General features: G+C 42.9%; 1 protein-coding gene across 2 annotated transcripts; it reads left to right on the top strand.

The window, feature by feature from the left end:
• The first annotated feature begins 22,706 nt into the window (after positions 1-22,706).
• LOC105564475 (neural cell adhesion molecule 1) lies at positions 22,707-44,232 on the top strand. 2 transcript variants are annotated; one of them, XM_012016866.1, is made up of 12 exons: positions 22,707-24,624; positions 32,281-32,413; positions 37,160-37,368; positions 37,439-37,549; positions 37,729-37,944; positions 39,678-39,974; positions 40,316-40,446; positions 40,532-40,691; positions 41,034-41,336; positions 41,530-41,985; positions 42,328-42,537; positions 42,615-44,232. In XM_012016866.1, exons 1-12 carry the CDS (start codon positions 24,519-24,521, stop codon positions 42,656-42,658), a joined length of 2,376 nt encoding a protein of 791 aa, XP_011872256.1. In that variant the 5' UTR covers positions 22,707-24,518; the 3' UTR covers positions 42,659-44,232. The 2 variants fall into 2 exon arrangements, with proteins under 2 accessions (XP_011872256.1, XP_011872255.1); XM_012016865.1 differs by having other exon boundaries at positions 41,530-41,991.
• The last annotated feature ends 27,857 nt before the right edge of the window (positions 44,233-72,089 follow it).

Below are 72,089 nucleotides of genomic sequence, written 5' to 3'. Positions count from 1 at the left end.
TGAAATCGGAGCAACCGCAATGAATAAGAATGGTTATTTATATATTATTGTAAAAATAGTTGGCTTTGAATGGCGTTAGAATTCGTTTGTTCACTTCAAAAGTATCTAGCTACAGTTAGTTTTTTTTTTTGCTAAAAATGTTATTAAATCTAGTTACCGTTACAAGTTACCAACTCTGAAAAGTGACGCGTTCTAGTTACAGTTACCCAAAAAGTAACGAATCGTTACTTTGCAGTTACTTTCTTGCAATGAAAATAAAAATATCAAATTTGCATTTGAATTGTAAAGTGTCGATAAAGGCGTTTATGCGCAAGTGCAAGGCCTAATGCAATCTGTGGAGGTTTAAAATATATCTAAAGTAACTTTTAATGTAACTATTAAATTAGTTACTAGTTATCGAAAAAATGTAACTGAGTTGAGTTACAGTTACAGATGGAGAGAAAGTAATGAAGTGAAGTTAAGTTAGAATAACAAAAAAGTAACTGCAACTAACTTCGTTACAAGTAACGAGTTACTTCCCAACCCTGCTTCAATAGTAAACGCAATCTAACAATATAATGTTGGAGTTTGTGGAAATATATTTGAGAAACGAAGAGATAAAAAAAGAACGCGCTCCGAAATATTATCAGAGAAAAGATTCCTCGGATTCGAGAGCAATCGACGTAAAATGTTGAAGTACCATCGATTACATTGGCTCAATTTATTCTTACTTTAAAAGCGAAAAAGATTTCTTTGACGATACGTGATATAATAACATATGCGAAGAATTAATTGAATAAAAGGAAGTTCCAAGCATGATACAGTGCTTTTTAGTACGATTATTCTTGCGTATTCGTACGCGCGATGGATCTACGTTCATTGTGTAACAAGCGAGAATAATTTTCGGTGGAGAATAAATAGAGAGAAATTGGCTCGGGAGTGGCTTAAATCATCGTGTCTTAAACCACCGAAGAGGTACGTGCCTGGAGATATTTGAATTTCCGTCGAGTTCCGGGCGATTCCATGCGGTTTGCGACACGGACTGTCCGATGTCTATATATATATATATATATTGAATCCCGGAGTATTTATAAACCTTACCTTTACCGGCACGAAATACGGCATGGCCTTTGCGTAAATGGAATCGCTGTCGATTTTGCCGTCAGTCGCATTGCGACTGATCTCGTTCGCAAGGTATCTCGAGTTTACGCAATTTTCGGTTTTTCCGCTTGAACGCTCATTCAGGACCAGAATGAGCGCTCAAACAGAACAGCCGAAAATTGTGTAAAATCGAGATACGATCTTGCGAAAGAGATCAGTCGATTGTCAACGCTGGGCGTCCACTTGTGCACGTGTGAATTAATTATTTTCTACGAGTGTCGTTCGCTACGAAAAATCGCGAATGCCCCGATCGAATCTCAAGATCTGCTGAATTAACGCTGAAAACTTTGTATCGCAGTTTACCAAATGTATTTTCGTTTCTCTGATATAATCAGCTGTTCTCCTCTCACGGAGGCGGCCACCAATTCTTAACCTTTTTGGCCTTTGTCCATCCCATCTGTCATCGTCTACAATTTTCTCTTATTTTTAATGCCCGTTTTTCTCTAAAAAATTAATACTCATCTTTTCATCACATTAATTCTAATCCAGAGATATGAGATAAAAATCGGAATGTGATTTGACACTATTTGAATTATTAAATACGCGCGCTAGATATCTACAAGCGTCTTGATAGATGAGAGGCCTGGTGCCTCTCTTCAAGGACCGACGCGGATTATTCATCTCGTGCCACGGCCTTTACGCCATTCATGCGGCCCTGCGGGGCTGAACGGTCAGCCAAGGGGTTCTCGGGATAATCTCGGAAAAGCGGGATAAATAACCAGACAGTCGGCAGACCGATCCGTTTACTCGTTTATATTTGGATGACGATGCCTACTTCACCATCGTCGCCCCGGCCTCGCGCAAATTGTATCAGTGTGTCATTCCGCGTCGCAGTTTTGTGCAATTTCACTGACGTCGCGCGGCTGCTCGCCGCGATCCAAGTCGGCCCGTTGGAAGGTAGAAATCCGAGTGAAGCGAATCCGACGCGGGGCTCTCGGTCCCTCCTCGTGTCACCTCCGGAAACCCGCGAGGCAATCGATAAGAGGAAACCGAGGGGTGAACCGCTGCCAAAATCATGTACACCAATGCCTACTAATGCCCGGTGGGCATTTCTTTATCTTATTTTATCTTGTTTTGTCTCTCACTTCATCTTATTTTATCTTTATGATGTCCCAGCAAGGCCTAATGCCCAAACTCAAGGCTGGGCAGTAACTCGTTACTTGTAACGAAGTTACAGTTACAGTCACTTTTTTTGGTAACTCTGACTTAACTTCGTTACTTTCTCTCCGTCTGTAACTGTAACTTAACTCAGCTACATTTTTTCGATAACTTATAGTAACTAATTTAATAGCTACATTATATATTATATATTTTTTTCAACCTGCACAGATCGCATTAAGTCTTGCATAAGCGCATAAACGCCTTTATCGACACTTAATAATTTAAATGCAGATTTGATATTTCTATTTTCATTGCAGGAAAGTAACTGCAAAGTTACGATTCGTTACTTTTTGGGTAACTGTAACTAGAACGCGTCACTTTTCAGAGTTGGTAACTTGTAACTGTAACTAGTTACATTTTTTAGCGAAAAAACTGTAAGGGCCATCGCACACAAAATTGCATAGCTGCATGTGCATAGCATGAAAACTGTTTAAACCAATGAACATTGAGCATTGCGTCGCCATATTGATTTACATAAAATGCTTATTGGTCTAGACTGCCTTGTGCTATGCGTATGCAGCTATGCAATTTTGTGTGCGATGGCCTTCACTGTAATTGGATACTTTTATAACGTAACTTTTCCAACCCTGCCCAAACTAATGCCCCAAAAATGCCTAGTAATGTCCAGTAATGCCGCAAATCTGTGCACCACAATGGCCCTCAGCGGTTCAGCCCTCGGAGGAAACACACGTTTTCTTCCGAGGCTGAAAGCGTTTCCACGTGTATTTTCAGTCATCCGGAGCTTCCTCGGTCCGCGTGGAATTTTATCACGAAATTTCACTTCCAATGAATTACTCTGAAAATATCCTTTGTTTTCATTTAAAGCGTGCTACATGTAATCGATCGTAGAACTTTAATTGCCGCGCGTGATATTCGTGCGCTCGTGATTTATCATCCGATCGCGCGGGTGCCTTTGGGAACCGCGGTGTACGTTCGTCAAACCTTTTTTCGTTCCCTTTTTCGTACCCTTTTTCCCGCAGGACGTAGATCGCGGTGCGAGAAATTCGGCGACGACCGAGTCTTCGCCGAGCGAGAGTTTCTCCCGCGCGCGTTTCCCATGACAGAACGGACGGCTTCGTGCCACGTGATACTGTTTTGACTGATACTCGCTTGCCAGCGGAATCCCGCGTCGCAAGGAAAAACGAAACTGGAGAGCCTCCACGGGAGGGTGGAGCGGAAAGCGAGGGAGAGGACCATCTCGCGACTTACGCTCCCGTGGGACGAAACGCGCAAATGCTCCTCAATGCTCTCCCTGTCACACGAGACGTCATTGTGAAAGAGAACGTCCCGGGAAACACCCTTTAGCTTTTTCTTACCGAACACGATTCGTAGAGTAGAGCGAAGGTTCTCTAATTATTAACATTCACCGAGACGTCAACTCTCACGACTTTTTACGAGGCAAATCGAAACTGCTGCGTGTACAGGGCGTTTCTAGAAAATATATTCCAACTCGTTTGGATCTCAGGTCTTTTTCACATACAAGAAGTCAAGACATGTCTAAAGGTCTGCGTCCACGATGCTAGAACTTGGTCCAAGTTCTAGTCCCGAGAAATGTGTAGCCAGTCAACTTGCAGCTATTCCATAAAAGCCGCAAGTTGATTGGCTACACGTTTATCGAAACTAGAATTTGGACCAGGTTCCATCATCGTGGACGCAGGTCTTAACAAAGTCGAATTATAACATTGAACAAATGTCCGTCGCTAAGGCATCGGTCACCAAGATTCGCGTTACAACGCACGTCCGTATGGCACAACAATTAACAGTCGGATTGACTTGACTTCTTGTATGTTAATCATTGAAAATGACCACAATCCGGATGGTCGAAACGTTGGATGTAACCTATTAAATAAATAATTCACACCCTCTGCCAGTTGAACCGTCTAATAATCCTCTCTACATTTGTTAATTATATACTGTTAATTATAAACCTCATTCTTTGTTTTTAATTTGTTTTTTTTTATACACAGTTGCCTTCATTTAAGTATATATTTAATTATAATCTATACAGCAAAAAATAAAGAAGAGAGATGTCTCCACGTTGACGATCTCAAATTTAATTCCAAGACAAGTTCGTATTAACATCAATCAACTTTTTCTAATTTCGAAATTAACTACGTCGCGCTTGGTAAATACGATTTGAAAATGTGAGACAAAATTTGCGACTAAAATTGCAATAACAATCCCCGCGTTTGTTCTTTAGCGTAATTCGATGGGGTATTTTCGTTTGTATACGCAGGCTGCAATGCGCTTGAGCACCGTTTGCCCTTCGACCCTTGCCAATTTGTGAGCGACCTTAGGTTTCAATTATGTGAGACCGTTTCGTGTTACGGGTTAAAAAGCGCCCTTTACAATTCGACCGGACGGCGAACGAGAACAAACAATTTCTACATCGCGCTACGCCCGCTTTTAATTCCCGGGATTCCACTTAGACGATTTTACACCCGCCGCTCAATAAAACTGTCGACTAATTGTTGGCGAGCGCCACGCTCATTACTGCCGTCTCGGATATCAAAAGAAAAAAATCCTCCTCGCATTATCGAGAGTATGCAGGTCGTCGAGGTTCAGTCCCGAAACACGTGTCGATCTATATATAGCCCGTTAAAACACGCGCACCCTTCAGATCTTTACACTTTGAGCTCGACAATGCCACCGTATCGCAATGCCGTGCGTACATAGACACATTCCTGTATAATATTAGAAAAGAATCGGTTAAATTGCAAAGAGGAAGCAGCATTTTACTCGACGAGTCGAACCATCGATGACGATGTCTGATAAAACTAATAAAAGAGTCAGTCACTCTCCGGCCATGATAGACATTGGACATATTTTATTTTGTGCCGTTAATTTTATAATCATTTATAAACTTTGTTATAAAAAATTTTTACCGTTCAATAACATATTGCAATGACTCGATTAATTTTAAGAATTTGTGCTTGATAAGGACCCAAACCCGTGATCGAAACGTTGCACGTTGTTTTTTATTTTTAATTTATTAAACAAGTGCCAGTTAAGGTCGACTAAACTGATCCATTGTTATTTATTACTGGCAACCTTAAAGATATTATCATGCTTGTAATAAAAAAGGAATTCACTCTCATCGTATTATAATTTTTATCGAATTTAAGTTCAATTTGATGTAGTAATAACCAGGTAGGTAGCTTCCCGCACAACGTCGGATGTCCTATGTATATGCATTTTTCCTTCATGACATGAAAAGAATATCCTGTATGTGAAATGTATATACATCTCATATACATAATTTGGACACACATTGCAGTACATAATATGTATATTCACGGGTGGCTTCAATATGTATATATAGTGCCTGATATTAAATGTATGTTCGTGTAAATATATACATTTAATAAGCCACAATTTCATACATAAATTATTATACAACACACGCATTAATTGGACATATCATGTCTAAACTTTCATACAATTATGTCCAAATCTATTAAGACACAAAAAATGTACGCGATAAAATTTTATTCTAAATGTAAAGAATATAAATACAACTGAAACAATGTACATGAGTTACACATATTATGTATATTATATGCATGTGTATGTACATGTATATTTTGTGTACATATACTACATGTACCTGTAATGGATAACAAATCAATATACGTCATGTATATACATATGTACATACCTGGGACTTTCTATGTATATTATTCCGGTAATATTTGCACATACATTTGATATCCAATGTATGTACTGTGTATTAAAAATTTATATACAGTGTATATACATTGTATATACACTGTATATCAAAATGTTTTGGGTTCAGATTAGCTGGTTTGCTTCCAAAAGTACGGCGATTCCCTCGCTAATAAGACACCTAACATATGAAAGAATATAAGAAAAAAGTATTATTAGGTGTTAAGTGAACCGATGTAACTCCAGGTATATCGCTTTGATCCCCGTTTTATTGGAAGTTCAACGTCAGATGTTTCGTACCCGCTGTCCAGCGTGCGCTAAGCGACTTACGGCGTTTGCAGCGTGTATGTCGACGGAAATAGCGTTACGGCGTGCACGACCAAACAGCATGCAAAGGGAAGAAGACCGAGAGCAACGCGGAGAGGAGCGTCATGCATGAGGGAGAGAAGAACTCGCAAAGTTCTGAACTCGCAAAGTTCCAGAAGATGACGGACAGAGAGAGAGAAAGAGGAGGGAGGGAGAGGCCTGGTGAAATGGACACGGCGAGAACGAGGAACGAATCACCGAAACGAAACCGAGGGGGAGGAAAGCGCGCGAGAGAAGCAGAGAGAAGTTTCGAGGACGAACGGGACAGGCAGAACGGCAGAGAGCAGAGCAAAGCGGGGACGAAAAAGGAATAGAGGGATACGAGAAGCGTGGAGGATTCCTCCTTTTCTAGCGGGACAGGTGCATGCCTCTATTTTGGCGATGCCGGCCGGCCGGCGAACGTTCAGTCCAATCTCGTGGAGCGAAATCGCGACATTCCGCCGCTCCAGCTTCTCCTGGTCCCTTCCGATCCCTCTTTAGCACGCGCGCTTGCGACCTCTTCGCCGCGTGTCGCCGTGCAACCGCGTTCTCCTCCGATCTTCTACCCTCCTCCTACTTGTATCAAAATTGCATAATGCATTTCAACGCGACATCTCGTCGTTTCTGATGGCTTTCACACCCAGTAAAAAGATTCAGTTATGTTAAACAAACGAGATACGATGAAATCATGTTTCTGCGAATCTACTAAATTTTTATTTACTTTTACTAAACATTTGCTAGATTTCGAGAAATAGATATGAATTCTTAGAACTTCCAGTCTCGACCAAATAAAATTTTGGTTAAGGTAAAGAAATCATTTCTTTGAAATTAAGTAAAAGTCTAGTAAGGTCACAACTCAAACAAAATAGTTTCATTTCGAACAAACTTTTTTTCTGGGCAATAATTCTGAGCAATAATTCTTGCACGATTTTACATATCCACCTTCGAAACTTATCCACTAAAAGCTTCTCTCGCAGAAGTAAATGTAATAAATAAATTCGTTTGATTGCTCTTGATAAGGGCCAAAACCTATAGCCGAAACGTTGTGCGAATAAAGGAAGTTTTCCTGTTACCAGTGGTGTCGCATTATTCATCTTAATTATTTTAATATTTGCTGGCGGTAGAATACCTTAAATTTGGTATAAATAATTAAATTTTACGCAATGAAAGCATCGCTTTATCATATCTCGACATTTCTAACGAGAACGCATAAAAGAGCGTTATTTCTGTGCGAAATTTTGGAGGAGAGATAAAAGTTCCCAAAATATCACAAATCCGAGGAGTCGAGAAAATCTTGTAATGTAACTTCAAAGCGCTCTAAGTGGACTTCCCAAAGGCACTGATGTCATAATAACACGCTGTCAAGTATTACGTAAAGTTCACATAATTGCCATTTAGGTTACTATACTTTTACATCGCGCATGGTGTTGCAATTCGGATTAGATGTACGCTGTGCAAAGTAAAAATGCTAATTCATAAAAGTGGAATCGCCGGTTGTACTTTTCGCGGAAATTTTTCTGGGCTGCACGTCGCTCTATTATCATTTTTATCGAATTATTATATTAATTGTTGTACAACATAGATTTGAACGAAAGCGACTGCATTTCAAGCGAATAGCTAAAATAGTAACACTGCGTGAGGATTTATCGCATATATAATAAGAACGCATTTGTGAACAAGCCACACGATGATTATGACTTCCAGTTCTGCATCGAATGAAGCTCACCGTTTTCAACTTTAAACGCAGTGCCACATGCGATTTAATTTCCCCCTCGTATTTCACGCGAAATAACAGCTCTCAACAGAGCTGATGTGTGAAAGCACGTTGTAACTTACATCCGATTAACGTGTTTCACATAAGTTTGGACGATAGACTGAAACGAAAAAGGTGCCTCGCGCCACTCTGCCGCGGCTTCTTCCATTTCGTTTGCTTCTCGCGTCGATGGCTGCCCATATCTTTCTCGGCCCGCTCATCGGGTTAAAAGCGGTCGGCAGAGAGGAGGGAGGAAAAAAAAAGAAAAGATTCCGCTTCGCGCCTCCGTACGCGGATGGAACGGCGAAGGGAAGGAACGGCCGTGAAAAACTCGAAGAATTCGGGAATGCTGGATTCTCGGCGCCAGAAAACGCGAAACGACGCGTCTCCCATCGGCGTCTCTCGCTCCCTGCGACGCCGGGCTCGTCTGTGTTCCGCTTGCTTTCTTTCTCGGGCTGCTATTTTCCAGTCGCTTTACGCGCCGCGTTATTCTCGCGCGTGCCGAACGTGCCGCGCGATCCGCGGTCGAAATACCGACGCAGGTGTACGTCGAACGTAGGAGAATTCCGTCCTAATTAAAGCGGCGAATTTCGGCGGAAAGCAGTTTTGCAATGTAGGGGCGACAGCGAACACCCTTTATCGAATCAATACAAAATCATTTGTTCTTGGTTCATGGCTATACCTGGGAACTCACGGAAACAAAATATTTACTTGTTGTAACATTTAACTTCTTTTCAGCAACATGTTTTTCGTTTTATACAACCAAATTACAATCAACAAAATGATTCAATAAAACTATTTCGTTTTATTCGACAAAATGGGTCTCTCAGAGTACACAGATCAGCAATAACCTACTTTGATGACATATTTTTACTCCTCCCTTGAATTTCTAATTCTAAAATTTTACTTTAGCTCCTAATTAAAAGGATTTACTTTAATACTAAATTAGCAAAAGTAGAAATTTCCGACACTATCGGTTTTAAAGTAAGAGTACATTTCGTACTTGCAGTTCGACCTCTTTTACAGTCTTAGGTCCTACTGTACATGGTGTACTAAAACCACCGGATATCCTTTTAATCATAAATTCTTTAGAAAATTTTAAGACAAAAATTCTAATACAAAAAAGTCGAGACTATAATAGTTTTTAAATAATAAGCGATTATATTTCACAAATGATAGGCCTGAGATTTCGCGCTCTCAGGTACGGCGACATGACAAGTGATAAAAGTGTTCCTATGAATGTCGCCCTTTTTAGCATAGTATCAACCTTCATGGAAACTGATATTGAACGACCACTTTGACAGCTGCAACACTTTGAAGTTACAAAATGTTCCAAATTTTTACTTGAATTAAATGAAAAGGGGCGACATTCATGGGAACACTTTTGTCACTCGTCATGTCGCCGTGCCTGAGCGCGCGAAATCTCAGATCTGCCATTTGTGAAATATAATCGCTTATTATTTAAAAACTATTATAGCCTCGACATTTTTGCATTAGGATTTTTCTCTTGAAATTTTCTAAAGAATCTGTGATTGAAAGGATATCCGGTGGTTTTAGTACACTCTGTAATAGAATATTGAAGGTTCAACATAGGGCCAAAATTTCGACCCGGGCTCTCACGACATGTTTTTGCCGTTCCGCAAAAACAAAAGTACGATCCTTTAACATTCTCCGAATATGTATCATTTAATCTTGTTCTTCCGCCCCGCTCGCCTTGATCTAGCCGCTTCCCCGTCCTCATTAATTTCGTGTCGCGGATGACCGGCCCGAGGGGAAGAGGACCCCACGCCGCTAAGTGCGAGCGAAAAATGTCGGGCGCCAACAGGGAAACGTGACGGAATCGGGACACGTGCGTGTGCGGCCACACGCACGTAGCGTAGAAGCTACACAGCATGTGTCAGTTGAGCTGAATGGACGCCTTGAAACGCCACGAGATTTATCGATGCATTAGTGCTCTCGAAGTCAGCCGGGCGAGTCGCGTGGCCTGACGCCTCTCGTCCGGTAGTTTCCAGATTTATTCGGAGGTGGATCCTCAAGGCCGATCGCCTCGCCTCGTCCCGGGGAGCGCGCTGGCCCCGGGACGGGCAATCAGGGATATTACGGCAAGAGCGATAGGAAGCGATGAAGGTGTAGGTGTGCGAGGAGAAATATCGGACTGATAAAAATAAATTCAAGTGTAAATTCACGCTCGGGAAATTTCGGGCAGGAACATCGCGCGTATCTCGTATATGCGTAAAAATAGCAGGTTTACGGTCAGTTCTTAAGTTCGATCTCTCTCTCGCCGTGAGAGCTTGGCGTTAAGGGGTTAGCCACTTCGAGATAAAACGTATTAACTTTCCTCACTCGCGCTCGCCCGATCTAAGTTGCGAGATTCATATTCATGCGAGTTCGTACTTGGAAAGGGTGAACGTACGCGTACATGTGTGTTCGTACTTCATGTTCTTTTTATCATACCAAGTAGATTATAAATTCAAATAAAATCGCAGATTGGAAGCAGGTATATCCTTCTTTCTAATCACGTATTCGTTCGTCAGAAAGTAAAACGTTACGTTTGAAATTCCGTGATAAAGCTTTCGCAAGAATCAATCTTGGCTGGGAGAATAAAAAGGAAACTAAATCTTTGCAACTGCAGAGCCAGCATTCTTTGCTGAACAATTTAAGTTTTTGGCAGTTAAAATGATCATAAGTATGCATTTGCTGCCACAGACTCATGAATCCATTCTGTTTCGGCATAAATTAAAATAAAAAGAATTGTTAGATTTCGTTTTACAGTCGACATATTTTTGAGTTGCAATGTCCTTTGAAAACACTTGTAGATTGTTGAATTCCTTGAGAAGGACCACAACCCGTACGGTCGAAACGTCGGATTAAAATTTTATAAATAAACCATCTGCCAGCCTAAAGTCGTCTAACAATTCTTTTTATCGTTAATCAACTACTGGCGATTCACATTCTTTCGTTGATAAATTAAAATGTTCAGCCAACTTTAGGTTTTTTCCATATACACACTAAAGAGTTCTTTTTCTAAATTGCGGCTTGAGCACTTATATTATAATTTTTTCAGATTGTACTTGAAAAGGATCCAATAAAGAGGTCGAAACGTCGTGACTAAAATAAAGATCGTCATTTTTGCCAGTCTGGTCGATTCTTTAAAAAATTTCCCCTTGGTTAATTACCACTGGCGACAAAAAGCTACTTAAATAAGTATGAATAAATGAACTTCAGTGTATAACTGAAGGAAACGGATTTGTGAATCAGTTGTTCACGGCCAAGGGGTCGAAGGTTAGAAAAAGAAATATACACAGAACACATAACACGGACCTTGTCTGTGAGAACAAAGCCTGACTCTTAGACGCCCCCGAATTGATAGGGGATCTCAACTGAAAAGAAACGAAATCAGAAAGACCTCTGATATTCCTGTCCGATCTATCCTTTAGACTGGAATACAGACCGGAGCCGTCAAGGATGAAAACAGTCTCAGATTGGAGGGTGCCATATAACACCCTTAGAAAGGATTTCTGTTACCGAGATAACAAATATTCTTGGCGCATTTATATTTCTCAGAACCTTATTTAGTAGAAAAATAAGACAATATCGAAATAAAATCAATAATTCTTATTCTCCTTTATCGAATTAAAAAAGATTGACTTACTATATTGAGACAAGAGTACCTTTATATATTCTTGCGTTTAAAATTTTCTCTCCATCTTACAACGCACGATATTCGACAAAAGACGGTACATACTATCATTTTATTCTAGATTTCAGAATTTTTTACTTAAGATTAAAATATTCCTTTCTCTATAATAAATATGATTGGCGCCATATCAATCCTATTTTTGATACATTCAAGTGTAATAGCATTGGACCCGGAAATTTGTTTCTGTGAGTGAACCAACAGAAGTCTTGAACAAATTATATTCGAAGAGATTCAGTGCGACGATACGAGATGTATCCGAATACGAACATCGTTTAAAGAAACAATTAACGTCCGTTGTTATGGCAATAAAGAAATAATTTCAAGTTAGTTAGCGCTTTGATCTTTGGACGTAAAGATTTCATGTATGAATTGCGCGAGATATCTGTCTTGCCGGTTATCTTCCCGTATTTGTCGCGAACGCGTATCAAGAAAGAATAATACGATATGCGGAGCAGCGCGGGCCGCTAACCGACCAGTTCGACTGTCGCCGCGTGAATGATTTGGTACAATGAGAATAGACTGTTTTCGACCGAAGTGTTTACGGTGCTACGTCATCTACGTCGGAACCGGCGCCCGCAATTCCAAGAATTTCCACGATTGACAAATCTCATTAATCGACGAACGTTTAAACACATAATACACTGTAATAACATTCTGACAAGTTGGATTTAATTCTAAGATGTTTCACTTTCGCCCTTGTAACACTAAAAATTATTGTAATATTAACTATCATGTAATGTAAAGAAATATTTCATTTAACGCTAGAAGTACCGAGCGGTCATTTCCGACCGTTTCTATTGTTTAGATTGATATCCTATTTCTTGTATAAAAGATAGGTCAAGATCAATCAAATGACTGATCAAATGATTGATTCTTTTGTACAAGATATAGGGTATTAAACGAAATAGAAACGGTCAGAAATGACCGCTCGGTACTTCTCGCGTTAAATAGAAGCGACATTCAATAGAGGAAATATTATAAGAGATGTTATCGTGGCGATCGTGGCGCAGAGGATTGTGCGCTGGTCTGGTAATCCGAAGACTTGGGTTCAAAACCAAACAAAACATTGTTGGTTTTTCGTTCGATCGCCACATAGAGAAGTGGATATAGAGAGAGGTGTTATAAGAGGTTTGGGCACATTCCTTCAAAAACGCCTTGTAACCCTAAGGGGAATCAATAAAGTGTATCTATGTATAAGAGATGTTATCCAAGTAGAGACACCTAATAATTGATTCACTTCTTCTCGTCCAAAAAAAAACTAAAATATCAAAAAACACGGTACTGTAGTTTGATCGCGCATTAACAGCGCGTGATACAATCACGAAGCGGCGCGGTGATAGTGCAAGTCCGCTCGCGAATCGATAAATCCGCGAGGACAGCGGAATAAATCGCCGTCATCGCGCTACCAAATGTATTTCCCCGCGAGTAACGCGCGGCGAACACCTCGATATGTCCCGTGAGGCTCGCCGAATGTGTTTACGGCTAATCGAAATCGCGCGCACCACCTGGAATAATTAACGGGGAGCGACGGTGCGCGATGGTCCGCGTGGGATTTCTGACGATTCATTCACGCGAGCGGGACGTTGCGCCGGGGAGGGATGCTTTACAGTTCGTACCCGGGGGTTGGCGGGAAAAGCCTGTGTTAGGCTCGTGAATCATAGCGCCCACGCGAGAACACCATAAAAATAATGCAGCATGCGTCACGGTATGGCAAACGTGACTCATCGCCCTGCGAGGAGCGCATATCGCGCTCGCGTCGCGAGATTGCATCGACAAGTCGCTTGACGCGAGAACCGTTGCGCATCTCGCGGATGAGAGCGCAGCCGCGAGCGCAATACGAGCGATGTATTACAGGGCACGCGCACAGGGGGACGCGCACGGTGTAAATGCACCCCAAAAACAGATTTATTTATGCTAGACGAATGAGACACGTTGAAATGAAGTTTCTTTGAATCTACCAAATTTTGATTTGCTTGTACCAATACGTTTGCTAGAAGCCGCTTTGCTTTGAAGAAATAGATATGAATTTTCTTCGTTCTTTGACAATTTTCTTACACTGGGAAAACAGCCTTTGACAATTTATATGTGGCATATAATGTTTGTTTCACTGAAATACATTTTCAAAGACCTTTTCCTCAATGTAGAAATTTCAGTCTTAATCAGATAAAATTTTGGTTAAGCGTCGCGCATCTCGCGGATGAGAGCGCAATACGAGCGATGTATTTCAGGGCACGCGCACGGTGTAAACGCACCCCAAAGAAGATTCATTTATGTTAAACGGATGAGACACGTTAAAATTAAGTTTCTTTGAATCTACTGAATTTTGACTTACTTGTACTAACACATTTGCCAGGAGCTGCTTTGCTTTGAAAAAAATAGCAATGTCAGTTTAATCAAATAAAATTTTGGACAATTTCTTTGAAATTAAATAAAAAGTCTAGTGAGGTTTTCAAAATTCACAGAAAATTTGTTTCATTTCGAACAAACTTTTTTTCTGGATGCACATCGTGATTCAAAATTGACAAATGCATTGCGCAACCGAACAGGGGGTGGCCTCGCCATCGTCGCGGCGACTGCCGACGATTGAATTAACAAATTGCGATATAATTTCGGCCGCGACACTCGTCGCCCGAGGAACGAATTAATTAATTGAGGCGTGAGAAAGCGGGGAGGACGAGTCGTGGGCTTCCACGAAGGACCTAAGGAAGCTCGCCGAAATTTACCGCGCCAGACGAGCGGCTGTGGCGAACGCGAGCGGTATTTACCGCGAGAATTGAAATTCACCGCTCGCGTCAACAAGTCGCGGAGGGCCGCGCGCCGGGCTCTGCCTCGGGCGCTGAGAAAAATGACATTTCACGGATGATTAATTGATCGCTCGTGACAGGGAGGAAACGACGGAGTGCACCTTGAGCGTTAACGATAGCGCGATAAGTCCGTCATGCCCGAATCGCTCGCCGAGTCGGAGTGATATCGACCAGTCTCGATATTTCTTAGTCATCGTTTCGTGCCGGCCGGGCCCGCCTGGAGGAGCACGGAAACGTTTCTCGTGAGTCACTAATAAGAGAGTCCATTTCCAGTTAGGTGCTTTGCCTGTATACGCAACGTCGAGCGAGCGCCAGATGCAATAAACGTCTAGGCGTTTCGTCGGCACTCGCGGAACGAGGGTCGGTCATTTCGACGGGATCGCGTATGACGTTTACCCCAAATTTTCCGTGTAATCGTTTCCGCGAAGAAGGCGCGCCATCGCAAACTCGGCATTGTAGCCGAGCGAATTTCCCCCCCGGCTCCGAATAAGCGGAAAATGTACAATAAACATGAACGGTAAACAAATAGATAGTTCAACAAGTAAATACGCGCGACGAGAGGGTAAAAATATTGTATGAAAATTGCGAATTAATCCGCGTGAAAATTCACTCGGCGCGGAAAATCTCCGATAATCCAATCTGAATTTGTTCCAAGGAAAAATATTACAAATTTTGCGCTTTTTCGATTTTAAATTTTCCAAACGCCTTTGTCAATTATACGCGAACCGGCGCGGATCTATTTCCGTCGCGCACAAAAGGTACATACGAGCGTAACGTAACGCGTATGTACAGGGTGTACCTAAACTGGCGAAAAATATTTTAATGACAAGCACTTTGTAACATCTTAAGGCGAAAATTCTAATACGAAAATATCGAGGCTCTAATAGTCTTCAAATGGGAAGAGTATCCATATTATGTTAAATTAACACAAGAAATTTGTGTGGACCGTTTGGGACATGCGACGTCCGTTAAATGCAACACAAATTTTTCAACTGTGTATGTGTCATCGTCATCGCATTCATTTGCTTAAGATGGTAAGTCGCCGCGGTGAAATTTGCCACCCCTGTGTGCCTGAAATTCCAGCCTCGTTATTCGAGATCGTTAAACTCTTCCCAGTTAAAAACTATTGTAGCCTCGACACTTTCGTACTAGAATTTTTGTCTTAAAATGTTACGAAGTATTTGTCATTAAAATACTTTTCGCCAGGTTAGCTACACCCTGTATAACGTGTTATCTCGTGAAACGAGTCGGATGGCAATAACCGAGCATCATCGTCTGTCCGAGAGGGGGATAAATTGGAAGTAGTAATTTACGATCTTACGCACACGCGCTTTGAACCGGAAGAGTAATTTTCGTAGCCCGCATAAGGACGATTAATCTTCTAGGAAATCGAGAAGGCGTAACCCGTGCGTGAATCTACATAAGTAGCTACGCGGCGGAGGCGCGGGCCTCCGTCGCGGGTTTAACTCGTTAATTTTATTTCTTAAACGTCTTTGTTAGACGTCCGAGCGAATGGCATGAGGGATGCGTTTCTGAATACCATCAAAGATCCATTTCTACGTCCGCCCCGCGGTTTCTGCGTCCGTTCGGAAGCGCCGGGGAAGAAAGAGCATTAGCGTTCTTGCCCGCGCAGCGAGCACTTTGATATTGTGTGCGTTTTCACCGCGATAGAAAGAACAACTCGAGGCAAAAACCGTTTTAGTCTCGAAGTGGCTCGTCTTGGATCCACGCTGCCTCGCGAGGCGAGCCGAATCCGTCGAATCTCCCGGACGATCGTCGACTTCTCTCTCGGGGACTCCTCGCCGAGGGAGCGGGGAACGTTTCCGCACGAGTGTGAGAGACGAGCGAACGTTTCTCAAATGAATTCGCCGGGATCGCGATGGACGTAACCCGATTAAAGAGGTGCGACCGGAGTTATTTCAACGAGACGCGCTCAATTTCTGCGGAATTACCCGGACGCTCGCCGACGTAGCAATGACATTTCGCGTCGCGGCGACTCGATAACGGCTTTATTTCACTTGACAAACGTGCGCGCAGCGCAGCGAGATAAAACGCGCGCGCGCGCGCGCGCCCCGGGGCCACCCGCCCCGGGGGCGCCCATAAATTACGCCGGCAATTCGTAACAATTACGTCTCTCGCCCGTAATTCTATTATTTATGCCCAGGAAGGGCCACCGCGCGGGCCTCATCCGCCGTCGTAGGGTCGCGCGCGCGATATCGATCTGCCTTTTCTCCGGGCGTCCCGCTTATCGTCCGCCGAAGCACACGCTGCGATACGCACGTGCGTGTAACCGCATTCGACCTCCGTCGGTCGGCGAAAGGGATCGTTCGGGGGGCCAGATGGAGCCCCAGCTCGTGCGAGGGGATGTGCGCAAACTGCCTGGCTGTAACGTCGTCGGGCAAATAGATGCATCCGACCCAGCGATAGGCATCAAGGCGATTGATATTCGAATCCCATCAATGAGTCGTGAGATAAGCGTCACGTGGCGTCGGATATCCGCGATAGCGGGCGTGAACCCTTAATCGAAATGCCCGTTAAAAGGGTGTCGGTAGGTAACATCGGCGATAGAGAACTAATAAAGAAGCACTGTGTGTCACACCCACAGAAAAAATTTCCGGATCCAATGCTATTACACTTGAATGTATCATAAAATAGGATCGATATAGCGCCAGTCGTATTTGTTACAGAGAAAAGAATATATTTTTATCTTAAATGAACAAATCTAAAATCTAGAATAAAATGGTATTATGCATCGTCTTTTGTCGAATGTCGCGGTGTCAACTTCGCGCGTTGGAAGATGGAGGGAAAATTTATTCTAAACGCAGGAATATATTAAGTTACTCTTGTCTCAATATAGTAAGTCAATCTTTTTATTTCGATAGAGGAAAATAAGGATTATTGGTTTTATTTTGATATTGTCTTATCTTTATACTAAACAAGATTGTGAGAAATATAAATGCGCCAAGAATATTTGTTATCTCGGTAACAGAAATCCTTTCCGAGGGTGCAGGATCTATTAGACGAAAAGTCCTCTGTTATGCGATAAACTCCTAATACGAGATAGCGGAGTTTCCGCTAAATTAATAGGCACCGTCTGTTGGTTTCACCACGAATTTTGTTGCCCTTGGAGTGAAATCTGTTTAGAGAAAAATTGATCGTAAGATCGTGTAATCGTTGGGAAAAAAGATTTGCGTTGATTTTGAACGTTGAAAACCTGCTATCTCACATTAGAATCCTATCTCATATTCGAGGACTGTATTAAACTGTGACTCGTATGTATTTAGCGCCGGTAATTGTTTCAACCTCTTGGTACGTCAACTAATAACGAAATACGTCTATTTTTGTCTAATTTAAAGGAAAATCGAAGACTGTGATTTAACTATTAGTGCACCAAGAGGTTGGAACACTATTGATAATTAAAATGTATCAATCGCGATATTCTCGAATCTCGCGTGTTTTGTGAATTTCTGGATGTACCAAATAAAATCGTGCACCACTAATTTGGCTGTCGTCGTTATCTGGTTTTTACGAGAGCGTATTTCATTCCCGCGTCGTTTTTCGAACAGCGCGCATTTGTTCACTATCGAATAACAGGCTTTTTACGAATGAGCGAAAACCAAATAATCAGTTTCTCGACGAAAGTGATTATTTGTTAAGGCACATAAGTGCACGAGAGCTGCGGATAAGAGTCTCGAGAGCCCTCCAGAGTGGATGCTCGCGCGTCCACTACGCATCGCGCGTGTTCACTTCATCTGCGTATAAACAAATCGGATGGTGGTGCGAGAAAGAGAGATTTGTTCGGCTAAATAAACTGCGGCCCGATGAAAAATAATGTTAAAATTACCGTCAAAGTAAGACCCACCATTTACGCCGCGCGCGGCAGCGAAACAACCTTTCCGTTCATTGAATTAATAGCACAAATATTTGCCCTTCTGCAACAAATTACCGCTGTTATTTTAGACATTTATTTAGCCGCTCTCCGCGAAGGTTGCAGCGGTAACTCGAAAATATATGAAAATATCGCTTCATCAACGCCACCAGCAATTTCCCGAATCTACATAATTGCGATAATTATGTAGGTCAAAATACCTTAAAATTACAAAAAAAAGTGTCTCGAAACTCCGATTCCAATTATGAGAATATCTGAGTTTCGCTCTTCTCTTCTCCAATTTTCCCACTGAAATGAAGTGTATATAGCAGCGCCTGTTGTTTCCGATATACAATATTAATATCGCCGCCATTTTCATTAACGACACACTGTGCGCCGGCATTACGCAATTTGCAAATTACGTTCAAACCACCTGAAAAAAATGTTTCAAAACTCCGATTCCAATTCTGAGAATATCCGAGTTTCACTCTTCTCTTCTCCAAACCTCCAGTTTTCCCGCCGAAACAGAGTGCACCTAGCAGCCTGTTGTTTCCGATATATTAACATCGCTGCCGTTTTCATTAACGACACACTGTACGCCGGCATTACGCAATTTGCAGCACTTTTCCGGGTGATCACTTACGGGGGCATTGAGCCAGGGGCAGGCAGGCCGGCCGGTGAAAAGTGCTCCTCCCGTGCTACGTCGCGCGTATTTACGCGGGTGCGTACGCCGGTCGCACGAAAAGAGAGAGAGCGAGAGAGAGAGAGAGGGAGGGGGGGGTCGCTGTGCACACACAGGATCCAGCGAGGGAGAGCTCGAACGCCAACGGCGACGGGGAAATCCCGAAATAGAGAGGCTGCGAACCGAGGCGCCAAGGCTAGAAAGTTTTACGGCGCGCGCGCGCGCGCGCCGTAAAACTCGTGCGGCCCTGCGTGCCGCTGCTACTTGTTTCTCAGCGACGAAATTCGAACGGAAGCGCGACGGAGAAGCCGTGCATTTTATTTATAGGAAGTTTACGCTTGGCGGAAACGAGCGCGCAAATGCTCGCGCGAGAAGCGGGAGGCGCTATAGGGACAACGCGAAAATCTCTCTCTCGTTTCTCGCGGCCGGGTTTCTGCCTGGCAAAACTCGGCGACGCAAATGCGCCTAGCAAATTCGCCTAATGAGCCTAAGCCGCGGTGAGTAATGGTAGTCGCAATAATAGCGACGGGAGCGCGTTAGTAGTAATAATAATAGTCTCCCTCTCTCTCTCTCTCTCTTTCTCTCCAGGCCGCGAGATGCGTTTGCTAAGTTTGGATACGCATTCGTGGGCGGCGCACTTGGAGAGTGGTTGGAAATTGAAATTAAGGATTTGTCTCTTGTTTTAAGTATGTAGAAACCGCGATCGGAGTAAACATAAAATTCGCTCTGAGAGAACGCGCGGGATGTTTTCGAGCTGCAGGAGCAAAGTATAAGGGCGACAAACAGGAACTTGCGGCACTCCAGTAGAGAACGCGGCGCGCTCAAAGAGAGTAATAGGTAGCTTCCAATAAACAGTCTAGTAAACATCGCGGCGTGTAATTTCGGATTTTGGAAAAAAGGAGATGTAATTATAAAATCTATGGGCGCCTAATTGACGCCTAATTGACAGCTGGTCGTAATTTGCTGTCTATTCAGGAATTTTATTTACGAGAATTCGTATTCAGCGAGCAAACATTTCAGACCCCCCGATCCTGGCAGAGCGCGTGGAATATTTTTAACCGACGGAAAATATGTTTATTGACACCCCGCGAGACTGGGGAATGTACGCTCGCGCGATCGAAAGGCCGGTTTCCCCGCCCGTTCGAATCGAGAATCTTGTTTTCGAAAGTCGCTCCCCCGGAGAGCAAACACCGGGCCCGATCCTGCGACGGAGGATCTCAGAATGCTTTTTCCCGCTACAAAAGCAAGCCGGGGAACGCGCGAGCGTTCCACCGGTGAACGCGCGTGACAGGCAGGAAATCGGTGGCACGCGTGAAACTGCCCCGGGCGGCGACAATGGGGCCCTTCGGCAAACAAGGAGAACTCGGTGCGTCGCGGTCGACATACGTGGCGACGCTCCGAAAAACGCCCCCGATCCTTTCAGAGGGCATTCCTGACCCTCCGCCCGCTCCAACGGTCTCCGCTCCACCCTCGGCCAGCTCGAGATCGCTGTAGCCGCGCTTCCAGCCCCTCCGAACGGCCGGCAGCATCGCGTAATCGTCCGTACGATGACACGCCAGAAACCCACCCCTGGTACATTCATTTCCAGCGCACCAGACTCGGCACTCGGGGCTGCCTTTCCGTGGCGGAAGGATCAGGACGGAGACGCGCGGCGGAGCGGAACACGCGCGCGTGTGCGTGCGTGCGTGCGTGCGTGCGCACGCACGAGCGCACACGCGGTATTCGATATAGCGTACTTTCGCAACTGGGGATTGTGTTACCGGTAGAATTTCGGCGTGATTCAATTCGCGATACCGCGGCTATGTATGGCCTACGGAGACAGTAAACATACGTTTCGCGCCGACTGTCTAGCGCAATCGTCGCCAAACCACGTAGATCGTTTTCTATTGTCTGCAGCATTGAAATTCAGGCCCGGCGGAATTACGCGGAATTCACTAATTGATCTGGAGTAACTCGGCGGAATTTGATATATAGCTGCAGGTGAAATCTATATTATGTACCGCCAGTCTCTCCTGGAAAATGGACACCTCAAATAAAATGGTTGTTTCTATTTCTGCTACACATCGTGTGTGTTATTTACAGAAGAAAATCCTTCTCAAAACTATGCAAGATTCTTTTTAAGGAACAGTACACTGTGTATGAAAATAGAAAATAGAGCTTGTAACAGAGCGCGCCCCTAGAATTCGCCGCGGACGACAATAACTTGCGATTAAACGCAATGGAATTCTACTTGTAATTTTATCTGCGATGCGTAATGTAGGAAGTATTTGAGAAAATTGGAATATGCAAAATGTATGCATACATACGGTAGATCTCTATGTAACACGGATTCATATAACACGGACTCGTATAACACGGATTCGTATAACACGACGGAAAAAATAATATTGTAACGTGATATAATAAAAAATTGAGATAAAAATATTTTACTCGTTACATCTTTGAAGTTCATTTTACTTTTTGCATAACAAATCTTTACATCTTTTATACACTGATAAAAAAATATCCAGATCCAGCAAAATATTATTGTGCTTTACTCAAGAAAATTGTTCATTAAATGGCTCCTAATAGCTTATTAACTTAAATTAAAAAATAATAAACAAATTAAAGCATGCATTTCTTTAATTTAAGTACTTATTAAATATCAAACAGTAGAAAATTTTAAATAAAACAAATTTTACTTTAATATAAGTTTTACAGCGAAGAAAATTGAATTTCTTATTTGACAAAAACAATGATTTCATTTAATAAATAGTATTCTCTATCTCATGAAATCTTTAGTTGAATGTAGAGAATGTAACGTAAATTAATTTACTTAATATAATACACAGGCTTACTTGAAATTTGATATTTTTATTTAAATAGAGTAAATATTTACTTTAGTAAAGAAAAGAATAACTTTAAGTAAATCTACTTGGTTCTAAAAAATTTTTTGTCAGTGCAAAAATGTATCTACACACGCATTCATAATATAAAATATGTATTATCTGTGTAACGTTTGTATATATACTTTTATTCAAATTATATATACATATATATCAGAATACGCGACACGCGAGTCATATAAAATATAAAATTTGCCGTTCTATCGCGATTTTCAGACAGGCCGGTCCATAACAAGGCATTGAGGCTGATAAAAATGTGCAGTACGCTTCACGAAAAGCAATAAAATTTACAGCCATCACGTAACACAGACAAATGCCTCGTTTTACGTCCTCACTTTACAAAAGGTATTACTCATTGCGGCATTTGCATGCGTTACTTAGCCTCTTATTTAGCATTACTCCCACGTCCGCGCAGATGCACCTATGCACCGGGGCCGGCGTGTGTGAGTGCGCAATTCCGCTCGTGTGTGCCCCGTAGCCGCCGCGTGGTGCTCGCGCCGAAGGCGCGCGTGTGCGGGCTCTACGCGTGTAGGTGCGTGCCCGCGTTTCAGGCCGTGCGTGCGTGAAGTGGAGTATTAGTGCGTGTGTCGCGCGGCGAGAAGGGCGAGGGTGCCCCGGGTAGGGGGAACTAAACGCGTGTCTTCGGTTTTGGTTTTAGTTTCGTGGCAGTCGCTGCCGACGACGACGACGACGACGACGATCGCACGATCGTAACGACGACGATCCGCGCCCGAGCGGTACCGATCTCGCCGGCGCGAGAACGCGACGCGTCTTATCACGCCGGGCACCGTTTCCCCCCGGGATTAAATCGCGCGCGCGCGCGCGGGCGAGTGAACGATCGCCCGCAACTTACAGGTACCAGCTGCAAGTGCGGCTGAAACTAAATCCGAGAGTACGTCAGTGTCTCCGGTGTCGCCGATTGCACCCCCGTGTGCGCGGAGGATTATCCCGAGAGATAAAGATTTATTCACGCCGGGGCAGCACACGTGCTACTCGAATAGAATTTACGCGGTTCTGTGCGCGATGCGAGACTTAAATCTCCTCCCGCATCCAGAGCCTCGCGAGTGTTGCGGTACCGTCCGATAGACCGCGAGTACTTTCCCCTCGAGCGTTATTGCGCAAGTATCGACACTACGAGTTGTCGTCGCGAGTGCCGTTGTGGAGCTTCGCGTGCTAAATAAAATTAATTTTCCCTCGCCAAGGCCGAAGGGTTAATTGCTTGGCCAATCATCCCCTTCAAGAGCCCCTCCTCTTCTAATCTCATTCTCGATTGATCTGGTTCGCGAGTGGCTTTGTCAATATCTATCGAGTATATTACGAAGGTATTCCAATTCTCGTGGCGGTAAAAGTTGAAGATGTCGGCAGTGAGACGGGATACGATAATTATTAAAGTTGCTGAAGAAGCGTGAAAGTGACGCGCGACAGTGCCACCTGATCGCCGTCTCTAAATTAAACCGCGCGGCGCGCAAAAGGAGGACCACCTACCAAGAATAACGTCAGAAGCGAAGCGAGGGGGGTGTCGGTGGTAAAAAGCGGCGCGCAAAAGGCACGCGCCCGAGAGGGATCAAAGTTGAAATTCCACGAGAGGGCGGCGAAGAAGGAGGAAGAAGCGCGTACGGACGTCAAAGCGGACGAAGAGGACGGCGGCCAGGTCGAATGCCGTGACGCGAGAGTTTCAACGGGAAGAAACGAGCGTGGCGGAAAGAAGGGGGCACAAAGGAAGCGGAGGAAAAACGCCGACTGGTTTTGTTAATCAAAAGATTTCGAGACACGCGTCCGGCTTTAATAACGAGCGAGGGGAGGAGGAAGGGTGGGCGCGTGAAAGGACTCGTCGGAGGACCGGGAGATCGTGAATTGTGTCGCTGGCGCCTGTGCTTTTTGTACTCCCGACTGAATGGGACTGACAAAGAGTAAGGGCCCACCCTTGAATAAATGAATGAATATTATTCAACTGCCGTCGAATGCAAATATGTTTGCGGAAGATTGGAAATTTTAAGCAGGGAGAGCAACCCAAAAGTTTTTCGTGCGAATCGAATGCCCGCAGCTTCGAGAGGGCGCAGAGAATACACGGGGACTTCTTACAATTCTGGTGGCTACATTCAAGTGCGACAAAAATTGTAATTCAGGGATCATAGACCGTGTGGTGACTACAAACCAAATAGAAGCTATTATTACTTATTGTTACATTAAATATTGGTTATTAATATAACGCAAAGGACCAGCGCAACGTTGCACGAGTGCGTTTAGGACGATCAAATCGCGAGGACGTCGAGAATGCCTGGATTTTCCGAGTCCTTCGAGTGGTCGCGATCGATCGTGGAAGCGGCGCGGTCGAAATTGTTCTCGGATCCACGCCTGCCGCGCGAGAAGGACTGCCGCTGAATCAATTCCGCGCTCGTTTCCGGCAACTCGGTTCGATCGATCGAGATCGAATGTTGCTCCCCGCGACCGGAGAGCGGATCCGACGTGTTGAGTGCAGCCATCGCGACACCTGAGCCTCGATACAAGACGAACATGCGCTGCGCGTCGGGATACGTGTTTCTGACGAGCTTGCTGATGGTGCTAAGGACTCGCCGAATGGGCGCGGCTGCGGAGGAGACGTTAGAATTTCAGAACAAAGGTACGCGCCAGGGATTTCCTCGTCTCGAAATGCCATCTGAAGTTTTTTCCCCGACCCCGGGTGTTTTTTTCCACCGCTAAATTCGTTTCCCGAATTACGCCGAAAGTCAGCGGGGCGCTTGAGATACCCTGCGCACCTCGCGTCTATTCTCGTCCGTCAACCACCATCTTCGGTACAAGACGAAGGTATGCAAGCGCCCTAGTCCCCGTTGCCCGAAACTGTCGGAAGATTGACATCTAATTAACAGGTCAAATCCGTCAACGAGGCTATTAACGTGGTACTCGCTTGAAGTTCAACGCGCGCACCCAAGTTTACATTTACGTTTACACGCTAACCGATAAACTTTGCGCCAACGCCACGCGCGGCTGGAACTATATGTCTTTTGGTAAATTCTCTTCGATATTGAGATCATTTCCAATTACATATTTCGATACTGTTACATTTTATGCATTGAGAGAAAGATAGAATTAATAAGTCAGTATAAGAATTTTGTGTACTACTTCAACGGTTGGTTCACATAATAATAATATAAGAATAATTAATAATTTGTGCTTAAAATAAAACGTCAGATAAGAAAAAAGAATAAATGTGCGAGATAAGTAACAGATAAAAAAGAAGATATTGAGTAAGAGACCACCGATTATTCCGAGTCGTGTCGACCGAACTCGTGAGGTGCCTTGGTACTTTTTAATTATCGAAACCAACCGGAAGAATTTAAAATAAACCCGTAGGCCCGCATGCGGACCCACTGACGTTTTGGCGTTCGTAAAATTCAATCAAGGCACCGCCAGTGTAGATCAATCTCTAGCGCATCACGAACAGTCCCATATGACACGGCGTTTCCTGTTCATATCATACGATGATACGATATCTCAATTCGCGTAAGGGAGGAAGCAGAAAACGTTGCCCTCACTGTCGCGCGAGGAACCTACACGTACGAACAATTTAATTAATCGTGACGCGAGGAAGAATCTGGCGAGTACGGTAATAGCTGGTGCCACGACGGTGGACAGGTAGACAAAAATGGAAACAACCTGAAATAGACGTCGCCAGTTTAATCTGGCGAGACTGGCCGACGTTCGCTAGCGTGCCAGAGTAATTACGTTATTAGTCTCCGCGTCGCGGACACTCGGAAAATCGCGGAACAGCCGTGAAAAAAAAAAGAATATCACGCAGAATCCGGAAGGGACATCTTCGTTGTAAAACGTGTAACAAGTGAAATTAAATTCGTGGATTTTTATGATCACGACACGGCGAGTAACATTTGTCGGTCAGCGTCTCGGCGATTCTTGTGGTTGTTTTACAATCGCGTGATAATTTAATGATACAGAAATTTTATTAGCAATAAACGCGAAATGACGTAGCAGTCTTTTTAGTGTTTTTTCTTTAAATATTATTGTCTTCATCAATTAAACGCGAGGGAGACATCGAGGAAAATGTCAATTCAAAATAATAAACCAGTTACGTCGACTGACATTAACTATACGTGAAGATATAGAGGAACGTTGCCTATTATGAGATAGGCTTCTACTTTGAGATAGCAAGTTTTCAACGTTCAAATTCAATGAATTTTCCACTAAACAGATTTCACTTCAAGAGCAATAAATTCATGGAACCAACAGATGATGCTTGTTAATTTAACAGAAACCGCGCTATCTCATACTAGGAACTTGTCTCATAATAGGGGACTTTACTAATACAAAGAAAAAAATAATCAAATCGCAGCATGTCAAGATAATGAGCAACACAGTGATAGCGCGACCGTTGAAATAAAGCAACCGCGCGCGGTTTATCTACTCGCGAATTATATCCGCGATGAGATAACGCGCGTGGTAGGATTCCGCCACGTGGAAAACATTCTATCGAAAATAGGAAACGTCATAAGCGCGTACTAGCGAGTGGATATTTTCGTCGACGGTTCCTCTCGGATGCCGCGCGATCGCTAGAAACTCGGATTGTTTTAATTTCGCGACGAAAAAATTTGCGCGACTTATTTTCAGCAAGTGGAAAGACACTTTCGAACCTTTGGCTCTGTCACTGTAAACTGTGACCACTCATATATGACTAAGGGAATCATCGCGAATCAACGTTGCCAACAGACATGATGTATTCATAAATTTCGAGATGCCGTTTATCGCGGCAGCGAGAGATATGAAAAATGCGCCATTTCGCCAAAAAATGTACAGAGAAACACGTAAGAGTTCGATGATGAGTTACACGATAGTTTTGCAATACCATTCGATCGTTTGTCTGTATGAAAGATTGCGAAATCTCGCTATTTGTCATCCCGCTCATGTAGGTATCACAAGAGTCTTCACGTGTTTGTCTAACGATAAAAGTCACGCGGAACTGCCCGTTGCGAAAGCAACACTTTCTGCGAAATGAAAACACATAAACCACTGCAGCGTGCTTTTCGCGTTTGGGAGATCACCCTTGCATCGTTGCATCTCAACAGCTCTCTCGATATACGCATGCTAATCTCCCGATGCACAGTGCAATTTGCATCTTATCCATAAGACGCGCGAGGCAGCGCAACGAGCAATTTCTGTGTAAAAGAGAGAGCAGGTTTCATATTTAATTATTTAAATTTTGCTCCGGAGAAAAAACACCCTGACAGGATAAAATAGTAACGTTTACATTACATCTGATGAAACAGTTAATTAAGCTTAAAAACTTGGCAATTTGGAATATCAATATATATCTAAAAATACAAGAAGACAAATGGATAGAATAATTTTAATTGCGCGAAATGTTAAGTCTGAATTACACGGTCAACATGCTTGATATATGCTTTTAATTAGTGCATTGTTGGAAACGTTAGAAATGATAAAGCAGAATAAGATAATTCTTCATTAAATGGAAACGGACCTTCGTGCATATATTTCGGAGCGTTATTCGCGATAATTATATGCCATTTTCAATGCTTAATTGAAAGCGTAATTAGCATAAATTGCGTTTTACAAATACTTTATAATATGATACACCGTATTATTATTAAATATTTATAGCTCAGTCTTTATTGATTCCAATAATCGTTGATTCATCAAACAACGTCCGTGTTGTAATTAATTGCAGAGCGTTTTGACATTTGTCCAGCCGCTTACCGATCCTGAACTCGTGTGTTGTTGTGCATGACACATGTCGCCCGCGTTACGAATGGACAAGTATATTGCTGATTACATGCACGAAAATTATATAGAAGATAGAGATAATATACAGATACATCAAATATGTACGGTGCGATATCATTGAAATAGTTAATAGCTTGAATCTACGACCAATATCCAACTATTGAAATAATTAGCAATCTCGCATCGGCAGCGATTGTAACGGATTATTCGGTGGACAGATATAACTGGAATTGCAACAATTTTTCTTTTTAAATTGACGCAATGTGATAAATGAACGAGATTGACCGATTAATTCCACGAAATTATTCACGAACTCGGGCTATAATGGAATGCTAAAGCGTTATACGTGCATTTTGTAAAAGATCGCAATCTCTTATCGTCCCGACACCGATCGCGAAACATTACGTCGTCAATGTTTAAACTCAAGGTGGTAAAAGGGTCGAAGGATAAAATAGCGAGGTGGAACGTGGGAGGAAGGGTTGCCTTTTGAAAGCGGAACAGGTTTGACTAATGTAACGAGGGAACCACGCGGGATACGTGGGTCAGACCATTGGTGAAATTATCATACAAAGTGGTCAAAGCTGTCCCGGTGTACCCTCCTTTACCATCCCTCGGGCGACCCTTGAAACGAACAGCTCGCAGGGAGGTCGAAAGGAACAGAAGGTGGTCGACCGAGAATACCGACATAATTGTCGGGTTGCGTGTGGCTCGTTATTTTGAAACAGATCCGGATAATTTAGGTAGGTGGCCACATGCTCTTCGCATAAATAATTACCGAGCATCGGGAGATATATTGCCTACTCAAACAGGAATTTCTAATCGTTTCGGCTCTCGTAACTCTTTCATAACCCTTCATCGATTTAAATTCGATAAATCAGGCTTTCGAATCGGTCATTATTATTACTGTCATTGATCATTTTATATTTCGGGTGAACTTTTCACCTATGAACATAGGAATTTAGTAGTGGTAGTAGTAGTGTAATGTCCTCTATTATGAGATAGGCTTCTAATATTAGATAGCAGGTTTTCAACGCCCAAATTCAATCACAAATCTTTTTTCGCAACAATTACACGATCGAACAATTGTAACGTACGTGTAAATTTAAACTTTTAAATCTAAAATAAATCTGTAGCTAAAATTATCGAACTCCTACAATGTAAAAGACATACCAACGATATTGATTAATTAACGATTTTCTCCTTTTTTTTAATAAATGTTCGAGTTAAATGTTTAAGTGATTTTTTAAAATTAAAGATATTTCCCAAGGAGAAAATTTATAATTAATCAATATCATTGGTATGTCTTTTACATTGTAGTAATTCGATAATTTTAACTTCAGATTTATTTTAGATTTAAAAATTTTAATTTATGTTAAATTTACACGTTACGTTACACAATCAACTTTCCACTAAACAGATGTCGCTCCAAGAGTAATAAAGTTATGGTGGAATTAACTGTTGATGCCTATTAATTTAACAGAAACCCCGCTATCCCGTATTATGATCTTATTTCACAATAGGGGACTTTCCTCTATATAAAACCTGCTTCCAAGTTATCATAAAACTTTTGAATATAAGTAAAACATTACTAGTATTATACTATTACTACTAAATAATAATTTATGACATGACCTATTTTTGTACAATTTTTTACTTAAATCTAAGTTTTCATTTTAAATATCTACCCGAGGTGATATTGTGTCGCAATAAATTTAGAATAAAACATTTATACTTAGTCCTTTATTCCTTCAAATTTGTGTTTATCACATTTGAGCCATACGGATTTTATTAATTTGTTAAATATCTACATTTTTGACACGAAAATCTTTTTATTTTAAATATCTCTCTGAGTTTCTTTTTATGTAAATCTCATGCTCTTTCGTTACGCTATTTCCTTAAAGCCAATATTATCTTTTGTTGCGCGCAGAAGAACTCCATCCTGTCATGAGCACGACCGCGAATTCGATCCGCGGAACGATAGATGCAGGATCGAGCGAAAGGAAGGGCAGGGAAAGAGGCCAGGCTACGACCTGTACGGAAATAGACGCGAGTCGCCGGAAGCACGATTTCCCAACGAACACACGATACAAAAATAGCAGAGTTGTCCCTCTCGGCCGTCTATTATTTACATAACCACCCGATGCGCGGGCGTTCCTTTTTTTCGATCTTTAGATCGACTCTCCTGGAAGCCGAAAGAAAGAAAAAAACAGACAAAGAGAGGAAGCAAGTATCTCTATCTCTTACATTAAAAAGAAAGGAGAGAGGGGGAAAAAAACAAGAGGAACGTGCGCAGCGATCCACTTTGGGGTCCGTGAACTGCGCATTCATTTTTTTCTCGCGTGGAAGACAGGTGCATGCAGTAGTCGACCTTTTAAAAACAACAGATCTGTACTTTTTAACCGCGAGCTCCTGTGTTTTTTTTTGTGAGATTGAAATGAAAGAAATATACACTTGTGCCATAAAGAGAGAGAAATCGGAAGAGAAAATGGTTTTTGTTCCAGAAAGAAACTGAAGTGATAATGGAACACGATGGGCTGCATTGCAGTTCATTATTAAAGAATTCTCGTCCAGTTTCAAGCGATAGACGTGACACATGCACAAGATAAAAGTGAAAATAAAAGTTGCAGCAAAGAACGTATGCAAAAAAATGTCCCCGATTATTAATACTTCGCTCGCAATTCGCTCGCACGCGAACGCATAAAAGAACTAGAGGTTACAAAATATTGGTCGAACGATTTAACAATTACGTAACGATCTGAAGCTTCGAGCTTCCGCCTAGGGTGGCTTCAACAGGTGCAAACGCGCCGCTGATTGTACGGCAAGAGTGCCTAACCGCCGACGTAAAACTCGACAGGGCGCTTAGTCGCAACCCTCTCATCAGGTTCTTAAAGGCTCGTTGAGGGTGATGAAACATGTAGGCGGCGTACTAATGAAGCGATTCCTCGCGAGCGGCACCGTCGTTACGCTCGCGTGGCCACGTGCGCGATGTTGTGCACACGGGATAAATGCATCCTCTCTGCTAAACCCGGTTCGGTCTTAATGAAATGACGCCCTACAGATTTATGTGACTTTTGTTCCTCGTTAGTTCTTTCTCTCCTAAACCTACCGCGGGGTCTGTGCAATATACAGAAAAATGTTTCCGTTCGTACGTTCGAAATCTTTGAATCCATCTTGGAGTAGGTCCATTGAGTTCTGCTGAAGAAAAAGAATGTTACACTCGCGCGGCCACGTGCGCGATGTTGGTGCACGCGGGAGAAATGCATCCTCTCTGCTAAACCCGGTTCGGTCTTAATGAAATGACGCCCTACAGATTTATGTGACTTTTGTTCCTCGTCAGTTCTTTCTCTCCTAAACCTACCGCGGGGTCTGTGCAATATACAGAAAAATGTTTCCGTTCGTACGTTCGAAATCTTTGAATCCATCTTGGAGTAGGTCCATTGAGTTCTGCCGAAGAAAAAAAAACTGGCCACTCGATAAAAGTTTTAACAAAAGACGTCTTGGAATATATGCGTTCACAATGAGAGAGTTATCAATGGCATTCCGCGGTGTGCACTAACAGCAGTGCGTCTCGTGCACGTGCGGCGACGGCCGTCCGGCCGGCCAGTCGGCTTATGCTATATCGTTTCTATTTTCTGCACCGGTACTTCATAACGATGTGGCGAATCTAAGTTTAAATCGCGCGCGCCGAGGACCGCACGTAAAATCATGGACAATGGTGCATCGAACCGATGTCCACCGTCCGCGGTTACAATAGCGCGATGAGCTGGCAGAGTTGCGAGGGAAACGATTGTTGCGTCAAGAAGCTTCCGTCCCGAAGACAGCAAACACGAGCGATTCTTAACCGCATTTAACTTTCAATTTCTTTGCTGAAATATATCAATTTGAAAGCCCCAAAATTACTATCGTGCAAGGAAAAGTTGGGAAAATTCGTGCACGTTAAGTAACATTTATATATTACGTATTTATAGGCCACGGATATTCTGTGCCTATATTTATCAAATATGAAACGTTTAATTAATTTGAAAGCAACGTTAAAACACTATCTTCCTTGTAGTCTGATTGTTGCCAACGTTTTACGATAATTCGCTGATTTATGTATTTGTCTGCCAGCTGGTCGTAGGTATAATCGCAAAAAAACGTACGATCATATTTCACAGAAAAGATTTGTATCACGACTTTTAACCGGGTCAATGTGCGATGGTTATTGACCATAATTTTAAACGGACAGAGCCTTCCAGTATCCTACTTTCTAAATCTCTTGGTTAAATCTCATAAAATCAAGTACTAAAGCCAGCGGCACACGATACTATTTTGCTGGATTGTTTGCGAGAGCCAATCGGGATTTAGCTTTAAGTCACCTGATCTAAAACTCTGCATCCTGATTGGCTCTCGTAAGCAATCCAGTAGGCAAAATGGTATCGTGTACCGTTGGCTTAAAACTATGATGAAATTTCAGAGGAAAAAGAGAAATATGATAAATGTAGTGCGTATGCTATTAGAAAGTATGCAATTTTTCCCTTTTCAGTGCCCGTGAGATTAGTCTGGGCAACCGAAGGCGACAATGTGGAGCTGCCATGCGACATCACACCGCCGACGCCCGAGGATTCGGTTAACATGGTTCTCTGGTTCAAGGACAACGTCGGGATACCGCTCTACAGGCGAGTCGTGCTCTTTAAAAATAATCCTACCCCGACCCGACTATTTTTACGTGGCGTTAACGCCACGAAGATAGGACGTCAACCCATCTGAATTTAACTCTGCGAAAGATGCCGCCATTAATTTCACGAATCTCAAGCCAAGCTACGAGTCACTAGTCAAAAATTAGAAAAAAAGAGAGAGACGCGGAGATCTGTAGAAAGCCCCCGCACAATTTATACGCGGATCAAAATGTATTTCAAAACGCAGTAGAAGCGTCCGTTTTTTTTTCTTATTTGAGCGCGCGGTCTTAAAGCTTAAAAATATTCTTCCCACTGTCGATTTTCTGTTTTCCGACCCGCGAGAACTGATTCACGTGGCTGACTTTCTGCCGAATACCGGCTAGGCCCGCGTTATTGGGGGATGGGATGCCATTGTTCTGAAGCCGCATCTCGAAATATCCCGGCACGAGTCTAGGCCCGAGCATGAACTCTCATTATGGACACCTCCAACGTGCACTGCCCGCGACATATAAATACCACGGGCTCATTAATGGTCGATGTAACTAAGCTGAACCTATATTTCAATGCTGCAAATTGCCTAGTAATTAAGTAATTCAGTAATAAGTTTATATAAAAAAAAGACTAACAGTCGGCTTTAATTATTACGAGCTTGAAAAATGTTTAAAATAATTAGGACCAGATAGCTTTTGTATTTTGAAAATATTAATATAAAGTTTCTGCAGAATAATACAATAACTTTCAAAACGCCAAGTAAAAATCGTATAATATACAGAAACCTCGATCTGTATTATAAAATAAAAGTTTTTTAATTAATATCATATAAATTATATAATATCAATAATAAAATTAATAAAATTTATTTTGTTTCTGAATATATTAAAAATTGATATTATATAATTTATATAAAATTGATATTATATAATATCAATTTTTAATATAGTCCAAAACAAAATAAATTTTATTTTACAAATCAAGATTTCCGTACACGATTTTTACTTGAAGTTTGGAAAATTATTATTTATCATTCTGCTACATCCACTTTATTCAGATTCTCGTCGCGTGGACGGTTATAGAAACGGATGCGTTGCGCATTGGTGCGTACATGAGGAAATTCAAGTTAAGCTAGATCAGGACTGTATAAATAATTCGACCGAATTTCCACGATCGGAAGTGTGGGATGATGGAATTTCATAACATAGACCCGAAGCTTCAGGAATAGCAGTCGATGGAAGACCCTTTTCGGCTGACACGGGCATTAAACAGAGCGTCGCTTATTTACGAAAACGGTCTCTGGGGTCGTAAAGCAAGATGTTTCCTCATCAACTATACCATTCGTTCGTCTATGAAAAATAAATGGAACCGTGTATAAAGGTCGCGTGTCTGAAAGAATTTTTATTACGAAGTTTTATTATTTTATTATTATTTGTTTTTCAAATTTTACATCCGCGTTTTGTTTGCTAAAGAATTAAAATATTATATGAATACACAAGTTGATTTAATCTCATTTTATCTCATATTATATCACATTAATCTATATATTATATATTACTGAAACATATTTTTCAGTAAAATTTTACAATCAGAAATTAAAGAAAAATTGTTGTCAAAGATTATAATTAGATTTAAAAAAAAACCAAATTATGAGAAATTCTGAGCTATATTAATCTACATTAAAAGTAGATGTGTCTCGCTTCGGGATGGAAGTTTTATGCGAATCTCATTGAAATTCTCGAGACAGTAAGAGGAAACACGGGCAGCTAAAAATGCAACGCGAAAGCGCATCGTGCGATGTGGACGATGCAGGAAACTGTCAGCGAGTGGTTATCAGAAACGCGATGGTTATAAGGCTTGCACAAGGGAGCGCAGTTTCCGGGTAATATCAAAGGACCTTCATAGAAGTTCTACAACAAGCAAAAGGGCTCGTAGAGCGTCAAAGGGAAGCGCGAAAGAGTTGCGAGGATGGATAAAGCAGTCTCTGGTTATTTGCGCCTTCTGCTGGTGAAGCGTTTCTCGCAGACTCCACCGCGGATTCGCATTTCCGATAGTCGTTGAAATGGTCGCGAAATGGCAGAAAAAAGGAAGAGCGAATTGCGCCGAGTCGGAAGGGATTTGCGCTACGGCGGCGCCTCGAATGCGGCGACGAAACGTTTTATTTCGCAATATCCAAATCCTTTATTCCGACGCGAAAATAGAACCGAGAGAATTCCGCTTAATATCGAAGTCATTTGTCGTAAACGATGGATGAGTCGAAAATCTTTTTAAGGTAGTTAGGTAAAAAATGATGAAGTTACAGATTTTCTTTCAACTTGCAGCAAAACTAATTTAGATATTAATACATATGTGTGTAAAATTTGGGTTTGATTTACTATATAGTATTTTTCCGAGATATAATCACTTAGAATTAATTGTTTTTAACATTTCGCGCTTATCGCCATTGGCTGCTGCGGTAGAAAACCTGACACCTGGACGTGTATTTGACCAGTAGCATAAAATCTATAATAAGGATTGAAACAAAAATTCGAGCAAAGTAGTTGAATGTTTAAAGAAGTGCATGTTAAAATTTCAACGACGCTGATAGTACGGTATTAGAGTATGATAAATCCAAAGAAAAATTTGGCTAGGCTAACTTTTTCGTGCGCGGTAATGCTTGGCGGATGTGGCAACGTATCTTATGCCACTCTCTTTGTTTTTTTGGTTCAGTGTTCTTTGCGTTTTCGCTTCTGCTCTAACACTTTCTTTTTTATAAAACACCCTTCATATCGTAACTGATTTTCCATTGTGATTATTAATATCTTTTCACAATTTATCGCATTCACGATGAAATGCGATATTGCCACGATCAACGCTCTGCTAACACTACGCAATTCAGAATACTATTTCATTTTCTGTAACTCTTTATTATTTTATCAGTTTTTAATATTCTAAGAGAAGCAACAGCGTATAAAACTCTATTCTTGAATTTAATATAAAAGAATTCATTGTCTGTTGAACTTTATTGACCAAGTCTCATTTTGACTAGCATAGTTGGGAAACTACCTTAACGGCTTTATCGACACCGTCGAATCGCGACTTGGTCCATCGAACGCATGTGATTTAAGCAAGGGTTAGTCTACCGGTTGCTTCTTGCGTTTTATGCCTCCGAATTCCGCGTAACGGGGGACATTTCGTGCGTTCAAGGAACTGTCATATTCTCGTTTTAACGGATAGGATATGGCTCTGCTCAATTTCACGGTACATAATCCGAGTTACACGAGATGGAACTTCCCGTCTTCGGTTTGCTTCCAAGTTGACTTTGACGGCGTATTTGGCAAAGATCATCGTGAACCACGTATCAACGAATTGCGCGGACGTGCGGTAAACAGCTTTAATGGTATCCCTTTTTCCTTTGCCCCAGCCGTTCGTTTTTCCGCCGTGCACCCCGGAACGATTTCCTGTTCCCGTCATTGCGCAATACTCTCTAAAGCTAAGAGCATCTAAATCCGCGAGTGGCGAGTCTGCCAACTGTCCCTTTTTTTTTTCTGGCCGCGAATAGACGCGCGATGCACGCGAGTTTAGTCACCGACGGCCGCCAATTGGCGAAAGCGCGATGTTTACCGCGTTTCCGAGTTTCCGCACCGGAAATGCTCAAGATCGCGATGGAGAAGCTTGACTTAGAAAATTCCTTTTGACTGAATCAATGGCGCCTCGACTTGAACGAAGCATTCCTTGAATAACGGTGCCGAAGGAAATATTTTTACTTGGGAAAACAAGACTAAAAGTATCCTCTTGATTAACTGAGAAGAACATTTCAAAAAGAAGAAGTAACATTTGACAGCGCGTCGTCCCTTCCCGAGTTTTCTTAGACTATTTTAAAAGTAGCACTAATATGACAACGCTCAAATTTTTACTCGCGAAGTCGTTTATTAAATAGAATTGTTCATTTGCCTCATTTGAATTTGAGAGAGTACAAACTATACGCGTTAAAAAAAATAGTTGTATCCGAAATCACAATCTAGTTAATTGCACGGAAAAAAAAACTGTAGCTGCCGTAGTTAAAAACCACTGCACGTGGCAATTAAATTTTCAGTTGTAAAATATGGACGGCTAATATTTCATTGTGATAGCTACTAATATTTGGCTAATGTCCCTATTATATTAGGTGCGTCAGCAAACCATTTGCTGTGGTTTAGAACTTTTCAGTTATGGCGGCAAAATATTTTTAGCAAATCATGATTAGCTACGGTAACGAAATTTTTTTTTAGTGTACTATTCTTGTAATATCATACAATTATATTATATATTCTTATAATATAATATACAACATTATATATAGATTATTATATGTTATATTATAATTGAAATAAAACTTCTTGTTGATCCAACTGTATAATTAATTAATTAAGTGTTACAATTGCTACGACGTGTCGACCCAAGTATCAGGTCCTTATCAGGTAACCGAACACGTGCATAGATGTTCGCAGAGCATAAATTATAGCAGATTCACAGGACGTTGTCAACGCAGGACCTGTGAGTCTGCTATAATTTATGCTCTGCGAACATCTATGCACGAGTTCGGTTACCTGATAAGGGCCTGATACTTGGGTCGAAACGTCGTACCAATTGTAACGCGTTAATTAATGATATTGCCAGTCGGATCAACAAGAAGTTTTATATCAATTTTATTCATCACTGGTGACTTTAAGTACACCCCTCTACTAGTTTATATCATAATATACTATCGCTTGACATACTCGTTCCTTTACGCAGTCTGGACGCGAGGAACGGCTTGGTCGGTGCCGTCCACTGGGCGGTCAGCGACGATCTGGGGACGCGGACGTACTTCCAGACTGGCGACGGCCACCGGGCGAAATTAAAGGTCACGAAGGTGACGCTGAAAGACCAGGGGGTCTTCAGGTGCAGAGTGGACTTCGTGGACTCGCCGACGCGAAACTTTCACGTGAACTTGACTTTAGTTGGTAACTATCGCGTTTCAAAGAGTGCCAAGAGAGCGACGAAACATCCGTTACATCATCATGACCCTTTCAGAGCAGCCAAGTAAACCTGTGATATACGATGCTCAAGGACGAGAGGTTACGGGGGTGGGCGGTCCCTTTCTCGAGGGTTACAATCTTGCTCTGATATGCCAGGTGTCTGGAGGTAATTCGCGATTTGTCCAAGTTTCGTCGCCAATCCACGCTTGCGTCCATCAACGTTCTTTGTTACTTAGTGCACGAAACGTTATCGTCGTCGTTCTATATTGTTAAATCCTGCAGTATTCGTATAAATTGTGTTGAGAGTCGATTGATAGGAAAGCCACGTGCATAATTGATTCGCAGGTAAACCTAAGCCCTCAGTGACGTGGTGGCAGGACGGCGAACTGTTGGACGGCGTGGTCGATACTTCGTCTATCGGATCGTCGAGCAGATTTACGGAGAACCACTTGTTTATCGACAAAGTCACCAAGTCACTGTGGGGAGCTAAGCTCGAATGCAGGACTCAATCCGGGCCGATGGAGAAACCTATCGTCCGCGAGGTGCCCCTCGACATATATCGTAAGTATCGCATTTTGCGTAAAGCGAAACTATAATTTCGGAAAATTAAAGTTAATCTGAGGAAGATTTCCAAGGACGGGACGTAGCTCGTGAACTAAATCTTCAAGCAGTTTTCTAGCTTCGATTACACGAGCTCGTAAATCTTTCGGCGATTACGCCTCTATCGACGAGACCGGCACCGGGTCTTCCGACGCTTTTTTTAACTTGGAGCGATGAAATGCAAAGAGCGGCATTACCAGGAAATGGATCATAAATGCCGCGTTAACGTGACATCTGCTTAAAATAAAATCGAAGAAACGCACGCGCACTCTTCAAGGCCGTTCCTTCGATCCTAAGCACGTGCTGAAAGACGGCCTCAAGCGGCGCGTGTCAAAGGGCACTCTTGGCGTTTTATTCGATCGACACGTTGCGCTTCCGTCCCTACGCCTTCCTCTCGTATTTATTTTTAGGCCGAGTTAAACAGGACAATCGTCACGCTATATATCTACAAGCGACGCGGGCAAAACACTTGTTGCAATCCTCGGAGAAGGATGGCATCCGAATCTAAACATCGAGCTTATATTTCAAGATATTATACTCTCTTCATTGAGAAAAGAAGTCTTTGAAACTTTATTTGTAGCATATAATGTTTATTTCACTGAAATTCAGTTTCAAACATTTCTTCAGTTTTCTGTATTTCTTTATTTAAGTTTTATGTGATTAAGAGTAGCATAATTGAAAGAAATAATTCATACATGTTTAAATTACAGATCAATAATTTGCTCTTCCTACCCTCTTAAAGTCAAAGTGGATTATATGGTGATCTATTAACGGCTTTTCAGTGATGATCCACTGATTGACTTCAGCACTGAGAAAAAGTCTTTGAAAATTTATTTGTGGCATATAATGTTTATTTCACAGAAATTTCAGTTTCAAACATTTCTTCAGTGAACTAAACATTATATGCCACAAATAAGTTTTCAAAGACTTTTCTCAGTGTTGAAGTCAATCAGTGGATCATCACTGAAAAGCCGTTAATAGATCACACATATAATCCACTATGGCTTTAAGACAGTAGGCAGAGCAAATTATTGACCTATAATTTAAATATGTATGAATTATTTCTTTCAATTACGCTACTCTTAATCACATAAAACTTACATATCTAAATTTTTTCAATTAAATAAACATGAATTTTTATTTTGTCGCATTAACCTACGTTTTTTTTTCTTTATTAATTTCACCTGATTCGCAATTCTATTGCACCCTGAAATACGTCATAGCGAAGAAAGAAGTTTAAATATAGTTTGCGAGCAACTGACCCGCGGCGGAAACGAGATGAATTCCAACCATTTCGCGCGGACCTCCTTAACTCCTTTGACGGTCGTATTTCGCGGAATTGTCGTCCAAAAGTAAAAATACGCGGTTCGGGGCGGCGGGCATCTGGCCCTCCCTGGGACCGTTATTTTCGTGGCGCAACGACGAGACTCTCGGCTCGCTCGTAGTTTTTTGCATCCCGCAGGGATCATCCGTCGTGCCTACGTCCGCAGATGTAGATTTTTGACAGCGAAGCATGTTGCTCGTTAGACCTTCACACGCCGTTTGCCTTCGTGTCTTCTTATATTAGAAATGTAAAGTCAATCCAGAAGAAATAACGGAGAATCGCGAAATAATGTAGAAACGCGAGAGCCTTTTCGAACAACTTGATCACCTTGTTCGTGTAATGCAATCTTTTAACTCCTGTCGCATTTTAGTTAAACCAGCAATCGTGAAGATCGTTCTGAGCGAGGAACAGATCTTCGCGGGTCGTCCGATCGCCGCCAAATGCGAGACGTGGGGTAGCTCCCCAGCGGCTAGAATCATTTGGAGACTCGGTGAACATGTAATGGGCGATCCGAACGTGTCCACCACGCAGAGGACTAATTCAACGGTGAGCAAGCTGGCCTTGGTCCTCAACAAGGATGACGACGGCAAGGAACTGGTCTGTCGAGCCGAAAATCCGAGATTTCCCGGAGGAGTGCTCGAGGAAGTCAAAACGCTTCGCATCTCTTGTGAGTTTTCAACCTCGCAATGCTCGTAGCTTTCAAATTTGCCTTCTCAGTAAACAACACGTGCAATATTAAACATGTAAACGTGTCCGACAATATTTTTTATATATGCCACTTACATAATTTTTTAATATTTATAAGATATATTTCTTGTGAATCTTATCTTTTATGACGAATGACAAATCAGACGAAATAAGAGAGCTAAGAGTCTATCTTATTTTTTATATTTAATATTTATAATCCTGTCTTGTATATTTAAGTCCTCCATTAACCGAGGCCGCAATATTCATTGCGAAATCAAATACTCTAATAAATAGCGACGCAATCTCTACAATTGCAAACAGATGCTCCGGTAGTTGTCGCGCGTTTGGCTAACGGCTACGTCTTGGACACTTTGAGGGAAGGCGACGATCTCAAGTTGGTCTGCGACGTACAGAGCAATCCGCCACCGACGCGAGTGACTTGGTACCACGATGTAAGTAAAAAGAGAGGGAGGAAAAAAGGGACTCGTTATCCAACATGATTGACTGCTGCTCAAATCCTCGCGTTCTTGTCCGTAGAATCAGCGGTTGGAGCACGACGTAGGCGCCGGAATTCTACTGGCTTCTAACTCGCTGACTCTCCGCGTGCTCGCACTCGCACACATCGGCGAGTACTCCTGCGTGGCCACGAACGCCGTGGGAGAAAGCCACAGCTCGCCGCTTTTTATTCACATGAAATGTGAGTAGCGGCTCTATTTCTTTTTACTTTCGTCAAAATGAACTGTACTTTGCGTCTCAAACGCAATGTCTGTGACAAACTAAATTACCAAGTCATGTCAGGTTTTCCTAATTTTTTAACATCTCTTTGATGGAAAATTGATCGATTATTCCAATTACAGTATCGCGATAGAGATATTAAAATATGCTGGAACACTTTTGCAAACCAAAAATAATGAATAATCGCGTATTATTTCAGATTTGTCACTTTTGTATGAAATTTCTTTTGCACGAAATTTCGCGCACAATTGTTGCGCCCACGCTTTTCTTATAATTTTTCCTAACAATTCCGAATGTTCGACAGACGCACCGAGATGCAGAGAAGATAACGAGAGACGAGACATCACCGTTGCTCGACACGAGACAGTACTGCTCACGTGCGAGGTGGAAGCGTTGCCGGACGATTATGTGCGATTTTCATGGACCTACAACGGCACTGTCGGCGACGTTCTACCTATGCCGAACTCGAGAGTCGAAAATAAAGGACTCGTGAGCGTGCTAGAGTACACCCCGAACGCCGAGGCCGATTACGGCACGTTGGCTTGCTGGGCGAGCAACAGTATCGGACGGCAAAGGACACCCTGTATATTTAACATCGTACCCGCTAGTGGGTTATCAACCATTAATTACGTTGTCGTCTCTCGCGTCTTCATTAGCGTTTATAACGAAGGAACTTATTCCAAACTAAACTGAGACTTTCGAACAATTAAGATATAAATTGCTTAGCACAAATTTTTAGGATCTGCCTAAGAGAGTTCCATCTTCATTGGGATTTAAATGCCAATAATTTTCTCACCCAGAACCACCGCAATCACCACTGGACTGTGCGCTGCACAACGAGACTAGCTCGCTGGAGGTTAATTGCATCCCGGGATCGGACGGCGGGTCACCGCAGCACTTTTTGCTGGAAGTACGGGGATCCCTCAAGAATTCCGGGATCGGTCATATTGGCCCTCACACCCTTCAGACACCTCAGAGCGACCAGGGGACGGTCGGGGAAGCGCCTCCCATATATCAAGACATGAATTCAACGCCGAACTTCCAGCTTCACGATCTTGAACCGGGATACGACTATACGGTATATGTTTACGCGGTCAACGGACGCGGCATGAGCGAACCCGCTCTTCTGGAACACGTCAGAGTCGTCGAACCCATCGGCGGGAAGATGGAGAGGAGCGGGATCTTTTTGGAAGATCTGAAAAAGGCGCTACCGCAAGCCAGTTCCGAGAACATGATCATTGCCATTGCACTGACAGGTACAGGTAAAATCGACGCTGCTGGCTTTTTAGTTTCGCCCGATGCACTAATTTCGCTTAATCACTTGGCAAGCCACGGTCTAGTTTGCCGCGAACAAATCGAAATCAAAACGAAAAATTGTTTCTCGCGCAATTTTTCTCAATTATATCTACACATTTTACATTTAATATTATAATCGTCAAGAGACGCGGTAACGTATATTATTTCTTTCAAAGCAAAAGTTGTATTTATGACTTTTAAGATTTCAGATTTCCATTACGTTGCAACATTTTAATTTAGTCTCTTTAGTTATTTAATAACAGACTTCATATTTATTCTGTATGCATAATGCAACTTTAAAGGTGCGGCAGCGTTGGTGCTCGTCGGTATCGGGGTGATCATCGGCGTGGCGATCTGCAGGAAAAGATCGAATACTCCCGTTGCAGAAGGCCCCGACGATTTCACCACACCGACCTACGTTCCGGCCCAGAGAATCGAGCCGAAAATCAGATACTCCAACGAGAATAGGCGTTCTCAAAGGACGAGTCTCTACGTCGAGGAAAACCGAAAGGGTAGATATCGCAAAGAGAAACGACCATCTACTCGCATACAGCCAGTGCAATTCCTAAATTGTCAAATCTCCTTTCAGAACCGGATTTACTGCATCGAGTGGACCTTGATTTACAAGACTAAATCACCTGATTCTGTACAGTTACGAATAATCAAGACGCGAAGTGCAATGTTAAGTAGAATTCCATATGTAGAGTTCAATTGGTCCTCGACACTCGCATAAATTTGTATGTGCCATCTATCGAATTTATATTACGTCGTAAAACTGGAAGCGTCGCGGTTATCGGCTGTAACGAGTGGCCGTTAAGCCATGCAAATCAGCATCATTATTCGACTCCCGAAGAATTAACGATGGGGCGACACTTTATGGTACTTTTTATGATTGAGTCGGGAAATCTGTCGGTCTTCGACGCGCGAATCGAGGCATTACGAAACATTCTGTTAGTTATTTATGTTCGCTTTACGCGAGAAAAGTGAAGAATCCGCAGCCGAAATTTTTACGTTAGATTGTATAGAGTTAAAGTAACGTTATAAAATGTACAGCTATTTTTACAGCGTAGGAAGCTAAGGCGTACAGTAATATTCCCGTTTACTTGTAAGTATTAACGTATTAACGTCGACCTAAAAACGTGATTTTATGTACCTTGTCGCTTAATAGAGACTGCTTCAGAAAAATTACGTTAATTTGGAAATTTAGGACGTCTGGAGTCTCTTACAAATTTTAGTCGCGCGCATTTTATGAATTACGAGTCCATCCAATGAAGATGACACAAATTTGTTACGCTTATGTCACACGTTGCATCAAACTGCGCGTTTTAATTGGCTTCTATTTCGGACTTGTACTTTTTTTTTGAAGCAGTCGATAGTTTATAAATTATCGTTAGTGATCTGTATAATCTTTAATCAGCGTAGCTCACGCTATTCCGTACGATGGTGTAAATACTGTACTCGCACGTATTGATTAATATGCAGAATTAAAAAAAGAATTAAACTACCATGTTGTATTATTAATAATTGATAAGATTAAAAGACTATATGAAAATTATGTGCATTCTTTACCTTTATCTCCGAAAATAGAGGAAAACAAGATAGCGAGAGAGCGAGAGCGAGAGAGAGAGGGGGGAGGAGAGAGAGAGAAAGAGAGTGCATGCGTGTGGGTTTATCGATATCCTAATTATTTCGCGATAAGTAACAATGCAATAATCTTGTGTGAATAACACATATTTCTATTATGTATGTAACAAACAGCATTACGTAACAAACGTATCGAAACTGCCGACACTGAAATCACTCATTGCTATTGCAATTTGTCAATTATCAACGACAATAAACCTGCTCGGGCTGGCTATTGATTTAATTATCTTGTCTCGTCAACGCGTGTGCGGCTTTATAATCGGTCGTATCGTCGAGCGTAATATCCTACAAGCGAATCGGCATTCATCACGTTGCAATTTGATGTGGCACTTAAGTGAATTACCGAATCGACTGTGAACTTTTCAACTCCCGCGAGTTATTACATTTTAGGAGTACACACCACGGGAAAGAACCTGTACGCTGATTCCGAGTGTCGATAAAGAAACCTCTTGCGCAATTTGCGATAGATACAGGAGACACTAATGAATTCATTTCAATGCGTACGAGAGAAGACGTCGCTCTGAAGGATTGTAAACTAAATAAAACTACGTTAACTTGTAAAAGAATGCATTTTTCTTTCCTGCTTTTTGAGAACCAAATCGTAATCTGTGTTATCAGCCATCAGTACGAAAACTGATACGTCTCTATATAATCATACGTTTGATAGCGCCACGTGTGCAAAAAAGTAAATCTGTGTACCAGCATTCATTTGTGACGCAACTATAAAATTAGTTATTGTTACACTTTCTTCTTCTATTTGCTCTATCGAGCAATCGATGTCATCGATGACGTCAGGTTTCGGAAATGCGATCCGTTCTTACTTAAAATTCTAACGGTCGCTTTTTCTTTCAATTACAATACGAGGTTTACAAATTTTAGATTACTCGTATCGCTATCATTTTATAAATCATCGCGCTGTGCTTTAGTCACTTTAGAAGAGTTTTATATTTTCGGCAACGCCTACGTTGCGTTAGGGATTGCAGGTGTATCGCGACGATATCGACTTATGCATGTCCGCTTTATATTCGTGAGATCGAATGAACACTTTTCCATGAATACCAACAATCCATTAATGAAAACTTCATCAACGTCGGAATAATTATGTCGCTGCACGCGACAGCTGTCCCATTTCCGTAAATTGCCTAGCAGCGGTTGTGATTTAGAGCCATGAATTAAATATCGCGCGATATGTAGAAGAGAGACACGTTATAATCCTTCGCGAAACGCGTTGGGACACTTTACGCTCGCGTGTATCAGACATGTAAGATAGGTATATCGGCGAATGGAATCACACCCGAGCTTATTAAAATATAATTTTATATCGAGGCTGTTAATGTGGGGCTATTAAAATAATTATATGTTTTAATATGCAATAATTGTAGCTACATCGAGTGTACCATGGGACACGCGTTACTTTCGATCGTAAAAAAACTAAGGACAGAACGAGTCAATTTTCTCATAACGAGGTAAATATCATTTAAAGAACTCGGTAACGTTGCCTTCGCTCGGGTAGCTGAATTAGCGAATAACGTGTAACGATAGACTCACAAATGTGAGAACTGGACTAAAAAGTGTACAACTATCAGGATAAATCATCACGTAATTAAAACGATAAAAAGTCTTATTATACTTTTACGGATTCAGCGCGAGCGCGTGTAAGTGCACGGAGTGCGAGGGTTGTGGGAATAAATGATCGGCGCTATTTCGAAATCGCAGTATTATCATCGCGTTTATACGACACACTTAAATGGCGCAATCGACGATACGCGGGGAAACGAGTCGCGCGGCTATAAATGCATGCGCGGCCGTAATGAAGATGCAGCCGACGTGCACCATACGTTGGATGCAATTGCGCATTACGCGACGTAGCGCAAAGCGCGCTACCGAGGTCGGGGGCAGATAATTAGATTATACTTTGCAGTGCGCGTTGGGGCCGGGCATTATCGTTATCGTCATGGGAGATGACGGCTGGTGTACGTCGCGGATAATCCCTGTTATTTTCAGTAACGCCGGCAATTCGTCCGACGTTATACTGAGTGCTTGCAAAATTAAAATCCCTGCTATTGCCGTTAGAAGCACTTGATGCTACCGTACGAGTAAGAGGTGCAGCTGCATACGGGGAAAAGAGATGCTCACGAGATGAAAAGAATTGATAAAAGAACTTCTCGTCCGATTGATTTACCGCACGAGTATCCGCGAAGCGAAGGAAATAAATAAAAATGACCAATGTACGTTGGCGAGTCTTTCGCATCGCGAAATAATTAAGAAACTCCCATTTTACATGCACGTGAGATTTATGTAGCGTAAAGCGTTAGAGAAATTTGGATTCGACTTCGAAAACCATAGTTTTTAGCCAAGACGAAAATACGTCAGCTTCCGTAATTGAATAAAAATGATAAATCTCGCACTTTGCATTATTCTACCTTGAGATTATCGACGTAGAAGCCACGGAGATCCGAAACAAAGATTGTATTAAATTGAAGAAATTTCCATTTTACATACACGTGAGATTTATGTGGCGCAAAGCGTTAGAGAAATTTGGATTGGAGTTAGAAAACAATAGTTTGTTTTAGCGAAGACGAAATTACCTTAGCTTTCGCAGTTGAATAAAAATGATAGATCTCGTACTTTGCATTATTCGACCTCGAGATTGTCGACGTAGACGCGATGGAAATCCGAAACCAAGATTGTATTAAAATTTCCAGAAGTATTCGTTAAGTTTTGTTTCACTTTAACTAGTGTCATTTAACACGATGTATACACGTAAACTGCCATCGCGTTCGGTCAACAGATCCTTAACGAGCGAATTCATTTGATGCGCGAGCGAGACGAAAGAGAGACGCTTGAATAAAGTGAGAGTTTGCATAATGATTTTATTTGAGTAACCTTAACCGAATATACATAAGACGGGGGAGGCCGTGACGGATAAACCCGGTTTTGCGCGTCCGTGGATGGAATCGCACGCAAGTAACACGAATCGTCGGAAGATTCGACGGCAGAGAAAATAGTGGATTCTTTTCTCGGCGCTATTCAACCACCCGTCCTCTTTCTCGGGAGATTGAACAGGAGTGCTGAATCGCGCCGAATGTCTGGCCGAAGGAACGAAGCGCCGCGGGGATTCGCAAATTCACCGTGAAATCTTCCGCAAACGGAAGTAAGGTAACTCATTTCCGTTTCATCGGGACTTTCTGCGGCATTAAAAGAGCTCGCCTCGCGAGAACGGGAGGGGGAGGGGGAGAGGGAGGGGGGGCGCGGGGGTCAGACCAAAAGGGAGCAAAGAAACCGACGGATTAATTAACGTAACGTAATTACGGTGCGCATTGTGCGGCACGTCGCGACGCTTCGGGGTTGCGGATGAAAGGATCAGAAAACTTCAACCCTTTTCATCTCTTCAGGATTCCAATGTCGCGCGAGCACATCTTTATTTTTTTACCCGGAAACGCAAGAGCACTGCTGAGTGCAATTCAAAATTTATTTAATACTAATTATTTTTGATTCAATGATATTTAATTAGTCAGAATAAATTCTCGCGGTTGTTTTATTAACCGTAAGATTAAGCTATTCAATATTATCCGGAAAAATTCTACAGTCATGTGAAAGGAATTCACAAAATGTCAACATGCTTCTTTCAATGGAGAGAAAGTTTCAGGATCGAAAAGAAGGGTTGGAGGAACGTGGGCAACGGTTTTCTTTCTCATGGAAATATGATAAACCGTCAGACAACTGTAACTGCTCGCGAATTATTACTAGATGACATAAATAAATTTGATCGATGTATAAGATTTGGACCGACACGATCGATAGACACGACGAGAAAGTAATTTTCATATGCGTTGTTCGATATTAACCCTTTCGTTGCTCACACAAGACCTGAATATTTGAAAAAAAATATAAAACGTCGGAAGTTAAGTGCTCGGTCATTTTATATTTTTCACGTAAATATTTTCTCTAAATTATTTAAAAGTATTACTTGAAAACAGTGCTGCTTCAAAAATTATTTCACTGTTTAACAGCATAAAATATATACTAATGCAGCAGCATTAAAAAGTAACGTCAATAATGTTGAAACCATCGTGAATGTTTGAAAACTAAAAATAAACTATTCTGCATGAATAGTTTATTTCAATATTTGATACGCGCATTCATTCAAGTGAGAAGAGAGAGAGAGAGAGGGAGAAGAGAGAGAGAGAGAGAGAGAGAGAGAGAGAGAGAGAGAGAGAGAGAGAGAAAAATTCTGTATTCAAATATGAAATAAATTTTACTTAATATTATCTCCTGATTGCTATATATAAAACGTAACACCTTTAGACTGAGCTGAAATGTCCAAATTTCTCTAACTCCAACAGTCATCGGAGAATTTTCTCGGACGTAAGTTTTAACTGCACGTCGAGTTAACGTCACGAAAGTAGGTTGCGGAAAATCGAAGATATAACGAAGCGGCGCGATAACGAAGGTCGTTTACGAGAGCCGATGGCTGTGTCTTGTGTACACACGGCGGTCCTTGTATCCCGTAACCGAGTCGAGTGCGAGTGCTCGAATTAAGCCGCCACCCCGGGTCGCCCGATTTGTCGAGTGACACAGCGACGCTGCCGAGGGCGCGAGCCCCGAGCTTTCTCTCTCGGGCTTGCGGTCCCCGGCGAGCTTTATCGAGTGGACCTTTCTCACTTTTCGAGCCGGGGCGGATTTCCGTTCGAATGCGCCGGAGGAAAGAAGATTTACCGAGGCGATCCGGAACAGGCTCGGCAACGGCGGTGGCAGCGGCGGCGGCGGCGGCGGCGGCCTCTTCTTTCAGGGATTACGAAGTTGACTTTCGCCGTTCAGTGGCGGTTGTATAAAACGCACTTCGTGTTGGAAGAAGGGATTATTGATTGAAATAGGTCACCCCGCCGGTGGCCTCCACCCCCTCAATCCCACTTCTCCATTTGTACTCGCTACTCGCGGAAAGATCCCGTCGTTGTTGACCCGCTTTTGAAGGATCCGGTGGCTCGACTTTCTTTTTCGATGGAATTTGCAGGAATACGCGTAATTCTTTTGTCGTCTCTGTAGATATATTTGGTTTTCTAACCCTGCATATTTTTTTCTAAAGAGACAAAGATCCCCTCTTTCTGCCCCGCCCCGACGAGATGCGCATCTCATTGAAACTCATAATATCGCAACATCGGATAGGACTTCCTCGGGACAGCAAGGGACTTTGTCAAGGAAATTTTCCTTCGCGCCTCTTTCTCTACGGCGGCGACAGAAATGAAAAGATCTACGAGGCGCACAATCTTATCTGGCGCCAATAGATTTAATTCGCCGACAAGTGGATTAAACCGTAGTAAATCTCGGCCGTCCGACAGTCGAAATCAGACCGCTAAATGGATGAGCACTCAAGGGTATCGCTCGACATTATCTCTTTCACGCGATTTTATCGCTACATTTTACCCAGACTCTCCTTTCCGCGCTGCTTTCGAAATCCGAGCGGTCCAACTTTATTTACATACCATTAATAAATTTAGCGCGATGCATTCACCCTTAATGCGATGCGCCGTATATACGTTGAAATTTAGAAATATAATAAATAAGATAATGTTACCAATTAGCTCCGGCCTACGCGATATAGTAAATATACGTGAGATTAATGCACGGAAGGGAAATTAAATACCAGTCAATTTTCAACGGCTTTCAAAGTGTTGACGTTCTGTTCTCGTAAATATTGGAATTTCCGGGCTGCGAGAGAGACGCGATATCGAAAACGAAATTATATACGATGCAACTTTATCCCGGCGTCACGAGTTAGGTTGGCGTTAAAAGACGGGAGGGTGCATCGAGGCGAAGCCGTAAAACCAACTGGAACTGCCATTAATAACTTCGAACGAGAGTGCCGAAGTTTTAATGGAATTAATGTGGCTCCGAGGACTGCTGCTGCTGCGCCGCTGCTAGCAACGTGCCAACATCGGCCACGTGTGCGGGCGCGCACGCATTGTGCAACACGACCGAGCACAATGCATCATTTACGTAATGTCGCTCAACAATGCTCCGAGCATTTTTCATATCTCCCCTCAAAAATACGAGAAGGTGCAATAGTATAATAGCGGTCCAGGTTATATCGTTATCCGTGTACCTTTAAATCTCGCGGAAATATATTACAACAAACGTGAAACGCTGTCCGTCAACGTTTCTTTTTAATTTACGATCTAGCAACATTTTTTTCAAGTTGTCTCAAAAGTCGAAAACAATTTCAAAGTGGTCCCGTCTTCGATAATTTACAAGATACAAATCAATAAATTGGTGGCGAGCGTGGCGCAGAGAAACGTGCGCTGCTTAGTAAACAAATGAACGAGAAGATCCGAGTTGAAATCCACGGACACCGCTGGTTTTTCTCGGAATCTCCCGAAGGGAAATGGCCAACCACCGAGAGTATCTCGCCACACATACCCCTGCAGGGTATAGCCCTCCAGATGGGAGGTTTCCTTCGGCCAGATTAGCAGCCTACCGAAGATCAAATAAAAGCAAATGCTCCAAGTACTAGAACGAGAATTTGTTTTACCGACACATTCGAATATAGTTTTTGCGCTGCTGAATCTTTTTATTAGTTTTTACGCCTAAAATAATACCAGGATAAGTTGCGGACCGCATAGCAGAACGTTATTATACTTGAAACACTCGGGTCAGAAGTTCTCTAATGAGAAAGATATTGATATTTGAAATTTTCGATTTTTTAATCGTGAGCAATTTGAATTTGGCTTTATAAAATTACAAAATTCTTCCACGCGATTACAGTACGCGTAAAAACAAAGCGGGGGGTTCACGACTTTATATAAAAAACAAAGAGAAATTAAAAATATCAGCATGTGAAGCCTAACCACAATTACTTATAAAGCGATATTTTTAATTTCTCTTCGTTTTTTATATAAAGTCGTGAACCCCCGCTTTGTTTTTACGCGTACTGTAATCGCGTGGAAGAATTTTGTAATTTTATAAACCCAAATTCAAATTGCTCACGATTAAAAAATTGAAAATTTCAAATACCAATATCTTTCTCATTAGATTTCTGACCCGAGTGTTTCAAGTATAAAAACGTACTGCTATGCGGTCCGCAACTTATCCTGGTATTATTTTAGGCGTAAAAACTAATAAAAAGATTCAGCAGCGCAAAAACTATATTCGAATGTGTCGGTAAAACAGACGACTTTAGCATCCTCTTAAGCCTGACATACGAGGAAGAAGAAGAAGAAATTACTAAATTGACTTTCAAGGAAATATCGAATTATAACGCGATAATAATTATAAGTTACGCAATTCAGTGTTCTAATCAAGCAACATGTTGCTAACACATAAAATTTGCCCCAGGGGACAATAGTTGTACAGCACACGTAGCATCTCGCTCGTGCCAAAATTAACGGACGGCCCGATGAAAGCCTGATGAAGGATCTAAATGTTCTATCGTCGGACGCGCGCGCACATATCAAAGCGTAGTTTCGGATCAAATTTGTCCGCGGGCGGTCCCGGGGGAGCGTCACGTCGAAAGTCCGGGGCTCCGTCGGTTATCCCGCAGCTGGGAAAGTGGCTGAGACAAAAGTCCGAACAGTTGATCGAGCGACGACAGTGCGGCGCGACGCAGCGCGGCGCGCAGGCGGGAAATAATCCGGGATCAAATTTGCCGCGCGCTCCCCCGGGGAAAAACGAAATCGCGTGGCGGAGCCGTGACGGAAATAAGTCAGGAATGATTTCCGCGTGGCGAGCGCGAGCGCGACGGGCGAGAACTTTGTTATTTTCCGCGACGCGGGGCCGCGAGCCGGCGCGGCGGCCTGCCGGGCTCCCGCGCATTATTCCCGATGCGTCCCGCCCGCGGGCACGCGAACGGTTTACTCCACGTGCACTCATGCGACGATTGTTAATATTAATGTTTGCGGAAATGTCTGCATGTATCCGCACGAGCGATAGACCGGAATTTACACGCGAGGTGTATCGAAAGCGAATTTGAGGCTCGCCTATCAAAAGCGAATCAGTCACCTAAATCCGCCCGCGTTGCAAAATTTAAATAGGGATTTAAATAGAAATGAATAAAAAGTCGATTGCGATGTCTATCCCGCTTTTTCGAGGGGATGGGGGACGATGTGATTGCGGATGCATCGCGGAAAAAGGGGAAAACAGCCCGGAAAAGTTTGGGGAAATAATTCATATGGAAAAAAATTTTTTTCTACAGCTACATTCCGCGACACTCTAATGGAAAAATCGAAGTGCACCTAGATACCGAGTGGTCTCGCAAGACCGGCGAGTGTCTGCACAGTTACGTAGCTGTTTTGGTGAAAAATATGGCATTTCCAGATCGTGATCTGTCGCTATTAGGGAATGGCAGCTTTTCAGACTCTTTTTTTTCCTCCCCCCACCCCCCGCGTTCATTGACGTGCACTTGTTCATGCCGGTTGCGTGCGGAGAATTGCTTTAGCGCGTATATCGGGGCCGCTGCCATCATAATAACTCGAAATGGACGTTCGACCGAAATGGCACACGACCGACGGAAGTTTTCCCAACGCTATGACCGCGCCGTTAGCAAATGAAATTTGTTGCTGCGTCGCCGCGCTTGCCATTAAAATTATTGCGCACGTCGCGCTGCCTCCGCCCGGGGACGATCGGCAAACGATCGATCATAATATCCTCAGAGGGCGTAGCCCGCGAAAAGATTGCAAAGTTCCCTCTTCCTCGTATTTATAGTTTTCCTACAAACAGCTGGAAATCCCTCCCGAACTTTGATAATTTATCTTCTTTTTATTTTGTTTCTCATCGCCGAATAAAAATACAGCGGAACTTCAATTGTTACCGTCAATTAAGATTTCTCCTCGAATATTTCCCCGCAATGAAATTATCGAGGGGTAAACCGCTGAGGGCATTGTACAGATTTGCGGCATTACTGGGCATTATTAGGCATTTTTTCGGCATTATAAAGACAAAATAAGATGAAATAAGATAAAACAAGATAAATAAGATGCCCACTGGGCATTAGTAGGCATTGGTGTACATACAGTCTTATTTATTAATGCCTGCATCTGTATTTTTATCAAATTTTCTTTGAATTTTGACCTTGCTAGACTTTTTATTTAATTTCAAAGAAATGATTTCTTTATCTTAACCAAACTGTTACTTGATTGAGGCTGAAATTTCTAAGAAAATTCGTATCTATTCCTGCAAATCTAACAAATGTTTTAGCAGAAGTAAATAAAAATTTAGTAGACTCAAAGAAACATGATTTCGACGTATTACATTTGTCTAACCTAAATAAGTTTTTTTTTTCTGGGTGTGAGGTTCAGGCTGCACGTATCATCACAGACTTCTATAGAAGCTGCGTGAACTGCAGCCTGAAACTCATCGATGTATAGATGGGAATAAAGATGATTATGAAAATGTGAATCTTAGTAGAACTGAGGTCCAGGCATTAACGAATAAGACTGTACATGATTTTGGTCAACGGTTTATACCTCGAAAATTATGAGTACGAAACTCGAGAAGTGAAATGAACGCAAAGTTCCTTTGGCACACTTCTTGCGAACGTCGCGGATCTATTTGGGAGAAGTGAATGCAGCATTGTGAAGACACTTGAAAATGAAGACAGAACAATTACATGGGGATTTCGTATGGATTTCATCATGATTTCGGAGACACTGTCCCACGACTACATCAAGTTACCCCCTTGGATCGGTGCGTTCGATTCGGCGGATTAATCATGAACATCGTTCCGACGCGAAGAGTGACAATGAATTTCCGATCGGATATGTGCGGCGAGGCCGTAACCCTTTGCGCGATTGTTATTGCCGACGTGGCGCCCGCATTGCGTCCGCCACGCACGCTCGTGAAAGGGAAAAACTTTAGATAAGGGCTCGCCGCTTTATGGCGGCATTAAAAACTGGGAATGGGGTTATTTCGCCTTGAAATAATGCCGGGGGGAGAAAACTCGCCGCCGCCGCCGACTTCGAATGATGTGCACGCGGCCGTAAAACTGCCAACGGCACAAATGTACGTACGCCGCAAATATTCGACATTCGGGATCGACGATTCCGATACGTCTGAAACAATTTGAGTGTCGGCTCGAGTAGTAGGGGGGGGGGGAGAAACGTCTGTGAATTGAGAAAGATCTTTACCCGCCCCGCGAATAAAAGACACGAAACCGACGTAAGCTCGCAGAGCTCGATTTTCGATGCTGCACATGTGGAAGGATGTATCTCGCGCTTTTACCGTCATAGAGAAGCGTAGGATTTACATTGACGTTTGCGACGTTAGAAACTGTATTTCTGTTAACGCTACACATATATCGTTATTATTGATGAAAAAAATGTCTCTCAAGAGTCGTAGACAACGTGAAGAGACGCAATGAGAAACGCTCGTAATAGACTTTTGAAGTAGCGAGGAGGAGGAACGGGCCGAATTTTTGACATCAAAATTTTGTGGAATATAATAAGATCCCGATGACAAGTGAATTTTATAACAATCTTGATTAACTCACGAAAAGATTTAATATCGCCAGTGGTTTAAAACCAATTGTGTGTAATTTGTCAAACGACCTACTCTGGCCAATATTTTTATTTAAACAAAACGTTTCGGTCCTAGATTTGGACCCTTTTCAAGTAAAAAAAATGAACTTGTTCAACCTGATCTCTTGTCCAACACACATGTCTTTTGACAACTTTATTTATCACCCGTCAGTTCAATCTGATCTCTCATCCAACACACATCTTTTGATACTTTTACCTGTGTTTAACAATTAACGATGCAGCTTCAACTGACTTTGCACTCTTCAACCGAAGAGTGTAATCAATTTTTTTTACTAGTATCTTACGAACATAGCGATATGGGCCAAACGAACGATATGATATCATTAACAATTATGTGAACAAATTACTTGAAAAGGATTCAAATCTGGGACCGAAACGTCGTTTTGTTTTTAAATAAAAACATTGGCCAGTGTAGGTCGTTTTAAAAATTACACACCATTAATCTTGATTAAGGTGGAGCATACTCCAGTACGTGTTTGGCTGATGGTTAAAAGTCCGTTTTTATTCGCTGATCTTTAGGGCGGAAAGTGTCAAGACGGCAGAAACGCACGTGCCTTTCGTTAATGCTTCAAGTCACGCGTCCGTTTTCGGTATTGTTATGGTGTTGCCGTCAGTGTCGTAGGAGATTATCGGCACGACCCCCGGTAAGAGGGCAGAAGTCATCCAATCTCCGAAAGGGAAACTAGTTATACCGTCCGACACGGGTTTGAACTTTGCCACTTCCTGCGAGATACTCCGGGGACGTCCAAGGCGAGAGGGGGGGGGGAGGGGCCCCAAATGGACTGATTTGAAATTCCGCCGTGCTGCGCGACGCGACGAGGAACCAGAATAGATGTCGTGCGGGAATAAACAAATGTCCCACGTCGCGCCTCCGATTCGTCTTGTCCGTAATCGACGCGGAAACCGCCCGAGAAAGCTAAACACAGATGCCCGTCACTGTATATTATAGCTTTATCCAGTACGCGCGACGTGGAGCGCGAGGCACTCCATCGATCTATCCGCGACGAGGGGCTTCCATGGAAGGCGTCCGCTGTACTCGATGTACTCGAATGTACTCGAATGTACTCGACACCTCAAAGCTGGAGCATCCCGCAAATTCAATTTAATGTACAACGCGACATTTCAAAGTGGCTAAAACTAATGACATATTAATTATAAAATTCGCAGCGAGCCCGAATCGAGCTAATTACGCACATGTCAGGGAATAGTAATTAGCACTCCGCGACGTGAGAATGATAAGAGCCGCTCGCGATGTCGCGGTTTGGTAACGCGGCTGTCACGAGCAGCGCGTCCGTATTTATTCTAAAAATATTACACGTAGATAAAACGACGGGTGTGCCTAATCGAATGGCGTTTGCTCAATTTACACACGCCCCCCCCCCCCCGCAATCGGCATCCGATAAGAACGGATAGTTGTCGGGGAGGGCGGAGGGAATGGGTGCTGTCGCGCGCACTTCAACCCCCACCGGCGCGTTCCTCGGGGTCGAAATATAAACCGCGGTTTTAAATTCCACTTTTGTTAGCCGCGAGAGCACAACGGGGACGTCACGGGAAATTCAATCCCGGCTCTTTATGCCGCATTGCATCGCGTCGACTAAAAGCATCCACCCGCTCCGCGTGACGACGGTTTGTTTTACGAACGGGATCGCTCAACCCTCCGCTTCAACCCTCTCAGCCACCGCGGCAGCGCTCCAGCCGACATCCTTTCGTTTTTCTACCGCCCATTAACCAGGCCCTTTACGTCCGCGACGCCCCACTTGACCGTACAAATCGCGCGACGTAGCTCACGCGGATCCTCGCGATTCCACAGCGACGGCCGTGAGCCAAAAAATGCGGCGACCCCGCGGGCACAGACCCTTAAGGCCCGTGTCCACGATGCCAGAACTTGGTCCAGGCCAATGAAATTGTAGCTTTTATGGAATAGCCGCGAGATGACTGGCTACACATTTCTCGGAACTGGAACTTGGACCAAGTTCTAGCATCGTGGACACTAGGCCTTTACGCCCTCGACGGCGTGAGAGGGAAGAAATTGGAGCATCCATGCGAGTTGGAGATTGCTGCGAACGGTCAAGAAGGCGTTCTACGTCAAGTGAATCAATACCGTGAATTTCTGGGGCAAACAATGCTGCTCTAGAACACGAGAGGAAAGAGGAAGGAAAAATTTACGGAGATACGTTTTGTGCGTTTGCGAATTGTCGACGGGCCGTCCTCTGAATTGGACGAAGTGTACGGCGAATCTGTACCGGGGGGGCACGACTGATCGTGGCACAAAATTAAATCTTTTACTCTGTACAGTCGGATACGGAATCCCAAGTTGAAATTAATTGCTCCATCGGAGCAGTCAAACGAGTTGATTCTGACTTTCGTTATTAAAGTGTGACCCGGCAATTAATGACAGGATACGTTGGATTGGGTCCATTGGCAAGTTCTTTAGTCGCTACCGCGGTATTCTCTCTCATTTTCCGCGGGGACTCCAATTAACAGGTCTTCATCGAGACCGTACGCCAGCCAGTTTCAACTTCGTCAATTGAAGCACGGCCATCAGATCTGAATTTTTCGACGATCGTCGATTAAATCGCGCTTCTTTCGATTCGCAAGAGAATTGCAACTTTTTGTTTCGAAAACTTCGCCCGGGTCCCGGAAAACCCGATGGAAAATTTCGCGATTTCGCCGCCATTGGCTCGCTACATAATTGACCAACAACCGCATTTGTGTATTCGCATCTGAATAGAAATTATTCACAAAACTTCATTAACGGGAATTTAAATTTGTTATAACGCGCTGTCGATGCGCAACATTGTTTCAAAATAATTAATCCATTCTACCAATATTACCGTGAGGCAAAGTATAGCAAAACGCAGCTCGTCGCGATCGCTCAATAATGAGCGGCACGCTTCCATTATTTCGAACAAAATTATGTCGATTTGAATGCAAACGTTTGAAACACCGGGACGGAATGAAGACCGAAACGGGGTCAATGCGAGACTAATTAATAATTTTGTCATTATACACAAATATGTACATTTCCACCACGATATTGCACCGCACGCCCTATTCACTATTTTTAATAAACGATGGATACTTTTCTCCTGGATATTTTCTACTATTATAATTATTGTAAATTAACATGTGTTTTTCGCGTTATTTAACAAATGTTCAATTACTTAATGGACTACATTATTCTAGTGACTAAATATGAAACTTTCCTGCAAAATGACATTGAATATCTTGCCCGGAGCAAAAAGCACGGTCTCAATTTTGTACGCGCTTCGGAAACGTGCCTGCGCTCAGTCACACCTTCCGGTATCCTGTCCGGAAGGAGGAAGAAATATATCGTGTCTACTTTAAATCGCAGGAGGGAAAGAGAGAGAGAGAGAGAGAGAGAGCATGCGATCGTGTATCGTCATGTGCGTGAAAAGGGGTGACGGGGAGCATATCTGTAATATGTATGTAGCGCGTTCGTCCGATAAAGACACTGTTCAAGAGTGGGGAAGAGCATTATGATGAATTGCTTCACATAAAGTGGCCCCGAAGTGCAGCTGGCAACGTATATCCGGAACCAAAAAGGTACTCCGAAACGTGACTCCGCGCTGAGCAACATTTCACATCGGACAGAAGATGTTCCCGGCCATAAAGCCGTTACTAGCGTATTTACTACAGACGCTTTTCACCCCCCTCCCTCCCCCCCCCTCTCTCTCTCTTTGCATTTGGCATATAAAATCGGCTGTAACGCGAAAATGGCTAAAACGTCGCTTTCTCACTCACTCTCTAGTCTCCCTTTTTGTTTAATTTCCAGCCAAGTAGAGAACGTTATTGCATGGCAGCGCACATCTCGCGATCGCGGAGCGTATTCTCGCCTCGACTCAACGCCTCTATTTTAATGCTAATCGCCGCTATTTGATACCAAATCTGATTCTGGCCGTTATCTGTAGTCTCTACGGAATGTACGTCCGTAGAGAAAGGAGGCGTTAAATTCGAAGTGGAATCCATACTCGGCGATAACGCGAATTAATTTACGCGTACGTTTGAAATAAAAAGATTTCGTTTCAATGTTGTCTTTCTCCCAGCTGTGCTAATTTACTCTGAGATCTCTCTTTCGGGGAGAAGCGTAATGTTCCCGAACTAACAATCGGTGTGTATCTTTTCGAGTCTCGCCAAACTTTGCAAAACTTATACGAATTCGTTCTCTCTCTCTCTTTCTCTCGGTGTGCAACGACCGTCCCAGCGAGCGTGGCCAAGTGTTCGCGCGCATAAATTAATGGGCGATTTTATCGCGGCCCAATTAAATCGGTATCGTAAATAATTAATTTACCGCGGAGTAGCGGACGATAATGAAATTGCTGTAAATTGATTAAACCGCTTGATTCCATAAACGCCTGCGCGTTTTGCGCCGGCATACGTTTCGCGATAATACGCTACGACGTGAGCGCATTTCCAAAGGATTAACTTGTACTAAAAGCGATTTAAACTGTTAGTCTTGGTCTCGATATGTCACAGGTATACGCATAAATAAATACGCCCAGTAATTATGCTGCTGCGGTTATCTAATTACTAATTCAACAGTTACTTATTGATCCGAGCGTCATTTATGTATATTGCAGTCATTAGAGTCGGTAAATACCACTTTTGTAGAAATTTGCAAATATTTCGTAGAGGAAAGTCCCCTGTTATTAAAATGTAGACATTTTAAATAAAAACTTAGATTTAAGTAAAAAATATGTCATTTTATCAATTATTATTATAACGCTAGTAATGTTTTAATTATATTCAAAAGTTTTATGATAACTTGGAAGCAGGCTTTATTTAGAGGAAAGTCCCCTATTGTGAGAGAGGATCATAATATAGGATAGCGGGGTTTCTGTTAAATTAATAGGCATCATCGGTTGATCCCACCATGAATTTATTGCCTTCGGAGCGGAATCTGTTTGGTGGTTAATTCATTGTTAGATCGTGTAATCGTTGCGAAAAAAGATTTGGGATTGAATTTGGGTGTTGAAAACCTGCTACCTCATATTAGAGGACTTTCCTCCACATATGTAACCAAATGTATCGTATAAATTATGAAAAAACTATATGTAAAAATTTGTCTTGCCGTTTTATCCTATGTAATTGCTGATAATTTTTATAATAAATTGTGATGCACCTACAAATTATTGCTTTTTTAAACTATTTTTCCCTTCATATATGTATGTATAGCGTATAATTTAATACAATTAGAAATGAACAATATTTGCTACAAATATTGAACTCATAATCCACGTACATTACATACGTGTTTGAAGCGTTTTCTGATAAATCATATTGTAGAGATGCAATTTAGCAATGTATAAAACCCGCTAGACTTTCGCTCCGAGCGAGCACAAAGAAATTTGTTGATACCTCAAACAGTTTTGGGAATAACCGGTCGTTACGCTCCGCGCGAACTCGAGGTGCACACAGTGCCGCCCGTGTGTTTGCGCACACGTGCCCAAAAATCTTATCTCGCGTGCGATTACGTCGCGCCCCGTTACCTCCCCGTGTGCAGATCGATGCGACTAATTGTTTGCCATCGGGAACTTTGCCGAGACGGCATTCCGTAGTCGGGTCACGCGCCGCCGACGCGAAATCCGCCGGCGGCAAAATGCAATTTAATTAATCGTACATTCGCGTTCAGGCGGCGTTGTAGCGCACGTGTAAACCGCAAAATGCTCGCGGACCGCGCCGCCTAGTAATAAAGTTTTTATCCGTTTCGCCGTTATCCGTCGTCGTTCCTGCCGACGATACCGCGGCGTTACGGCAGAAGCCGAGAGTTTCGGTTTAAAAAAAAAACGCGCACACGAGACATTGACGCGAGCTTTTACGAGGTGACGCCACGAAAGCTTGGCAGACTCTATAACTGGCATAGACATAATATATCTAGACCGAGAGTTTGCCATTATTTGAGCAGTGGGGGTAGAGGTTCACGTAGAAAAGGACAAACTCTGTTTTGTGCTATTTCGTTCCCTCTCGTTTGCATGCACAAAACAGAGTTTGTCCTTTTCTACGTGAACCTCTACCCCCACTGCTCAATGCTCGGTCTAGATATATTATGTCTATGATCACTAACGTAGATCGCCGGGATGGTCCAGTGATCTATGAAAGATTCAGATCCTCGAATATATTCTGCGAAGACGGTCGAAGTACAGAATAATACGGTCAGATTGCGGAAAAGGGTGCCGGAGAACTTGGGTCGGGGAGATTCGGAGATTCACTGTAATTCAAGTTCCGAGATTCTTCGAGACACGCGAACTCGCAGCGACGTTAAACGGGTCATTAATCGCTGAAGGGGGTCCAGCGGGGAAGTGAGCCTACTCAGATTGAACCGCCGCATGTCGATACAGCGGGGGATAAGTTACCGAGAGACGTCATGTTACTCGTGTCGAGATTGTCTAACATGCGCTTCCCGCTCGGTGATCCACGGCACTATCGATACCATCGATTACTCAGCGGAGCTATCCAATTGAACTTTGCTTGCCAAGGGCGTACCGTACTTCGTATCCCAGTACCTCGAAACTTGCCTCACGTGCGAGCGTAAGGCAGTTTCACCCCCGGGCTGCCCGAGACGCCCAAATGTATGGTAACTAGGGGCTGCAGTAACTAGTCTTTCTTCGGCGCGAACATTCCCTCGGTTCACGGCGAAGTCGGGAGAACCCTTCGTCCTTCGAAGGGCATTTCAGGTCCGGAAGAACTTACGAACGGATAGTGCACGAAAGTTGCTATATAACGGGACCATAATACGTGCTAGATATCAAAAATTAACAATCGATAAGAGAATGTAAATTATTGCCGATCGTAACAACGTTCGATCTTATAAGGCGCTACAATATTTTCCAACTAACAAAGATAAAAGTATCATTTATTCTTGTGGCAAAAGGAGAAATAATATTCACAGTTATCAATCTAACAGTTTGGTAGCTGAATTTTTTTTCGAAAACAGATGCTCTGTCTTATACAATAAATTCACTAAAACGTTGATGCTTCGTATACGGATCGAACGTACGATCCCAACATACGGGAGATCGTTTTGGGATAGCTATATTTAGTGTCTATAGGCTACGTGGGAAGAAACTGAACGATGAACTCACCAAGCGAAAGTGGCGCACCCTCCGAAAGGATTTCTGTTACCGAGACAAAAATATTCTTGACACATTTATATTTCTCACAACCTCATTTAGTATAAAAATAAGACAATATAAAAATAAAATCAATAATCCTTATTCTTCTCTATCGAATTAAAAAGATTGACTTACTAGATTGAGACAAGAGCAACTTTATACATTCTTGCGTTTAGAATAAATTTTCCCTCCAACGCACGAAGTTGGCACCGCGATATTCGACAAAAGACGATACATAATATCATTTCATTCTAGATTTTAGAATTTTTCATTTAAGATTAAAATATTCCTTTCTCTATAATAAATACGATCGGCACTATATCGATCCTATTTTATGATACATTCAAGTGTAATAGCATTGGATCAGGAAATCTTTTCTGTGGGTGCGCGGTCGAATGTTTGCGCGGACGACGGAAAGGAGCCAATAAATTAGGCAAACAATTAGAGATGTGAGATAAACGAGGGGAAAATAGCAGAGACGGACGTTCACATCAACCGGAAACTCATCGAAATTTTAAGCAGAGCATTTGTATGAAAATAGATTATAATAAGACACTTGATATGTATATCTTTTACATTTCAGATGTGAATTTATTTGAGAACAGCTCTTTCAAAGCTAATAATATATTTTAGTTAAGTTACTGTGATATAATCAAATTAATTAAAGATGTTATCTAGATCTTCGAATTAAAGTTAAAAAGACTCGTGACAATGGTAAAGAAAATTTATGTTACGGCGGCGAATGCGAGTCTAGCGCGGTCGGTGGTGCGCAAAAGTAAAATAAAATTCAGTCAAAGATTAAAATTATTAATCAAGCAAACATTCGAGCGCGCACCCGCAGAAAAAATTTCCTGATCCAATGCTATTACACTTGAATGTATCATAAAATAGAATCGATATAGCACCACCGACCGCGCTAGACTCGCATTCGCCGCCGTAACATTAATTTTCTAGATCTTCGAACTTGTACCGCGTACAAAGAGCATCTGTTCTGAAGTCCACTCCAGGATATTCGGAAATCATGAAAATCGGAGGGAAAGTCTCAACGAATTCGTTGTGGGAAGCACGCCGAGAAGAAGGCAATATTTTTCTTCGTGCCGGAAAAGTTTCTATTCCGCCGCAAGTCCGCGGGGAAGAGTCTAACGAGATCGCCGCTCTTTGTTCCTGTCGCTGTCCTCGGCTGCGGTGTCCGGAAGTCTCCATTTGTAACTTTAAATTCGCGACCGACAGCATATTTCAGACGCGCCGTAAAATGAATGTAATACGATTACATCGTACGTAAGGCAAGCGCGGGGGAGGGTAGAACTCGAGACTGCTCGAGACTCGAGACGGTGACGCAAGGAACTTCTTCATAACTGTACCCAGTGCTGCCTTAACCATTGGACTGAATGGCTTATAGCCCCCGGGATTCAACGCTTAGAGCGTCTTGGGCGCCACTCGTGATCTTCTCCCATCCACCACTGGCTTAAAAATTTATTCTGACAAAATTCGATTGTGCCGTCTCGTTCAAAGGCACATCTTTTAATATTAATTAACGAAAAATAGAGATTCGTATCTATTAATCTTATAAAGTGTCTATGATATTCACAATAAAATCCCTTCATATATATGCAAATTATACCATCGAAGCAAGTTTTGATCTTAAACGCGTCTGTTGTCAACTATTCGAGATTTAACGTAGAGAAATTTTCTGGCCGTTTTGTCTTTCAGTTTCTAACGCGACCGTTGTTGCAAATACTTTTGCGGTCTAAAATCCCAGTCGAACAGATTTTAGGAAACACCGTTGACCCAATAGAGATTTTATCTTCTAATTTCCATGTTTAAAACGTCGTCTACGCGAGAGGTGGTTTTTAACCATTATGGTACGTTCGGATGATATTACGCCGAGTTGTAAAATTTCAGCCATTGGAGGGAATCTCGAAATGAAGACACTTATTTATGAAACCACAGGAATTTTACCCCGAGCATGAATCTAGCGAAGCTTCGCGAGAATTGGAGAAACTCTTGCATCAACTGGTAACTTATACGATTCCTAGTTTTACGTTATTATTTTATAATTCGGAAAAAGCTTGTTCAAGTAGAGTAATATCCGTCCAACAAACTTGGTTCATCAACCAAGTTTCCTGTGAATTTTCCAATACAGTCTGAACTGCTTGATATGTTACGTCTTCATAGGCGAACGTTCGGTGCTTTAAAGATATAAAATTCGACAAATGTAGCAGAAGTATTAGATGTCCACGAAAACAAGAGCAAAAAGAAGAGAAACATAAAGCTTTCGGAAAACAAAATTGACAAAAATATCAATAATCAATTCACCCCTTTTTCTCTCGATCGATAGCGTAACTCATTTCTGCCGAGTATATGCACATTTGTGTGTTAAAGCTGTTGTCTCAAAAATGTGCGAATGACTGCATCGAGATTCGCGTTCGTAAAAAAAAAATTCAGCCCCATATTTCGGAGATTATAAAGTTATGACGTAAAGACGTCGGACATCCCGCGGATTCAGAGGCGAATTTTTACACGCTGCAGCCGAACGATCCCGCGTGCGCGCGGATCAGCTTGCGAATACCATTGCTGTCAGATATATATATATTTTTTCCCCCTCGCTGACACACAGGTCGGCTTTTCGCGTTGTCGCGTCTCCAGCGACAATTTTATTTGCGTTTTCGCGATCTATCTCACTAAATCGCTAATCCTGGCCCCCGCCCGTCCGTCGCGTCGACCTTTCATGTCGAACGAACATCTCGTTTTAATCCGCGTCGCGTCGCGTCGCGCCACCGCCCGATACTATTTCATCCGTCCGCCGAATTTGTCGTCGGGAGATTCTTCACACCGAGCTGTACACGACGTGGAAAATATGAACGGAGAGCGAAAGGTTTGCGCTGCGGTCTGGATACGGTGGGACATTTTTCACCTCAGCTCACACACGGCCCCGGCAGAATGAATAAGTGAGCTAAAAATCTTGATATATACTTGATCCGTACAAGATACTGTCACGATTTTTCTTCCCTTAGCTAAACCGTACAAACGACCCACGTAATTCTGTTACTCTATTACGGCGCGAGGGTCCCAGTGATTTTTATAGCTATAAGTATTACAGATTCGGTATTTGCATACGCGATTTCCGTCGGATTTCGCATTATCACGCGGCGCGTTAATATTCATGTAATGAACATCCGCTCGCGTCAAAATCGACGAGTTATCGATTCGCGCGCGTATTTGACAATTAAAGCTCTTTTCTTCGGCGCTCGTCATAACAAACAAGGGAAAACAGGTGTCGCCATCATGTTTGCGCGATGCAACTCTAATAAACGTTGTTACTGGCGCGTTGCGCAATATATAAATGAACCTCGTGTACGTACATTTTACAGCGACGAGCAAATTCGCACGCGGCGCAATTCGCGCATAAATTATCTCACACAGCCGCCCGGTACGCGCGACATATCGCGACCCCGTGGAAAAGTCGTAAAACAATCGCGATAAAGCTCATTCGGCGAATCTAATCTCGAAGCAACAATAAATCGACCGGCATTTATGACCCTCGCGCGTACGCGCACGTGGCGAAATCCATTAAATTCCCCGAAGCCTGTGTGTGCGCCAAATCCAGACCTGCCGTCCGGAAATTTCCCAGCGGATGGAATAAACGTATAAATATATAAAAAAAAATCATCGTTCTTAAGTTGTCGTTGGGTTTCGGCGGTAAAATCATCTCCAACCCAGACAAATGTTGCTGGTTAACGGTAATTTACGACCGCGATATGCACGTGTCGGCAAACTCACGCCGGTACCGTCGCGGCGTCGCACGTTGTTTCTACAACGCGAGCAAATCGATGGAGTTTCTATAATTTTACGTGTTTGATAAACTTTTTCCCTAAATATTGACTTTAATTACCGCAGTCATGTTCGGCCTCTTGGGAACCTAAGCCTAAGCTCTGTTCCTTTAATTTATCACACTGAACATTTGATACAATATCACTTGAAAAGGACCACATTAAGCAACCCATTTTGGAGCCTACAATTAGTAATCGAATTATTTAGATTGTTCGTAACTCTAATCTTTTACAAATTTTACCCCGCGTAACTAAATATCGCAATTAGCTATTCCATTTATATATCCAAGATTTTTAAGTAATACTAATCAATTCTCTCCATTAGTTCTGTCGACATTTAATAACACAAAGATCATTTTCACTTAAGAGGCACTAACCGAAATGTTGCTCAACTACAAAAAAAACGGTCAACATTTTTCCCAGAGTAGAGTTACGAACAATTCAAATAATTACTAATTGTGGGCCCCAAAATGGGTTGCTTAACTGTCTTTTTTTTCCCAAAGTAACAAACTTATTCTAAAATTAACTTTCGAACCACATCAGGTCGCTTACGATCCATGTTTGCGCATTCCGCTTGAATGCACGTATTGATACGATTTGAACTAAAAATAATGCTCATTAGTATCGTTTACGTTCCGTTTATTATATCTTTTACGAAAATTTTTTTTATTTGCATCATGCAAGTTTTTGCACGGTGCAGCTGTAGGGTTGAAAACGTAAAAAAAATCCATTGATTTCATTAGAATTATTCGTTGAGGGTCCTCCTCGTTAATACGACAACGTATAAACGTCACGTTTACGAAATTGCATTATTGGCGAGCATTGAGGCCGTTGAGTTGACCGTCGCGCTGAGGGACGTTCCGTTACACGAAAGGGGTAAGTAAAGACAGACGGGTTCGGATGGTAAGCGGGGAAAATCGTCGGTGGCCCACGGGGAAGTATTATGCAAAGTGGGAAACAGATGCACGACTCCCGCGGGCGCAATGCTCGTATTTTTCGTTACCTCGTCGCGAGTCGAGGCGAGCCGGTATCCCTCGTTCCCTTTTAGCCACGGCTACAAAGCGAGCGTTTAAAAAAAATGACGACGGAAGGGCCACCGCGAGACTCTGGCCGACTTTTCGCGGCTGAGATTCTCCGGGCCCTTTTTCCAGCTAAGATTCCCAAAGAGAGCTCGAGTGAGTCTCGCAGAGCGGTGGAATATTTCGCGCCGAGACGTAAACAACGCAATTTTTGCCCGCATTTACCCTCCTCTGGAATTCCCGTCGCTCTTCTCTCTCATCTTTTCACAATTCGCGCGGAATTTATAAATGTAAAACGCACGCAATAATATATTTCACACCTCGCGTCCCTTACCGATAACGTATGCCGCGCGAACATTAATCGTTGTTTCTCGGCGCACTTTTGGCTGTTGGCGCGATTCTCTTATCGCGAATGCATAAATCCACGTTGGAAAACGTTTCTCCCCCCGATTTGCAGTCTCGCGGCAACGTCCCGGGGCGAGCGAAATGCATTACAGCGGCGAATCGACACACTTCTTTGCCGGGAGAAAAGCGGGACGTTCAGTTCAGATACGGCGGCACGCAGGCCTACTCATAAATTTATATAAAATACCCGCAAGTTTGTACTAGAGAGACGACACCCCCCACCCCCTAAAGCACGTTTTGCACCGTACAGATATGCATGGGAATATTTTAGAGCATAATTGCTTGCGAGAGAGAGAGGGGGGGGGGGCATGCTCTAAAATATTCATAACTCAAGATCATCCTTAACCCACTAATTGATATTCCGCGCATCTGGAACTCGCTGCGCTAACAGGTGTGCAAGTCTGTAGCTCCTTTCACACTCCGCGTCCGCGTGTAATATCGATTCTCCTCCTCCTCTCTCTCTCTCCCATGCATATCTATGGCAATAATATGCGGCGCTGTCGATAACATTCCTTTCGAAAACGACGCACGTCTTGCATGCGGCTGCATACTAATCCGAAACAAATCCGGGACAGACACTTTAAACAAATAGATCTTGTCCGCTCGTACGAAAGTTCAGACAGCGATCCCGCCCCTCTGGGACTCGCGGTATTGATAGCGCCCTAGATTTATAGCGCTCTCAATATGTAATTGTACAACTTCGTTTCAAGCAGCTAGTGAAAATAAAATTTTTCTACAGCTGTCTGCCCCCCCTCCCCCTTATGCTCTCCTACCTTTTCAACATTCTGCTAAATCTGCATTTTCACCTAACAAGAAACTTAATATTATCCAACGGTCTTCCCCCGACTCGTCTGCTTACCGAATCAGATCCATCAGCTGGAAGGCGAATTCAAATATTCGCTTTTTCATCTCAAACGCGTATTTGACATTCGATATCCGAGCGATGACCCCGCGATTCGAGAGAACGTGAGCGAAATCTTTCCCGATGTTGTCGCGCATACGCGTGCGAACGATTGAAAGTGAGAAGGCGTGCGGGTGAAAGGAGAGGGAAAAAAAGAAACCGAAGAGGAGAGCGGAAGAAAAGCCGAGAGGGAGCAGAAGAATACGAAGGAGACAGGGGAATATGAGTAGATAACGAAAAATGTTCCTGCCATCTGCTCGAGCAGACTCCTGCGAGCGAGAGGGACTTGAAAATCACTTTCACGAGGGCCGACTCCGCGGGCGGGCGGTCGCATTCGGCCTGGAAATTTCATTTTCATAACTTACAAGACGGCAGTTTGTCTCCTGATGTGTCGCGGGGATATATCCTTTGCTATTTTCCCGAGAGGACGAGATGGAGAATGTCGCTGGACGGAGGCAAATTTTTATCGCGTTATCCGGCGCCCGCGTTCGCGGCTCCGCGCGAATGGACAGATTACGCGCTTGAATATATAATTCTGATAAAACTCAATCAAGATCCAGGGATGTAAATAAAAATATTAGCCGTTTTACAGCGATGCACTTTCTTCCATCTGTAATGACCGTCAACATTCTGAACTATAATATTGCACGGCTCCGAGCGAAAACGAAGAGATCTATGAAGACCATCTATCCATTATCATAAATTCCAAACTGAGTCTCTACAATTAGGTCTCTTCCGCGTTACTAACGGCGGCGAGGACTGAAGCTGACGTAGTTTATATTCGAGGTCCAGCGCAATCCCTACGATCGTAATTACGAAAATCTATAAAGTTCCCTCGCAACAATGGTTTAACTTCTCTGCATAAATCGTAGAGACTTGGTTTAAAATTGATCGCAGGCGAAATTTACACGTAGGGAAATTTACAATCGCGCTAAACTATTTCCGTGGAAAACCGGAGTTAAAAATTCGGTGCGCGATACAAATGCGGTATCACAGGTAATTGAGCGTTTACACTAAGGCGTAACATGTTTTTCATCACACGCGCGCAATTATGCCGCCATCCTGACTCTCGCAGAGCAGCTTCGACCTGACGGACCAAATATACTAACCAACCATTCATCTTCCCCTAATGCCTTAATCCGTTCTACAGCCAGATTAATATAGATACATAATTATACCTGCCATAAACTGTCGATGTCAAATAGCATCGGCTAGCGATCGCGTCGCATATACATCGATCTACAATTTGACGAGTCTACGGTGTGGCAAATGACGTAATGCAGTCGTCAAATCTGATTGGCGTAAGAATGCATACCGCGGATGCAACAAAACAAGAGTCATTCGACCAACGTAAAACCTCTTTCCACTTACAGCTTAAAATCTGGAACGCGTTAGACGAGGGCTGCAGTTGCCGAGAGACGGATGCAGGATAAAAGAGCATAATATGAGAGAGAGGGGGGGGAGGGAGAGAGAAACAATGAAAGTTGAAAAAAGATTGCGCGATACAGCGAGAAAAAGACGGACTAAGAACGAAGGACGGAAAAAAGACGCGCAAGGAGAACGTGAAAGATTTCACGTCGGTTTTTTCCTCTTTTCTTCTTTCTTCCCCCCCTTCGCCGGCAGCCTCGTGCCGGATTATTTTCCACCTTCGAGCATCCGGAAAGACCCTGCGCGCACGCGGAAGATACTGGATTCTGTATCGTTTAGGACGGTGAAAGAAGTAAAGAACGTCGAGGGTGCGACCGGCCTCTGCGTCGACTCGCGGCAAAATCAGTTTCTCTCCTCGAGGAGACGTTAAATAGCGGAAACGCGAGTTTCTCTTGTCACATGTATTTGTTCAGATAACTGAATCCTAGTATTGCGATTCTAAAAAGAAAAAGCAGAAATCCCCAAACGGGATTTGCTTTTCTAGAAGTGCGATACTGGAACAATTATCACTGATAAAGCACGCAGTGATAAGTAGCGTTTCTTAAAATAATTTTGCGTCTCGTTGATTTTATTTTAAAACGACATACGGGAAGGGAGGGCCTTTAATATATTCCAGTTTTGCTTTTATACAATGTGTTACATCGCGTGTGTACGGCAGTAATTTTTCTCCACGAATTGCATATATTATATTATTAATTAAGAAGAACTTGCAATTGTTTCAATGTTGCAAAACCGACATAAATAGATGTCTACTGTGCACCGAAAGACAATGAGGCTTATAGCGCATTCAAGATTATAGAGATTTAGCGTTTCCAACGTTTCAGACTTGACTCGAAATTGTAACGTCATTTTCGTGCACGCTTTGAAACGAAGGGATCGTGTCTGCATAATGCCACGCAAGCTCGCCAAAGCTAACTCTACGAACATCAAAGGACTCAACTTAGCCTCCAACCTTTATGCACCTATTCTGTCGCAATATGCCAAATAACATGCCGCGGAGGAAATCACTCGGTGCATAATATTTCTAACGAACACTCGTCGTTCTCACGAAACAACATTTCTGTGTCTCATAAATCTTTCGTTACAAATATATCAAAACTAAGCAAGTCGAGATTCCATTGCGACATAAAGGAAACACAATCGAATTCAGAGATATCCTTTTCCGTATTGTCTGTAAACCGAAAAATACAATAAACACAATTGTATCTAAGGATACGTAAAAATATTTAACTTAAATCTAAGCAATTTAAGAAAAAATATATTTAATTTGAGAAAATTAACGTTACTAAGGTATTAAATGTTTGAAAATTTCTAGAGTTCCATTTTTTTTTTAAGTTCCATTTTGCCTCAACCTTCTTGCGTGTCCCGCAATGCTATACAGCACCAGAATAAAATCGTAACGTATCGACATTAACAATTTCTCGAGAGGCGTCAACATTTTTGCATGGCAGTTTATCAGTGTGCAAATCCGAGTGCACTTGTTCCTCCGTACGTGCAAAGAGTAACGATCCCTTTTACCAGATAACCGAGGCCAAAGGTCGTATAATCTCGAGAAGATGTTTCATGAATGAGCGGCTAAAGCACTCGGCGTTCCGCGAGCGTAAAATCGTTTCAATTTGACGAAATGGACGGCCGTAGCCAACGAACGACGACAGTATTTCCGGATTAAGGCGTAATCCGCGATCATGCAGAGGCGGTCTGTTCGATCCGCGGGTGGGTTTCCGCTCGTTACTTATCGGGATTCCGTGCCGTTCGCCCCGAATACCCGATGTGCCTTGATTTCGCCCAGATTTCGCGCGCACGTCGTCGCCCCGCGCGAATAAAACGGCACGAATGAAAAATGTTTTTGCCCGAATCGCCCACAGCGATTTGCGCGAGGAGAGCCCGGTATCTTTAAACTCTCACGTCGGGCGCGTTGATCTTCTCGCGAAAATATTTTCGTAAAATTCACCGCGATGCATCCGCGCGCATCTTACAAATATTGTCGCGTCTCGTAAATGCTTTCGCGAGCCTCTCCGTAACGCCGCGTAGCAACGAGAAATTTGTTATTGTTGCCATTGGCCTTTTCAGAGATGAGAATTTAGTCCGGAATAAGCTGCCCTCGTGTCCGCGATATTGTTACACGCCTGGACATGCCAGTTTGTTGCGACGTCGCCGCGAGAAGTAGACACTCCATCGTTTTTGCCATCTTACAAACGAACTTAGTTTTGCCCGCACGAAATACGCGAGCGAAATTCGGCTTTACCGCGAGCACGATATTACGTCACTTGCAACGGGAAAATCACAAACTTCATTATGATTCATGCCTGATTCTACCTCAATTTCCTGTAAACCTGCAAATATGTTGACCGAGAGAACAGAGCGACGACTATAATGCTCTACGTTTATCCTCTACGTTTATCTTCTGTGATGAAGGGTAGACGATGCGAATATCATCGAGATAAATGCTCACGATAAAACGCATTTAGTAACGGATCTATCGGTCGTGTAATATTTTCTGTCGTGACGAAAATCGGTTTATCTCAAATGTAACATTGTAACGAGCGGTAGAAAAATTCACAGTGTGTCTACGGTAATTTACAATATGTTTCAACGCGCCGTACAGATATTCTCAAGTTTATTTCCGCGAGGAGCTTCTGTGGCGATCTATTTTCATCCTCAGAATGTTAATTAGATATTTGCCACGAGTGGTTTACAAGCCGCGTAAAAAGTTGAAAAAAAAGATGGAAAATACACACGGTCATACGTGGCTCGTGCAAATTTGTTCCACGGCAGTTTCGTCCGGCATATTTACGGTCTAAGTGAGCGCGTCAAAACGGGGAAAATCACGGGGAATCGGGTTAGAATACTCGCCGGAGTCTCGTTCGTCCGGATCGTCAATTATTAGTTCGGTAATCAAGTGGAGTGCGAATTTCCAATTTCGCCGCCGTCCGAAAGCAGACACACGCGGGCCGTCCCCGGCTGCGAAAGCACCGACGAGAGAAGTAGCCATTAGTTTGATTAACTGTCATATTTTCCGCGCGTTTATCCCGCGAGGAACGTCGCCGTAATTGCATTCGCCATCTCGTGTATATCGTGTCTATCGTATGTGCTCTCGTATGCCGTCGTTGATTCATAAAACCCGCGGAGAAAATGGCGAGTTTGCTCACAATTCAAACTATTCGCTGCACGTTTA

Source organism: Vollenhovia emeryi, unplaced genomic scaffold, assembly GCF_000949405.1.
Source record: "Vollenhovia emeryi isolate VEMERY1.0 unplaced genomic scaffold, V.emery_V1.0 DF939164.1, whole genome shotgun sequence".
Classification (NCBI taxonomy): domain Eukaryota; kingdom Metazoa; phylum Arthropoda; class Insecta; order Hymenoptera; family Formicidae; genus Vollenhovia; species Vollenhovia emeryi.
This window is presented reverse-complemented; position numbering and strand designations above follow the sequence as displayed.

Bases quoted from the DNA above. Each gene is read 5' to 3' on its own strand.
- LOC105564475 (XM_012016865.1), top strand. From the start codon at position 24,519: ATGCGCTGCGCGTCGGGATACGTGTTTCTGACGAGCTTGCTGATGGTG. The intron at 32,414-37,159 runs GCGAGTCGTGCT...TCCTTTACGCAG, and splicing joins GTCGGGATACCGCTCTACAG to TCTGGACGCGAGGAACGGCT. The intron at 37,369-37,438 runs GTAACTATCGCG...TGACCCTTTCAG, and splicing joins CGTGAACTTGACTTTAGTTG to AGCAGCCAAGTAAACCTGTG.